Source organism: Miscanthus floridulus, chromosome 2, assembly GCF_019320115.1.
Source record: "Miscanthus floridulus cultivar M001 chromosome 2, ASM1932011v1, whole genome shotgun sequence".
Classification (NCBI taxonomy): Eukaryota; Viridiplantae; Streptophyta; class Magnoliopsida; order Poales; family Poaceae; genus Miscanthus; species Miscanthus floridulus.
This window is the reverse complement of record NC_089581.1, coordinates 136,875,541-136,945,492: the sequence shown is the minus strand read 5'-3', so window position 1 is coordinate 136,945,492 and position 69,952 is coordinate 136,875,541. Positions and strand designations below refer to the sequence as shown.

General features: G+C 44.2%; 5 protein-coding genes, 2 non-coding genes and 1 pseudogene across 11 annotated transcripts; 3 read left to right on the top strand and 5 right to left on the bottom strand.

Moving 5' to 3' along the window:
• Positions 1-1,105: 1,105 nt before the first annotated feature.
• On the bottom strand, positions 1,106-2,027 carry LOC136539803 (uncharacterized; annotated as a pseudogene).
• Positions 2,028-3,259: 1,232 nt separating this feature from the next.
• On the bottom strand, positions 3,260-3,379 carry LOC136541119 (U5 spliceosomal RNA). Its single transcript, XR_010780217.1, has one exon. It is a non-coding gene; the product is annotated as a U5 spliceosomal RNA (small nuclear RNA).
• A 3,222-nt stretch (positions 3,380-6,601) lies between these two features.
• Positions 6,602-7,302, bottom strand: LOC136539802 (heavy metal-associated isoprenylated plant protein 12-like). The gene is made up of 3 exons (XM_066531786.1): positions 7,288-7,302; positions 7,069-7,144; positions 6,602-6,939 (listed from the first exon to the last, which is right to left on the bottom strand). The coding sequence occupies exons 1-3, from the start codon at positions 7,300-7,302 to the stop codon at positions 6,602-6,604; spliced, it is 429 nt and encodes a 142-aa protein (XP_066387883.1).
• Positions 7,303-26,778: 19,476 nt separating this feature from the next.
• Positions 26,779-31,634, top strand: LOC136539801 (uncharacterized). The gene is made up of 5 exons (XM_066531785.1): positions 26,779-27,217; positions 27,308-27,673; positions 28,996-29,598; positions 30,902-31,029; positions 31,336-31,634. Exons 1-5 carry the CDS (start codon positions 26,843-26,845, stop codon positions 31,337-31,339), a joined length of 1,476 nt encoding a protein of 491 aa, XP_066387882.1. The 5' UTR covers positions 26,779-26,842; the 3' UTR covers positions 31,340-31,634.
• Positions 31,635-34,314: 2,680 nt separating this feature from the next.
• On the bottom strand, positions 34,315-41,259 carry LOC136539800 (protein COP1 SUPPRESSOR 2-like). 2 transcript variants are annotated; one of them, XM_066531784.1, is made up of 6 exons: positions 41,019-41,259; positions 40,720-40,932; positions 40,514-40,628; positions 40,349-40,422; positions 37,922-38,079; positions 34,315-35,098 (listed from the first exon to the last, which is right to left on the bottom strand). In XM_066531784.1, exons 2-6 carry the CDS (start codon positions 40,905-40,907, stop codon positions 34,923-34,925), a joined length of 711 nt encoding a protein of 236 aa, XP_066387881.1. In that variant the 5' UTR covers positions 40,908-40,932; positions 41,019-41,259; the 3' UTR covers positions 34,315-34,922. The 2 variants fall into 2 exon arrangements, with proteins under 2 accessions (XP_066387881.1, XP_066387880.1); XM_066531783.1 differs by having other exon boundaries at positions 34,316-35,098; positions 41,015-41,259.
• Positions 41,260-44,884: 3,625 nt separating this feature from the next.
• On the top strand, positions 44,885-49,246 carry LOC136539799 (uncharacterized). Of its 4 annotated transcripts, none has more exons than XM_066531781.1 (5): positions 44,885-45,298; positions 46,767-47,040; positions 47,699-47,935; positions 48,057-48,274; positions 48,682-49,246. In XM_066531781.1, exons 2-5 carry the CDS (start codon positions 46,789-46,791, stop codon positions 48,947-48,949), a joined length of 975 nt encoding a protein of 324 aa, XP_066387878.1. In that variant the 5' UTR covers positions 44,885-45,298; positions 46,767-46,788; the 3' UTR covers positions 48,950-49,246. The 4 variants fall into 4 exon arrangements, with proteins under 4 accessions (XP_066387878.1, XP_066387877.1, XP_066387876.1 ...); XM_066531780.1 differs by lacking the exon at positions 44,885-45,298 and adding an exon at positions 45,316-45,585; XM_066531779.1 differs by lacking the exon at positions 44,885-45,298 and adding an exon at positions 45,316-45,630.
• A 593-nt stretch (positions 49,247-49,839) lies between these two features.
• LOC136541108 (U5 spliceosomal RNA) lies at positions 49,840-49,959 on the top strand. The gene has a single exon (XR_010780206.1). It is a non-coding gene; the product is annotated as a U5 spliceosomal RNA (small nuclear RNA).
• A 1,353-nt stretch (positions 49,960-51,312) lies between these two features.
• Positions 51,313-54,388, bottom strand: LOC136539798 (IQ domain-containing protein IQM2-like). Its single transcript, XM_066531777.1, has 8 exons — positions 54,168-54,388; positions 53,370-53,994; positions 53,158-53,246; positions 52,985-53,075; positions 52,743-52,889; positions 52,551-52,643; positions 52,337-52,438; positions 51,313-52,240 (listed from the first exon to the last, which is right to left on the bottom strand). The coding sequence occupies exons 2-8, from the start codon at positions 53,952-53,954 to the stop codon at positions 51,665-51,667; spliced, it is 1,683 nt and encodes a 560-aa protein (XP_066387874.1). The 5' UTR covers positions 53,955-53,994; positions 54,168-54,388; the 3' UTR covers positions 51,313-51,664.
• Between the last annotated feature and the right edge of the window lie 15,564 nt (positions 54,389-69,952).

The following is a 69,952-nucleotide window of genomic DNA, read 5'->3' as shown; positions in this document are numbered from 1 at the left end:
TCATTGGGCACGGCGGCCTAGCAGTGCCCGTGCCGACATTGGCCCTATAAGTGATCAACACTTCAAATTGATCAGAATTACAAAGTCTGAATGTTCAGAATCACAAACTGATCAGAATCAAAGAGTCACACAAACTGATCAGAATCACAAACTGATCAGAATCAAAGAACTTATCAAAGAGTCTAAGTCACACAAAGTTACATGTCCAGAGAACTTGTCAAAGACTCAAAGTCACATAATCACACAAACACAACACATAACTCAAGCGTCTCGTCGTCGGATCCAGCCATCGCCACTCGTCGGCGCCCCGGTCCCTCAACGGCTTTAGACAAAACAGAGCAAGGGTTAGTACAGATTGAGGGTTAGGGTTAGGGTTAGGGTTATGGACTTACCTTCAAAGCCGGAGCACCAGAGTCGCCAGCGAGGTCGACGAGGCACGGATCCGGCGAGCACAGACGACAAGGGACGGATCCGGCGAGGAAACCGACTGATCCAGAGAAGAAACCGATGGATCCGACGAGGTCGACGACGGATCCGACGAGGACAAAGCAAGATCAAGGGTTAGGGTTAGGGATTGTGCTAGTGCCGGCCAGCGATGGCTCCAGAGGCCACCGGAGAGCGAGAAGAAGAGAGGAAGTCGAAGGCGAGAGACGAGAGCGAGTCGCCGACTCGCCGAGAGAGGAGAGCGAGGCGAGAGAGGAGCGGGCGAGACGACGCTGCGGGGGAGAGCCGAGAGCGAGGCGAGAGAGACAGAGAGTGAGACTGAGAGCAAATGAATTAGGGCAACGGAGACTGAAAGCGAGGCGAGAGCGCTGCGGTTTTATACCCCCGATTCCAACGGTCGGATAGGAACGGCGCCGGGGATCCAACGGCCACCTGCGGCCGAGCCGTGCCGCTGCCGGCCCGGCCCATATAGCGTGCCGTGCCCGGGCCGGCACTACGGGACCAGAATGGCGGCCCAGGCACGACATTAAGGCCGGGCCGTGCCAGGCACAGGCACGAAGGCCGTCGGGCGGGACCGTTCCTAGGCCGTGCTGATTCGTGTCGTGCTTGGGCCGGCCCATAGTGCCCGGGCCAAATGGCCAACTATACGGTCAATAGAACACACCATCATACAACATCTAGTTCTATGGAACGTGCATCGGCACGCTCCTGACGATGGCTCATACGTGCCCCTGAGCCATTTGGGCCATGATCTTCTTCCTTGCTGATACCGTCCGAACTTTGTATGTCATTCAGAGCTCTCTTGGCGTACACCGTGAAGGCGACTGAGGACGATAGCGATGACGAAGGAAATGGCGTTGTATGCTATTTCCACCGGTGTCATTTTATAGTTGCCGTACTTCATGTCAGCCAATGTACGTATTAAACGCCCACTGCACCAAACACATAGCGAAATAAGCAAATCACAAAGTACCTATTAAGATAAAGCATATGAGCGCATTCAGTAACTTAAGAAGTAAGTATGTTGGGTAAGCTGTCGAATTTACCGGCAACCAAAAAAACTACATAAAACTTTTCAAATAAACTAACTTCTACATGGTCAGATTATAGCTTATAAGAAGAGTACAGCAAGATGTCCTTCAACTGGTGAACTCGTATAAGAAAAAAATGATTAACTAGATTCATGGTCAGAAACTCAGCATGCTAGTTTTTGAGTATGTGAATCATGTGCAAAGAATTACAGCACACAAGTAGAGGTTAGAGATTTAGATGGTGGATGAACAAACCATGCTAAGTTGAATGGATCAATAATCTGCAATGTGATAGAGATCATATGTAACCTGTAGATATAGATGAAGGCCTCAGGTACCATTCCAGCAACAGAACCACACAGATAAGGGTTGAACTTAATTTCTGTCACAGTCACGGCATAATTAAAAATTGTATATGGGAATGGCGAGATTCTGAAAAGTGCAACAACCCGAAACTGCTGGAACCAATTCCCTTCACCCGCAAGTTTTATTAATGCTATCTGCTGAGGCCATTTTGTTAACCATACCTGCATTTTTTTTAAAAAAAAAAGGAAGTAGAGAAAAAAAATGAATTAGGGAATAATCCTGTCATAGAAAAGATCTACCTCTTAAATTACAAATCACACATAAGGCTGAGAAATTTTATATGCAGACGTTCACGGAATAATGAGCCAATCCAATACGGTACCACCATGCCAATAGTATACGGACGGATATCACCGATATTACATTTGTTTTCATATTTTTGTTCGGATTAGGATTCGAATACGGATAGTGTCAACTATGTCGGATAGGATACGATTGGATATCGACATCATAAATATGCAATTTGAGTATTCGGATACGGATACGGTATCGGATGTTGGATATCCGGACTCGGATACAGACAGATTTCAACCCCTCTAAACAGATTCGGTTTCGAATACGGTCGGAAAATATCCGTACCGTTTTCATCCCTAGTCCCAACCATTATAATCAAGAAACCCCAACCATATCCAAAGATCATTCCTGCTAACCACATAGAAGGTCCAGAAGGGACTAGAATAACTGGAAAGAGAGCCAAAGATGCAACGAGAACAACAGCTAATACTGGACGCCCAAAAGCACTTGCTTCCCATTGCATCATTGGCAAGAGAACCTACAGCAAATAGACAAAGTACATTCTGTGTCAACATTGGAGAAATGCTGAGAGCAAGCATGGAACAGAAACAAATAGCATGAAGAAGAATGGCACAATTGATACATAGACCAAAAATTACATTTCACTTAAACTACAACATATCAACTGCTTGTTACAAAATGATAAGAGTGTGCTAGGATGTTTGCCAATTAAAAGTACAACATATCCACTGCTTTTTAAGAGAAAAATAACAAGTTCTGTATGATACAATGAGACATGGGCCCTGGTACCATGTGTTTGTTACAGTTTTTATGGTCAATTGTGGTGAATTTATTGGATTATGTATAACTTAGTTTTAAATTTATAAATAATCCAATGAGGTGCAAACAATAATTATCCCACCACACAAAAGCATAGATGCTACAGCAAAAAAATTGTATACCGTATTATATGTTTACCGTATAGATCTACATGAGAGCTCAACAAAATTAAATTTTCTATGATTATTCAATGATTCAGTCAAAATAAATAAAAAGACAAAACCGTCTATAAAAACCGCTTATAACCGGTTTTAGATTTGAACTTCCACAAATGTTTAGATTCGATGGGCTGACTGTATTTGTTTAGATGGGCTGACACATAAATTTATATTGAGTAGTAGGGCTCCTCCTCACAGAGAGGACGAACCCTCCAAAAATAGGCGTATGCTGCTTATTGCAGCGGACACACGGTATTCTTTAGTAAAAGGCGAAAGAATAGTTCGCTCTGTGCCCACTGCGCAGCTGCGTGCTTCTCCTGTGGAGCTCCTGCCCTCTTAAATAGCAGCGCTCCCTGCTGCCACTGGCTTCAGCAAACGGTTTGGGACTAAGGCCGCGTTTAGTTCGGCCACCGAATCGGCGCCGCCGGATTCGGGTTGGCACTGTAGCTACTGTAGCGTTTTGTTTTTATTTGGTAATAATTGTTCGTAAAGTACAACTAAACTGTGCAATTAGTTTTTGATTTCGTCAACATATAGTATTCCATGCATGTACCGCAAGTTTGATGTGACGGGGAATCTTCTTTTTGCATAGTGCCAAATTCTGGAATTTGGGGCAATTAAACATGGCCTAAAGGCGCAAGCGCCGGCCGTGCCTTATTGCAGGCCAGAGTCAGGCGCAGTGATGATGCCCACTGGCCCAGAGGACTGGGTGGCCTAGGAAGCCGCTTGCTGTCGGGCCCAAACAAATGCTGTGAACTGAGGCGCAGGGGCGCCGGCGCTGCCGCCTGCCGGTCTCGCCCGCCTGCCCAATTTCAATGGGAAAAAAAAGTCGACGTTAACTTTTGCAAAAGTCGTCCATAAACCGTAAAACTAGCCAAAATATCTTTCTCAACTTTTAAAATCATTCATCCTACCTCTGTAGCCCTGTTATAAGTGGTTTTGAAGCTGATTTTGTCTTTTTCTTTTTTATTTATTTTGGTTGAATCTTTGAAAAATCATAAAATGAAAAATCTAATTTTGTTGACTCTACATAAGTAGATCTGCACAGTGAATATATAATATGGTATGCTTTAATACAAATTTTTTGCTGTGGCTTTAGATCTATGCAATGTAGACTTTTTCCATTTCAATTCGTGGATCCTTCATTGGATTGGTCCTCGTTTCCACGCTTTCCCTCAACCTCAAGCTCCGCTGATTCAGAACAGGTCAAGGCTTCCATAAACAACCCCTTTTTTATCTCACCATGAACAACTTTTTTCAGACAAGCAGACGCCATGTCCTGTGCAAGGAAACGAAATTTGTTTGCTCAAAAGAGTATATGCTCGTGTCCCGGTTTCTAAAAATGCCTCGTCAACTTTACATATTTGACTAAAGAACGAAGTAGACTCTCTCAATACACAATTTTATTTTACTATTTTATAGGCTATACTCGAATATGATGTTTTGATCAAATGTGATATGTGAACCATACAGCCATTCGAGTGAGGAGAAGAGGACAGGCCTAGTGAATATACGCTCCCTCCGTTCTCTTTTATATGACGCACACATACATCAAGAAATAAATTTTTACTATGAATACACACTCTCTCCGTTCCAAATAAAAAGATCTTTACAGAGGGTTTTTTGAACATTGCTTCTACTATATGTATCTAGTATCTAGATACATAGGAAAAACTATGTATCTAAAAAAATCCTTGCTCGGAGGCCTCGCCCCCCCCCCCCCCCCCCGTCGTAACGCTGCACCGCCATAGCCCTGCACCTCGCCCTTTCCATCCTTAATGAAAAGCCTCTCCATCTAAATCCTCCAGCGCAGCACCATGTCCACATTGCCACTCCTCGGTCCTCCTTGCAGTGGTGGTGAGCTCCTCACGATGACATGACATATATATACCGGTAATTTTGAGAAAGAGGAGTATTGGAGAAGGATGAGAAAACGCTTGGTGACTAAATTTGGACGAGAACGATGGAGGGCAGGAAACGATGGACGAAGCTAGAGGGCATTTTAGGTATAAATAAAGCAGGCCTGTTTGGATAACCCTCTAAACTTTAGACCTCTAAACTTTAAGAGCTAAAGTCTTCAAATAGATGGTTTAAAATTAGCTCTAAACTTTAGCCCGCCTCATATTAGCTCAGAATTGATTATAAAGTGCTCTAAAGTTTTTAGAGCTTTAAAGTTTAGAGAAAGAGTTCGAAACAAGGCCTAATTGCTTGGGTCTTTAATATTAGGTAAAGATAGAGCAGAGATAGATATTAAAACTCGGAGCAACTCCAAAAAAAACTCTTTATATCATTCCTAATTTATAGGAATCGAGATTTTTATGAAAAATATCCTCCTACAACCTCTTTAAATAGATCTCTAAATATAAACATCATCTGTTTTGGATTTCTCACTAGCCAAAGATGAAAAATGAGAATGACTCTTTAGGATGTGCACAAGATATAAAAAAAACTGTTAGAAGTTACAAAGTTATAGAAAATGATTTTTACTTAAATAATTTTTTTTCAAATTGATAATTTAGAGAGTAAATTTTAGAAAAAGACAGTTGGAGATGCTCTCAATGAATCCCGGAAGTAGTGAGCCTGGAGTCGATACACACTTTCAGCTGAGTACGACCGCGATGGATTCTGGGCTGGAGGTTGGTGATACCCTCACATGATCACACACAGAGGAACTAAGCAGCCTCATTGGTTGGTTGGTTCGTATCGTTGCTGGTTCGTGAATAAGTACTACTGGCTGGTTTGTGTGAGAGAGAAAAAATATTCCGGCTAGAAATTTACGATCATTTACGACGAGCCATAGCCAAACGAACAGGCTGAAGGTCGTCGGCCAATAATCATTTCTGCAATTCATGACGTCACCAACTCTTTTTTTTATGTAATCATCAACTCATACTCATCATACGTAGACTGAATGGTTGCTTGTCTTTGTGCTTTGGTAATATCTTCGTTCTCAGATTCGTTTTTGACAAATTAAGCGAACAACTAGCTCTATTCGACTAAAGATATTGCCACGAACGTCGCTATCTAGAGCTGTTCCACAAGGAACTAAACTCGTCGGCCAATTATCACTTAGGTCATTAGGTGTACAGCATGCGTGTCGTTTTCATGTCCCATTGATCGTCAGTTGAATGGATGATGAACTGTGCAAAGGCCAACCTTCTTTGTTTTCATCTCTATACTAGTGTAAAGGGGAACAAAAAGGACAAAAGCTCACCCTTTCAACAAAAGCTTTAAACTAGGTCCGTTCGCTTTGCTGAAAAGTCATGACTAAAAGTCACTAATTTATTATGAGAGAAAAACATTGTTCGTTCATTAAATTAGTATGGCTCATAAGACAAACGAACATGATCAAAATCGAATATATATGCATTGATTCATCATATATTGAATACCATTTGATCTTTGAAGACGCATGTACCAGAACCGACAAAATAATGCACCAGTGCCGCAACATTGCAAGTACTCCTACAGAGCTAGCTGAATGAACCTTTTGATTGATCCTTCAGAGAAGAAGCTAGCTCTGGATCGTCAGAGGATGACGCATCCGTTGCCCGCGGCCTGCTCCTCGTAGCACACCACGGCACCGGGGAAAGGATGCGCGTGCGCCGGGACTAGAACTGGTGGTGGACGGCAGGCGCTGCAGCCGGCGCAGCACGGCGGCGGCGGCGGCTTCTTGGCCTCCTGGTCGGCGGCGGGTTTCTTGGCGGCCTCGTCGGGCTTCTTGTTGTCCGGCTGCTTCTCCGGGCCGACGCTGAGGACGCGCGCCTCGAACCTGGCCTTGCGCAGCGCCTTGGCCACGCGCACCACGTCCACCTCCCCCACCACCGTCAGCGTCCCCTCCCCGTCCACCGCCACCGACTTCACCCCTAAGACACCGCTCACGCACAGCCAACCAGTGCAGCATTGGTTAGGTTACCCCGCCGGCCGCCATTGCAGCTAACAATCACAAGCAATGCAAATTCATGTGCATGTAAAGCATATGTGATGGTTGATACCCTGGAACTTGGCGACGGTGCTCATGGCTTTGGCCTTGCACCCATCGCCGACGACGTCCACCTTCAGCACAATCTTCTGCAATAATCAAAAGACCCAGAAGAAATATTACTGGACAATGCAGAGCTAGCAATGCTTTAGTTACAAGAAGGGCTTTATTTGCGTTGGATTAGATGCAGTGGAAGAGGGCGCCGATCGAGGAGTACTAGCTGATGACAAACCTTGGAGTCCGGCATGGCGACAGAGGAGGAATCGATCCACCGGGTACGCCAACGGAAGAAGAAGAATATGGAGAGCTAGGGAGGCGTGTTGTTCTTGTTCAATTAGTTGGGCTCCCCCATTGGTGGCGAAGACAGCTGGGTTATTATATGACGGTTAGGAGATACTCCGATCCTCTCGTCGTACTCCCTCCGTCCCAAAATATTTATCCGCTTTCGCTTCCCAAGAAATAACTTTGATAAAATATATATTACAAAATATTAATATTTATGGTATATAATTAGTATCATTGGAAAGATCTTTGAATCTAGTTTTTTAATAAATTTATTTGGAGATATAAATGTTGTACGTATTTTCTACAAATCGAGTTAAACTTGTGGCACGGAAATCGAAAACGACAGATAATATGGGAGAGGAAGTATGACATTAGCCGTCATTCATCAGACATGCCGAGAATTGCAAAATGACTTTCCTCCGATACTCTCGTCTGGTTGCACAGCGCGTACAGTCATGATTGCGCAAAGGTCAACGACCAACGCCGCATCAGGAGATGCACTCCGCAACTTGATTAGGTGAGTATGACAAATCAATCAACATCAAGATAGTTGTGCCTCACAAAAACGGCCTCCGCGTCGCCCCTACGCAGGCAACATGGGAGGCGATCAAAACCCTAGCCGCCTCTCTTCCTTCTCTCCCTCTCTCCAGCCGCGCCGTCGTCGGAGCAGGTAAAAGGTCCTAATATGGCTAGAGGAGGTGAATAGCCTATTTAAAATTTATAAATCAACTAGTGCAATTTGATTAGTATAACAAATAGTGAAATGCAAACTTTTTTCAGCTCTACAAGGATTGCAAGTCACCTATCCAATAATTCTAGTTGTTATGATCAGTAGGCCCACAATCCACTAGGTCGCTACTCACTAAGAGCTCTCACAATTTGCTACACTAAAGAGCTCCACTAGATGAACTTAATCCACAAAGCAAGCTCTCAATTCTAACTACACTAAAGAGCTTGTTATAGCTAGTTTGCGGGAATATAAATGAGTAAGTGAGGTGATTATACCGCCGCGTAGAGGAGTGAACCAATCATAAGATGAATACTTTATCAATCACCGGGAGAATACCAAAGGGCAAGAGACAACTAATTTTCTCCTGATGTTCACGTGCTTGCTAACACGCTATGTCCATGTTGTGTCGACGAACACTTGGTGGTTCGGCGGCTAAGAGGTGTTGCACGAACCTCGTACATACAATTGAACACCGCAAGAACCTACCAATAAGTAAGGTAACTCAATGACACGAGCAATCCACTAGAGTTACCTTTTGACGCTCCATCGAAGAAGGTACAAATCCCCTCACAATCACCGAAGATGGCCACGAACAATCACCAACTCGTGCCAATCCTCCTCCGCTGCTCCAAGCCGTCTAGTGGTGGCAACCACCAAGAGCAACAAGCGAATCCTGCAGCAAAAATACGAACACCAAGTGCCTCTAGATACAATCACTCAAGCAATGCACTTAGAATCTCTCACAATCTCATAAAGATGATGAATCAATGATGGAGATGAATGGGAGGGCTTTGACTAAGCTCACAAGGTTGCTATGTCAATTCAAAATAGCCAAGAGAGTGAAATTGAGCCAGCCATGGGGCTTAAATAGAGAACCCCCACGAATAGAGTCGTTGGGCTCCTCACTGCACTAAACACGGGGCGACCGAACGCGTCGGTCAGATCGACCGGACGCTGGACCCCAGCATCCGATCGCGCGATGTGTGCCACGTGTCCCCTGCTTCAAACGCTAATCGCCCAATCTCAATGGTCATTAGTACGTTTAAGTTGTGACCAGACGTGCTGCTTCGAAGTGACTGGACGTAGGACCTCAGCGTTCGGTTGTTTCCAGTAAGCATCTAGAAGCGAAAAATCACGACCGGACTCACCCAGTGTCCGGTCACTCGGCGTCTCCTCTGTGCGCTCCTACGTCAGCAGGACCGGACGCACCCCGTCAGTGTCTAGTCACTAAGTGACCCAGCGTCTGATCGAAGACCGACGTCAATGTCTTCACGCTTCCACTGATCGGATGCGCCGGTCCTACCGTGACCAGCGTCCGGTCACTTATAGTGACCTCCGTCTTTTCTGTATAGAGCGCCGGTGACACCGTCGGACTGTCCGCACTCTACAAGTGTAGGGACGAGATGGCGACTAGAGGGGGTGTAAATAGTTGTTTCTAAAACTTAATCGCGTCAGCTAACCGAAACACGTGCGGAATTAAAATTATCTGTCTAGCCAAAACTACACCCCTCTATCTATGTTTTCTAGCACCTTATAAAGATCCTAATTAAGCAACAAAGGTACCGGACTGACAAGAGCTCATCTAACCAATTCTAGGAGCAAGGTCACACAAACATATGCCACTAGTATTTCAAGCAATGAGGGAGCTCCTACACATGCTAGTAAGCAAAAGCACAAAGCCAACTAAGCTCACTAGCAATGCTCAATAACAAGGCAACCAATGTCAAATTAGAGAGCATAAATACTTAGCTACACAAACTAAGCAAAGTGACTAACAAGGTTACATAAACCAAATTAGCCACACAAGGGAGCTACTTCTATGCTACACAAGCAAGAAGGTAACTAGTAAGCTACACAAGCTAACTAATTATAAGAGCAACTATACAAGCATAATGTATACAAAAGTAATCACAAGCTTATGTAAGGGGATTGCAAACCAACGGGGAGAACAAGGTTGACATGGTGATTTTCTCTCGAGGTTCATGTGCTTGCCAACACGCTACGTCCCCGTTGTGTCGACCGCTCATTTGGTGGTTCGGCGGCTAATTGACATCAACCGCCAAGCCCGCACGTCGGGTACCATAAGAACCTACCCCGAAAGTGAGGGTAGCTCAATAACACGCTCAACTAGAGTTGCTTTTCGTGGCTCCCACGGGACGAGCACAATGCCCCACAAAGCTCTTCTCTGGAGCACCGCACAAGCTTCTTGCGGGCTTTGACAAAGACCACCACCAAGCCATCTAGGAGGTGGCAACCTCCAAGAGTAACAAGCATCACCGGCTTGCAACTCGATCACCTAGTGCCACTCGATGCAATCTCACAATGCAACACACTAGAATCACACTCACTCACAATCGATTCGCACTCTTGTAAGCACAAGTGAGTTAGAGAGCATCCAAGCACTCCTACACAAGCCACATAGGCGTGAGGGTGCTCAGCTGCTAACCCAAGTGAATGCTCTAGTTTAGTTTTGGTGAATTAATAAAACCCTAAGTGCTAACCTAGTTTATCAAGTGATCATGAGATAGGTAGCACATTCCAAGTGATGAAGAAAATGAAGACTATGACATGATGATGGTGATGCCATGGTGATGATCAAGCGCTTGGACTTGAAAAGAAGAAAGAGAAAAATAAAAGGCTTAAGACAAAGGTATAAATGGTAGGAGCTATTTTGTTTTGGTGATCAAGACACTTAGAGAGTATGATCACATTTAGGTTTGATAGCTGTACTATTAAGAGGGGGTGAAACTCATATCTAAATACGGTTATCAAAGTGCCACTAGATGCTCTAACTCGTTGCATATGCATTTAGGATCTAGTGGAGTGCTAACATCCTTGAAAATATTTGTGAAAATATGCTAACACATGTGCACAAGGTGATACACTTGGTGGTTGGCACATTTGAGCAAGGGTGAAGAAGATAGAGGTGAAAAGGAGTTAGTCACTGGTCATGCAGTGACCGGACGCTGGGTCACTGTAACACCCCAGTGTTATGCCTGTATTTAGTCACTGCAAATCATACATATCATGCATCATCAAGCATCCTAATCATACATGCCTAATCATGTAAATAACAATTGAAACACTGCTTCAAAACATTTGAAACATGTTGTGAAACCTGAATGTTGCATACCTTTGTTAGAATTGTTTTGCCCTGATTTTGCTGGCTAGGTTAGTAAAACATGTTTGACTACTATTGTAAATCATCTAGGATTATTTAGTTCAATTTTTGGAGCAAGGTTTGTATTCAAATTAATTCAAAATTTTGCTTCCAAAGTAATTTCCCGAAAATTAGGGTTTTGAGTTAAACATGGACTTTGATTTTTCAATTCAAAATCTAGAAAGAATTTGGCTTTGGTCATAACAGCAAAGTTGTAGAGAATTAAATTCTAATCGACTTTCATTTTTGGTACATTTTCAAAAGATGCCATTTTCTTGCTCAAAATAATGTTTGAAAGTTGGCATTTAAAAATTCCTTGAAAATACAAATGAAAAAGGGCTTTCTCTCCTTCGCGGGCCGCCGCCTCGCTTCTGGCCCACTGCCGAAGCTGGCCTGGCCTACAGCCACGAGTCTCCCATGCCAGTGCCACGCGCATTGCTAGCCCAGCCCAGCCCAACACCGCGCCTGGCCTATCTCTGTGCGCCTGCCCACTGACGCGCCGCGCCGCACCCGATCGCGGCAGAGCTTGCCCGCCGCGTGGTGGCCATGCGCCGTCGACGCCGTCGCGCATCGCAGCCAGCCTGCGCCCATGCCCACGCGCCCGCCTACACCTACTGGAGCCGGTGCGCTCGCTGGCTCACTCTCGCGCTGCCTCTCCTCTCTGCAAGCACCGCGCGCTCCCACTCTGCCCCTCGTCGCGCCATCGTACCCGCCGGCGAAATCCGTCGTGGCTCTTCCACCTTGGCCAACAAGCACATGCCTGTAGCTCCACCTCACTCTCCTTCAAGTCGTGCTCGCATTTGCGCCAACTGTTGAGCTTAGGTAGTGACGTCTCGCACCTCGCCACCGCCGGCCATGGCACCGCCGTGCTCGGCCGCCATGGAAGGCCCCTTCCTCCTCTTCTCCAACCCTGCCTAGCTACCCTACTGCATTCGCTAGCTTCTCACGCATCGCATGCGCCCGCTATCTCGCCCTATCTCGGCCGGAGATGGCCACCGGCCTCATGGCCGAGCCGCACCGCCGCGACGTCGCAGCGGCGGCGTGTCCTCTACCTCAGCCGAGCCAGGCCGAAAGGCCGTGGGCCGATGCCCTGTTGGGCCACCTCCCCTTTCCCCTTCGCTCGGGCTGCGTAGGCCAAATGTGGCCATGGGCCAGCTGATTCCAGCGGGCTGGCCCAGTAGCGATTGAATGATTTGTTTTCCATTTTTCTTTATTATTTGAAAATAGAAATGGTTTGAAAAATGTTTGGATACTCAAAGTTGCTCCAAATCTATTGAAATAAATTTGTCTAGGTTCCTTATCATCAGATCTACTTGGGAAAATTATTGCATGTCATTTTTGAAATACTTTTCTATAGAACTTTATTTAATCATGTATATTGCTGATAACTTGAAAAATATGTAGAAAAATCTATAGGCTTCAGAAAAATATGATTCTAAGTTTGTTAATCTTCCTATGTAATGTACTACCTAGGAAAAATATGTTTCATGCATGTGCTGTGGGAAAATTTTGAGGTGTAGTTCAAGTACCTTTAATGGCTGATTTTGTTATTTTAGCTAGAGGGCAAACTTTGTATAAAACATGCATGTGATAATTTTTGTACAGTCATTGTATGCTATGAAGAACCTAGGAAAAATACTAACTCTATTGTTTGACACTTTTCACAGTTCAAAGTATTTTTATGTTCATAATCCTGCCATAGCTTGTGATTTTTGTGTAGGCTAATCCACTCATTCAAACACTATGAAAATCTGATGGTAGACTACTTAGGGTAGTAATGTGCTATGGTAATTTTCTAAGATTTTTCTAAGCAAGAAAAATAGAGGTTGCTATTCAAACCTATTATTAATTAAGGTTTTAATTAAGTGTTGCTTTTTGTGGGATTTAAGAAATTAGTAAAGATTTGGTGTATCTTTGAAGCATTTAATAAAATGTGTTGAATTAACATATTAGTAGTAGAAGAGAATGCAGTAGGTGGCATGTGCTTGTAGTATATTTTCTTGGATGATGTTGACTACCTTGCATTCAAACATATCCATTGTATTCATCTCATCCGATGCACCGATTGCATAAGCACTTACGCACATTGCATCATACAGGATCACAAACCAAGAACCCAGTTGTCATACCTGAGGAGCAGTTCGAGGTGTAGCCGCAGGAAGTGCCCGAAGCCAATGAGGAGGACGTTGAGGAACTTCCAGAGTGCCCCGATCATCGTCCGAGCTCCTTCGAGAGAGGCAAGCCCCGGAGCATTTTCTCCCGGTTTGCAATTATTTAATTAAATGCTTTACTTTAATTGATGCATTACGTTCAGGAGTTATTTGCAACCATTGCTACATTATACCTTGTCTACCTTTGTTCTACTATATCCTTGTTACCCGGGTATCCGTAGTCGAGTCAATGCTTATCTGGCTTAGATCGGTAGAAGTCGGGTGATTTCCTGTCACCTGCGAGCTATAGGTGGTTACCTGGATCTACTTGGATGACTATGAAGTTATGGTATAACTAAGTGTTAAATGAAGTTGAGACCGAACGGAGATTTACAGAGTTTTGGACTGTAGTGTTTCCGTCTGTGTCGATTAAGGATCGACCGTTGTTGGGCCTCGAGTCATGTTGAACGTATGCCTTACATTTAGCTGGTTGGATAAAGTACCTTCTGACCGTGAAGCTGGGAGATTTTTTAGGCCAAGTAGATTGCTTGTAGTGCACTGTGCCGGAGCAGGTGTGGTAGGACACGGGGGTGAGATGATAAGACCAAAGTGCAGTCGGTCGGCCCCCGGGTACATGTGGTTCCTAGCAAACTCGAGATACCTGGAAAGTTGGCTCGGTGATCAATATCTCACTTTAGCGGGTGAGGGAGGTTTGTGTAAGGAATAAATCACCAGCTGGTTAGGAATCGATTCGAATCGCCATCGCTCCTGGATAGTGAGCACTTGACTTGAGTTACTTCATCGTAGTAAATGTTTATGGAACACTTGGACAGTTATAATGAATATGATAGTATGGAAGTTGGTTAATGATCATTGGTTATCATTATTTGCTTAATCACATGTTTACTCTAGTATAGGTGCAAATCTAGTCGACAGGTTAATAATAATTAACTTGGCAATAATGCTTTTGAAAAGGGTCTTGAAATGCTAAAAATGCTTCTTTTTGTAAATGAGTCAGCTACCCTACTATAAAGCCCTTCATAATCCTTGGTGTCTCTTATTTTCAGTTATGTCGGGTAAGTCTAGCTGAGTACCTTCTCATACTCAGGGTTTTATTCCTACTTGTTGCAGATGGGCAAATATATTACGGCTACTGTATCAACTGCCTGTATCCTGCGATGGGTGATGCTTAGGACCATGGGCATGGTCATTCTTTATGTCTCGTCTGATGCTTTTGTTGGAGATGATCATTCGCTGGCACTATATTTAAACTCCGCGTGAGTGTGTGTGTGGTTTGAACAAATGACTTCCGCTACTTTTATTCGAACTGGTTTTGTAATAACTATGTTGAAACTCTCATGTATCTGAGATTATGAACTTTTATGTAATATGTGATGGTGACCGCTAAACTTATTATGATCTTGGCTGGAATGGAAGTTGGTTTGAAATCCTTCGTGATTTCACGGACTACCGGGTTATACGGGCTTAAGTTTGCTAAATCGTCTACTCTAGCGGATGATTTTCTTACTTAATTTAGTATAATTGGTCGGTTCTATTACAGTCACAAACTGATCGGACGTTGGAAGGCTGTGTCCGGTCCTGCAGACATGGCAACACACAGTGTTGAAGGTGACTGACCGGACGCTGGCTGTGTCTGATCAAGCATGAAAAAGTCATCTCTAGATGCTTACTGGAAACGACCGGACACTGGGGCTCAGTGTTCGGTCACTTTGAGCTGCTGTGTTCGGTCATCACTTTACCGTTGAGATCGAACGATCAACATTTGAAGAGAGGGACACGTGGCACGCATCATGTGATCAGACGCTGAGGTCCTGCGTCCGGTCACCCCGTGTTGTGCCCAGTGAAGGGGTACAACGGCTCTATTTCGTGGGGGCTTTTATTTAAGCCCCATGGCTAGCTCAAGCTCTCTCCCTTGTCCATTTATATTGACATAGCAACCTTGTGAGCTTAGCCAAAGCCCTCCCACTCATCTCCATCATTGACTCATCATCTTTGTGAGATTGGGAGAGAATCCAAGTGCATTGCTTAAGTGTTTGCATCTAGAGGCACTTGGTGTTCGTGTTTTGCTATGGGATTTGCTTGTTACTCTTGGTGGTTGCCGCCACCTAGACAGCTTGGAGCAGTGAGGATTGTCGAGTGGAGGATGGTGGTTGTCTCCGGCTCCGATCGTGGTGTTTGTGAGGGGTTCTTGACCTTTTCCTAGCGGAGAGCCAAAAGGTACTCTAGTGGATTGTTCGTGGCTTGTGTGATCCTTATCTTGTGTTAGTTGTGTGGCACCCTATTGAGGGTTTGGCGTGTGATGCCAATTAGCGCGTGAACCTCTAAGTGAGTGAATCGCCACGACGAGGAGTAGCTTGTCGGTAAGCAAGTGAACCTCGGTAAAAAAATTATTGTGTTCATTATTTGATTCTAAGGTGATTGGTCTTCATTGTTATTCATTCTTGTAATTGATTGGTTCACTCCTCAATATGGCGGTATAACTATCTTGCTCACTCTCTACATTACCGCAAACTAGTTGTCAAGCTCTTTAGTGTAGCTAGTTGTGAGAGCTTGTTAGTTTGATTAGTGTGGCTCTTTAGTTAGTCTTTGAGAGCACACTAACTTAGTGTAGTGCTATAGTCTTTGTGTGGTTAGAATCTATAGAAACTAGAATTATGGTAGGTGGCTTGCATTTTTAGTAGGCTAGCACAACACTTGCTTTGCCTCATAATTGTCTAACTGTTTTCTTAAGTGTTGTTGTAGAAATTTTTAATACGCTATTCACCTCCCCATCTAGCCATTAGGACCTTTCACCAAGGTCAGCCACACACTCCTTTTATAGCCCCAAAGGCTAAAATAGCCGTTACCCCTTCACTGGACAAAGTGCGTACTGACCGGACGCGCAGGTCATAACAACCGGATGTTGGAACCCAGCGTCCGGTCACTTACAGAGAGGTTCCAGCGATGTTTTTCAGCGACCAGACCCGTCCGGTCATCACTGACTGGACTCTCCCAGCGTCCGGTCACTTCTAGACACTAAAAACACTGACCAGACGCTATGATTGGACTCGTAGGTGCTGACCGGACGTATACCCTGAGCGTCCGGTAGTTTTTCGCGCCAGCGTACAGTCACAGACCTTTTAGCGCTAAAACGGTTATAACTCTTAGCTCCGAACTCCGATTTCAATGATCTTGGACATTTTAGAAAGCTTACTCAGAGGGCTACACATCCCACATGCATACTTGATCCAAATCACAATGGATCAAAGCAGTATTCAAATCCAAGGACCATCATATAGTTTGGAGTACACCGAAAAACCTTTTTCTCTTCTCTAAGTTGATTCACAACAACTCTAACTTCTTCTCCTTTGCAAATGTGCCAACACCACCAAGTGTGCACCACCATGTGTATGTGTGTTAGCTTTTCACAAATATTTTCCAAAGGATTAGTCACTCAACTTGACATGCCACTCAATCCTAGCGATGTTGCAAAGTTAGATCACTCGAGTGGCACTAGATGACCGATATACAAACAAGTTTACCCCTCTTGATAGTACGACCATCTATCCTAAACTCGGCCATCAACTTCTCTATACACCTATGACCGGTAAAATAAAATGCCCTAGGCTATACCTTTGCCTTGCGCATTTCATTCAATCTCCTCCAATGTCGATGCAACACATGCACTAACATGATCAACAATGATATGATCCACTTCATATCATCACGTGATCATATTGGTTCATTGATTTTGACTTCACTTGCTTTTTACCGTTGCCTTTGTCCATCGGCATCAAGTCTTGCTCAAGCTTCACTGCCACACGGTCCATCGCTCCAAAGCCTCCGACTTGCCCTTCACGCTTGTAACCGGTCCATCAAGCCAAGTCTTGTCTTGATCTTCTCCACCTTGATCACATGACTCAATGTCATATCTCATGTGCAATAAGCTCCTTCATCATCACACGTGTGAGCTTTGCAATATCTCAAAACTATTTTCACCTTCACGGCATATGTTGCTTACACACATGTACTTGTGGACTAATCACATGTGTATCTCACATAAACACAATTAGTCCACCTAGGGTTGTCACTCAATTACGAAAACCACACAAGAACCTTTCAACGGGTGGACACTCCACCGGTGAAGTTTCTAACCCTTGCTCAAATGTGCCAACCACCAAGTGTATCACTTTGTGCATATGCGTTAGCATATTTTTATAAACATTTTCAAGGGTGTTAGCACTCCACTAGATCCAAAATGCATATACAATGAGTTAGAGCATCTAGTGGCACTTTAATAACCGTATTTCAATATGAGTTTCACCCCTCTTAATAGTACGGCTATCGATCCTAAATGTGATCACACTCACTAAGTATCTCGATCACTAAAACAAAATGGCTCCTACTATTTATACATTTGCCTTGAGCCTTTTGTTTTTCTCTTTCTTCTTTTCCAAGTTCAAGCATTTGATCATCACCATGCCATCACCATCATCATGATCTTCACCATTGCTTCATCACTTGGAGTAATGCTACCTATCTCATAATCACTTTGATAAACTAGGTTAGCACTTAGGGTTTCATCAATTAACCAAAATCAAACTAGAGCTTTCAGCAGGTCACCGGCATGGCTGTGCAGCTTGCTGGGAGGGCATCGGCGAGGCTCTTCTTTGCGGTGGAAGCTACGATAGTCGGGGACGAGCTCGTGTGTGGCGTCCTAGGGCACGGCAAGGTCGCTCAAGCTGGTGGTGATGCCAGCGTCTTCAGCGACGGTCTAGGGCAGTCTCCTCGCTTCGGCATTCGGATCCGGCGATCTAAGGACCGGATTCACGTGGATCCCCAGTGGGCCACGCCTGGGCGGGCGCCGGGCGACGGTGGCGGCGACTCCTATCCAAGACGCTGGGTATTTCGTGGGTACGGCGCATGTGGTGTGAGGTGTTGCGATCAGGGGCGCGTGCGGGGGCAGCTGCGTCAGCCTAGGGCAGGCCTCTTCTTCTTCCTCGCGGTCAGCAGTTGTTGGCGACGTGCACAGTAGCAGGGCGTGCCCTCGTGTGAGCCGCGTGGGGCTCGGTGAGGCCACCTGCTGTGGCTATGGCTGTGCTGGCTAGTGCCCGTGCAGGCGCTGAGCGGTGGCGGGGGCTCCTTCCTCCTCTGCTTCCCCATTTCCTCCTTGACCATGGCGTGGAGGCAGCGGCGCAAGTCGGGGACACTAGGTTTGGCACCTTGACGGCTAGATCCGGTGCCCCTAGGGCAGGGGGCGGCGCCTATGGTGGGGCATGCGCCTGACGGTGGCTAGCGAAGGTCGGAGCGTTGACGCGCGGGTGCTTGAGCTAGCGATGGCTTCGGCGTGAGGCAGGGTGACGCGTGTGGCTGGGTAAGTCCAGCTCTACATGTTGCCGGTAGGAGGGGGTGGCGGTCGACGCAGCTGTGTAGCTGCTGTGAGCAGTCGGCGTGTCGATGCCCCTCTAGAGGGGCTTCTGCGGGATGACAGTGACGACGACTGTGGCGATAGGCTAGGGTCCGGCATCTTGGCTCGACGTATGTGCTAGGGGCACCTTGGGCGAAAGCCTTGGTGATGGTGATGCCTGTGGCACCAATTTCCTTGTTGGGTGCGTCGTGTTCTCGTGCCCCAGCCATGTCTTCCTTGGGTGGAAACCTAGTCCATTCCTGGACAAGCAACGGCGGCGCAATCGGCATCATACCCTTCCTGAAGGCGTCACTGTGGAAATTCGTCTCGGCCGTGATGTCTCCTTCGACGGATGTCCTCGGCGCCCGGTTGACGCGAGACGGTGAGTTCTGCATCGTGAAGTCGGAGCTGCTACATTAGGGGATGTAGCTCAGCAACAATGACGCAGGTCGAACCCTCCTTCTCCGACGGCTGGGTTTCAGCTTTAGAGGCTCAGCAATCGCCGTGGGCGGGGCGTGGGATCAAGGCAGGAAGTCGGAGCTGCTCTTCACGAAGCCGTTGAGCTCGGCAATGATGACCTGTTGTAGCCTCCTACTTCGGGCTTGTTGGTCTGACATCTTAGGATGGGTCGTCGGTGTTCTGCCATGGGAAGTCGGAGCTGCTGGCTGCTTTGCAACCATGCTCGGCAACGATGACTCATGGTAGTGTGTACTCTACCACGTTGAGTGGGTGTGCTAACCTTTCGTGGTGTTTGGCGCCACACCTGGCTACCTTTGCTTGTATATGAACTCATTCGTCTTAATTGAAAGGCAGAGCTCCTGCCATTGTTTTAAAAAAACCTATAACAAATGAAATGGGCTTTCATTATCTATTAATTTCTCATATTTTACATGTGTGAGAAACAACAGATGAGTGGAATTTTAGTAACAATGATATGGTTTAATTTGGACTGGTGATACTTCTTTAGGAAGTCTCACGGTGGCATTTTGATCGTCGTTTTGCAGCTTGTTTGGATGTATGAATGAATTTTGGGGTAAGCAGTTCTGTTGTTACTTTTTAGATGAAGAGGAAGGGCATGTTCTTTTATCTAGTCCTAGTCCTAGAGACCAAGGGGTTATTTGAATGTGGAACTAAAGTTTAAGATGTGTTACATTGGGTGTCATCTGAGATGTCACATCGAGTATTTGGATAGTAATAATAAAATAAATTATAGAAGTCATCAGTAATCCATGAGATAAATTTATTAAGCTTAATTAATTCGTTATTAGCACATGTTTACTGTAGCAACACATTGTCAAATCATAGACTAATTAGGTTTAATAGATTCGTCTAGCAAATTAGTCTCAATCTTTGCATTTAGTTTCGTAATTAGTTTATATTTAATACTCTAAATTAACGTCCAAACATCCAATGTGATATGGACTACAAAGTAGGAGGGGAAACCAAACATCCTCTAAAACAGAAACTAAAACAGGAACTAAGGCGGTGTTTGGTTCCACCTCCTAGACTTTAGTCCCTGTCGTATCGGATGTTTGGACACATGCATAGCATATTAAATATAGACTATTTATGAAACTAAATACACAGATTGAGATTAATTTGCGAGACGAATTTTTTAAGCCTGATTAGTCTATGATTTGACAATGTGATGCTACACTAAACATATGCTAATAACGGATTAATTATGCTTAATAAATTCGTCTCGCGGGTTACAGAGAATTTCTGTAATTTATTTTTTTATTACTATCCGAACACCCCATGCGACACCCAAACATCCCCTAAATGATGTTTGTTTCCAGAGACTAAAGGAGAGGAGAGAGACTGCAAGGGAGGAGAGAGAGGGGGAGGGGTATGGGCTATTTAGTCCTAATTAGCAGGCTCTAAGGGACTACTATATTTTAGTGCCTAGTCCGTGTTTTAGTCCCTGATGTTTGGTTCAAAGGGACTAATTAGGACTAAAATTTAGTCTTTAGTTCCTTCTCCTATGAAAAAGAACACGTCCTAATTATGTTCTCAATTAGGGAAAAAAATAGTAACAAGCGCAAAATGAGCCTTTATGGGTGTTTGGATTGATGAGAATAGGGTCCGTTTGGGTCTCATTCTTATATTGAGATTCTGGATTCCATATAGTAAAATGTAGAAATCTTGATTAGTGAATGTAAAATCTTGATTTTAGGCAAAAAAAAAAGGGAGTTGGATATTGAATCACATTCTCATGAGTGATTATTGGCTTTGAATATAGAAAATCTCCAAATAGTAGGTTTGAGGTAGATAATTGGCTCATTCTAGAATCTAAGTGTTTGGATCTTATTCTCATTTTTGCACTCTATTCTCACCTTTCTTGGCCAAATAGAACCTAAGGCGACTCACCAGCTCTTCACATTTTTTGTTTGGTTATAAAGAATGAAATACATGGACTGGAGCTTCTCATAGGCCAACATAGGCACATGTAGGCCTGTTCGCTCAGCTGCAGCGACGAACTCCGATCCATTATATGCATACTTAAACAACTTAATAACGTTTGACACTAAACATTATCTATTCATCTATGATATATTTGCTCCTACTACATTTTAGGGGTGTTTGATTTTTTAGTCGCTCCTAAAATTCATGTCACATTGAATGTTTAGATACTAATAAAGAGCATTAAATATAGATTAATTACAAAACCAATTACATAGATGGAGGCTAATTTGCGAGACGATTTTTTAAGCCTAATTAATCTGTCATTAGCACATGTACTGTAGCACCATGTTGTCAAATCATGGACTAATTAGGCTTAAAAGATTCGTCTCACAAATTAGTCGTAAGTTGTGTAATTAGTTTCGTAATTAGTCTATATTTAATACTCCATGCATGTGTCTAAACATTCGATGTGACAGGAATTTTAACAGCGCATGTAGAAACCAATCAGGGCCTTAGTTTTAGCCTCCATCACTAACTATCATCACCTTGTCTGTCACAAAAAAAATGATTACCATATATCACACACCTAGATTTTTAGATGTTGGTAGCGAGAGAAAAAATATGTCAGCAATGATGAGCAGTAGCAAGTGTGGTACTCAAAACAAATGAAACAGGCTCCCGCATGCATCACACGCCAGCGTTTGGAACTGCGCCCCTTCGCCCACACGTGAACCATGATTGCGCCCCCGCAGCAGCACCAGGCCTGTTGCGCCCATCCCCCACCTGCACGTGAACCACGGCGGCGCCCCGGCGGTGGCACCAGGCGACTGCTGTAGGCTGCTATCCGCCAGCCACTAGCGCGCATTGCAACATGTGCAACACACGATCTACTTTTAAAACATAAAGATGAAACATTTACAACATACAAACTGAAATAGATGAAACATTTGAAACATGCTCTTGAAAATGCGTGTATAGCTATAACAACATATACAACATCGAGATCCACTTTTGCAACATAAGTCTGAAACATCTGAAACACATGAAAACAAACACTTGAAACATGTGTGTGCAGCCATATGTCGACGAAATATGGTCGGCAGTCCACCGAGGGGGGTGCCCGTGGTGGTAGATTATCGGTAGGATGCGTGTAATCAGGAACCAGATGGTGACACAAGGCGCAGAGACAACGATTTAGACAGGTTCGGGCCGTCTGGTCGACGTAATACCCTACGTCCTGTGTCTTTGGTGTATTGTATTGAGATGTATACTGTATGATCTATCCCTGAGGGGGACCCCTATCTCTCCTTATATACTCTGGAGAAGGAGGGTTACAAGTAAAGTATCCTATTTGGTACTATTACAATATCTAGTACAACTTGTAATCTTGTCATGTACGCCTTGATCTCACGGGCCGGGCCACCTCGGATGTTGCGGCCCATGTACCATCTTGTGGTACCCGGGGGTATATCCCCCACAGCTAGTCCCCGAGCACCATATATTCTGATGCGACACGCCATTTTAACCTTCTCCAAACAGTGAGGCTTGAGTTCTTGACATCTCCGACCACCATTGTCGCCGGAGAAGTAGGTTGTCCGAAGAATGTATGGTGCTCTTAAGAAGAAAGAAAAAGATTTTCGTCCCAGGAAGTGTGCCCACTTGTATTTCTGAAAAGAAATATAAGTGCGTCTTGAAGCGTAGCATCTTTGATCATCAGAGGCGTAGTGGTCGAAAAACAAGCACATTCACCGCAAGGTGAAGTGTGCCCACTTAGTCCCTGAGCCTGGTAGTAGGTGACTTAGGCACGTGGTGCCAGGGTCTAAAAAGAATTCCCAGTTAAATTGAGAACTTAATCGTCGTACAGGCGATACGAGATGCACCGATAGGTGCATCGTACCGATGTAGTCCCCGAGCTTGCTAAAAGGCGAGGTACGAGCCTTGTAGCAAGGTCTAAGTGAGAAAAAATATCCCAACTGTATGCGAGTTGCCAGTCACATGTAGTCGAGACGCAAAGTCCCCGAGCCGTGGTCGGAGAGTGGTCGAGGCAGTCCCCGAGTACAGGTCGAGGAGCAAGCGACGAAGTCCCCGAGCCGTGGTCGGAGAGTGATCGAGGCAGGCAGTCCCCGAGCACAAATCGAGGAGCGAGCGACGAAGTCCCCGAGCCGTGGTCGGAGAGTGGTCGATGCAGTCCCCGAGCACGGGTCGAGGAGCGAGCGACGAAGTCCCCGAGCCGTGGTCGGAGAGTGGTCGAGGCAGTCCCCGAGCACATGTCGAGGAGCGAGCGGCGAAGTCCCCGAGCGTAGCTCGAGATCCCTGCAATATAAATATATAGAACGGTAGTACATGATGTACAAAGTAATAAATTATGGAGAAAATGACGCTCAGCAGTCATTTGTAAATGAGCATGATGTGATAAAGCAGTTGGTGCTTTGTAAACATCAGTATTAATGTGAAGTTTGTGTTTATACTTAATATAAACTGCCTGACCAGTTAGTGTGTAGCTGAGTCTCCAGCCCTAGCTAGCCCGTGAACCATAACGCGGGGCGCGGAGCCCGTGCGCGTGTAGGAAGAACAAAGCGTCGCTAAGGAGCCGCTGCCGACCACCCATAACGCAGAGGGCAGACGCTCGTGCACGTGTAGGGAGGAGCCGGAGACAGGGCCGTCTCTAGAGGCATCGAGCGTCAACATGACTGATCGAGGATTTGCATTAAGTATAGCTGTATGTTATATTTAAAATGGTATACATGGACAAACGTTATTTGAAGAATAATCATGACAATGACGTTGTGGAGAAACGTTGTAACGAAAATTATATTAAATATAAATATTAGAAGTGTACTTATCTTTAGATAGAAATCTGGTCGGTGGCGATGAAGTTGTCCGGTCCTCGTGCTTTTCGGCCTATTGTGACGGTGGTCACGGTTGTCATCGCGCTGTTCTTCATGGCGATCATCATTGCGACGTGGTCTGGTGGTCGGAGCTTGGCAAAGCCGCTCGGGACGTGGTCAACATGGTCTGGTCGACGTGGTCTGAGCTCGGCGGAGCTACTCGGGACGTGGTCGACGTAGTCGCGGTCGACGTGGTCGGAGCTCGGCGGAGCTACTCAGCGGCTTGGTTGATGGCTCGATGTGACTCGCTCAGCGGCTCGTGCGGTTCGCTGGTTGGCTCGGCGTGGCTCGCCTACGGTTTGGCCGGCTCACTTGATGGCTCGACGTGGCTAATTTAAACAGCTCGGACGCTTCTTTTGGTAGCTCGTGCGGCTTAGTTAACAACTTGATTCGGATGGCTCCATGTATTTGGACTTGGACGTATTTCATTGTACGTATTAGTATTGTATGGATGCCGCCGATGGATGCCTTAGCACGACATGCAAGCAAGGGGATCCGCTCCCAACGCATATATGTGCTTGTAGATGCACACATACTCCTCTATTTGCTTGTGCGTAGACCTCCGTGTTGCTATTGGCTTGCATGTCTGGCCCGTGCAGAACTAGGAGTCCATTGCCCGCACGCGTTGAGTTGTCGAGGCCTAAGAACCGGCAGCATATGCCGAATATCGTGAGGCCAAAGTGTGAAGACGGACGGGTACGCTGATGCTGTCCACCGTGAAGTTGCAACGAGATCCGAAGGCACGTTGCTGATTGTCAGGCCAGTAACCACTGGTCCACCATGGATGCATGCGAGTGGTGCCAAGTTTCAACCCCTCGTGTGCCGGCATGTGACAGGAAAAGCGGCTCACCGCCGAACCGGATCACGGAGATATGACGTGCATAAAAATTAATCTGAGTTAGATATGTGGAGAGCAGATTGATCTAATCAAAAGCGTTGCTCAGAACGACTCACCCGATTACTTGGTAGAAATCAATGAAAATTCCCATCTGGCCCGTCGAAAGATCAGCGCACACAATCCCTAAAGGGGACCCCTACCTGGCGCGCCACTGTCGATGAAATATGGTCGGCAGTCTACCTAGGGGTATGCCCAAGGTAGTAGATTATCGGCAGACAATAAAACGATAAAGCTCCTGGAAGATGGCTCAAGAAGTTACCAGCCGTGGTCTGGGGCCTCCGAACTCAGCCCAGTCGTAACACCGGCGTCTCACCATATTTTATGGTTTACGGCGCTGAGGCAGTCCTCCCACCAGATATAGCTTTCAGATCAGCACGGGTAGAGAACTTCGACGAAGGCAAGGTCAATGAAGTACGGGAGCTAGAAGTCAACAGCGCAGAAGAGAAAAGGCTTGACTCTTGCGTACGCACGGCCAAATACCTTGCTGTTTTACGCAGGTACTACAACAAGAACGTTAAAGAGCGTTTCTTCGTGGTCGGGGACTTAGTCCTGAAGTGGAAGACGAACCAGGCTGGTGTCCACAAACTCGCAACCCCATGGGAGGGACCCTTCATGATCAAGGAAGTCACACGTCCAACGTCTTACAGGTTAGCTCATCTGGACGGCACGGACGTACCGAACTCATGGCACATCGACAAGCTTAGACGTTTCTATGCTTAACTACTGAGATATATACTCTACTTGTATTTTTGATTTACTTTACTAAAGCAACTATGATTTCTCCGACCACTCTAATGTGTCACTCCGAATTTTATGGTTATTCTAACTTAAGCCAGTACAAGCCGACCACCTTGCGGCAACATCGAAATGAAAACACTTAAAACATGCGTCTAAAACAACTGAAACACTCTGAACATAGGCTTGAAACATATGCATGTTGTCATTGCAACATATGAAACATCCCGATCTACTTTTGCAACATCGAGACGAAACACTTGAAACATAAGTCCGAAACGTCTGAAATTCTTGAAACATGGCATCGTCGGTGACCATAGCCTACCTGGTGGGGGACTACGGTAGCCAGCAAATTTGGATTTAAGGGGACGTCGAGAGCAACGTGGCGGGGTGGTGGTGGTGCTTTGCACGCCATGGGCACGATGAGCGAGACGGATGGGTCGCGGCGGTGCATGCCTCGCGAGGCGCGAGATTGGGCGGGTGCGGTAAGGAAGAGTAGGCAGGCGGACGGCGCATCATGACTGCTGCGGGGGAATGCGTAGTCGACCTGGCGCTGCGAGTGGACGACGTTAGCGGTCGTGAACGGGGAAAACGCTCGAGAGTGGAACAACGGGGTTTACCTGTTGAGCCCAATCCATGCGAAGGCCTTGTTTAGATCACATCCAAATTCCAAGTTTTTTCACTCTCTCTCCATCACACCAATTTTTAGCCGCTTGCATGGAGCATTAAATGTAGGTAAAAAAATAACTAATTGCACAGTTTAGTTCGAAATCACGAAATGAATCTTTTGAGCTTAGTTGGTCCATGATTGGACAATATTTACCAAATAAGACGAAAGTGCTACTATTCATCGAGTTGATTTTTTTTTCAATCTAAACATGACCGAAATTGCGAAGACCCAGGAACGGGGCGCCCGCACGGCCGCACCACACGCCGGACGTCCTGTCAAAGCATTATCGAAACGCAATTGCTAGCTGGAGATCCTAGCCGTCCGTATCAATCTAGACAGTCCAGGTTCACCAAATTTTAACTCTTTCTATAAACCCACAGCTGTCCGCACCGCTCTCCAAATCCCAAAACCCTAACCCATCCACCTCCTCTGCCGCCGCCATCATCACCGCCGCCAACATGGGAGGAAGAGGAGGCGGCGGCGGCCGCAAGGCCCGCAACTTCGCGACCTTCCGCCTCTTTCCGCGCGCCGGCGCCGCCGACCCCAACGACCGCGTCTTCGTACGCGTCGACAACAACGACTACACCGTCCCCGGGTTCGCCGACGAGGACTCCTTCGACCCATCCCTGTCCGACCCCTCCGCCGGCGATGGAAACTTCCACTCCGCCTCCGGTCCCCTCCCGGAACACGTCCGCCGCGAGATCCTCGAGCTCGGCCTCCCCGACGATGGTTACAACTACCTCTCTCACCTCCGCGAGCTCCGTCCCGCCGCCGCCTCATCCTTCGTCCCCAGCTCCACCGCTCGCCCCGAGCCCCTCCCGCTCGATGTCAAGGTCACTCTTTTTTCGGCCAAAGCACCCGTCCTTTCAGCAACTGGAACCGGAACGCTCAAGTTTTTTTTTCCTTTTCTATTCTATGCGCAGGCTTATGATGCAAGTAGGGTACGTGTTGGTCCCAGCGACGGTGAACTGGACGAGGGGAAGACGATGTGTAAGGTGGCTGCCAAGACTGCACCAGTGAGGCGAATTGAGAAGGCTGTCGACCCAGATGTCGTCAGGTTGCTCGATGAGAGCGATGTGTCTCATGTTGGGTCTGAGGATGAGGGGCTGGAGGAAGATTTTGTCATCATAGCTAACCGGGCTGAGGGGGAGGAGTTGGAGGAAGAAGACATAGAAGAGATGGAAGAGTGGAATGGTGTTTTGAGTGATGTGGAAGAGGAGGAGTTCGATTTTGAGGAGGATGAGCCAAAGCCAAGAGTGAGACGGTTGCTGGATGAACAATTTGATCTGGTGAGCCTACTTAACTTAATTTATCCCTCTGTTTCTTTGTATATATAAGGCAGATTAGGATTTGGGGATGCCTTTAGAAACATACTTTGACCATCAATTACTCTTACAATACTACCTCAATTGCATCAAAATCAGTTTCTATAAAGAGATATGTGGAATCCAAACCTGTTGATATAACTTCAATGTACTAAGTGTGCATACAATTTGAGTAACTATTAATCAAAATCTACTAAGTTTGACATTTGGTCTTTTGTACATTGGGAAAAAATTGGGGAGTTTACATTACATGTTATTATGTTGAACTTTTAACATGTCTGTTATAAATTGGGAAAATTAGTCGGAAGGATGTGAGATTATATGCACATAATACTAAGTAATCCAATTTCTTATGCAAAACAGAAATGAAAGTTCACTTTGATTATATGTAGGCATAAACATATCCAGTGGCGGCGGGTGAACTAAAACGTAGGAGTGGCTAATTTGCTAACCCTTATTAATAGTTACACTTCTGCTACAGTAATGAGTGTTTTTGATTCAAAAATGAGTGGACAGCTTCCCCTCCCCATCCCACTTCGTCTCTGATTCGCATCTGCTGGCTCCTTTATTTGCTTGCTGCTTTGATCTGGCTGAGCACTCATCTGGTGCACTCCAATCGCCTTGATGTTTTGCATGCGCTGGTGCACTGCTGTGCTGTGCTGTCGCACTATGTTTCTATCTGCTAGCCTGCTGTAAGGTTACAGAGTGTGCTGATCCAAGTGAGCAGCCGTTGATTGCGAAACCGTTCTAGCAGTAACATTCAGCCATGGATGCGCCAAGCTTGTGTTCTTTGGATCTGCGGTGTTCTGACAGAGAGGTGAGCGTTCAAGTTTTGCAGCAATCAGGGGGGCGGGGGGGGGGGGGGGGGGGGGGGGGGGGGGCAGTATCGCCTCCACTGAGCTCTGCCCCTGAACCTATCTGTCGTGTCAACTGTACCTCTGCTTTTGTAGCTTTGTGGGGGAATATTAAGGCAAATGGTTAATTATGGATATAACTAAAACTATTTCCCCCTGTACTATGTTGGAAGGTACTCCGTATTACTTGATCTTTGTTTATTATATATAAGTATAGAACTAACTGTGAGCATCTTGGGAGAAGATTTTTCAGGGTTGAGTTAGGCACCTATCAGTTGTAGTATAGAACCTCTGGACAGGAAAGACAAATAACTCGTAGTTAACATACATGATGCCTCATCAGCCATTAGTGTTTATGGCATTTCTAATATAGTCCATTTAGATGCTGCAGATGCTGTGCTAAAAATATACTTCTTGTGAATAAATTTTCAGCTTGCTTTGGAAGAATATGGAGACAGTGATGATGATGACAGGGTCGTTAAAGATGGGGAATATGAACTGCCAAGTGAGGCTATAGATGAACTGAAATTGTTCCAAAGTCAGAATGTATGTGTTGATGAAGAATATAGAACACCAGCAGATTTTGTTCATCAAAAAGTGGACTCAAGCACGACAGATGAGGTGGATGAATCTGCTCGTGTGATAAAAAAATGTGCTGAATATGCTGAAAGGTTTTTAAATGAAACTGCAGAAGAAGAGGTGGTTGTACTTGTTTCGGAAAGCAGTGACGAATCTGAAGTTTGGGACTGTGAGACCATTGTTTCCACATTCTCTAACCTTGATAACCATCCTGGGAAAATTGAAACTCCAGGAATCCCCAGAAAGCGGCTCCCTAGAGTTTTCCCTGGAGAAACAACTACGACAAATGACATCATCAAGCTTCATGGGAAAGAGAAACTGCCAGTAGAATACCTGCCACAGAGGAGAAGAAATGGTGAAAAGGAGAAGAAAGTAAAGCCTGTAGAAGCTTCTGTCACTGATAAATTTAAAAAAGGAGCTGAAAAGGAAACAAAAGAGGAGAAGAAGGCAAGAAAGGTAAAAATGTTTCTAGATGGACCTTATGACTATATATTATGTTTGATTGACTAACGTAGAAGTGGAAAAAAAAAAGAAACATGTTTAGATTGTTTAATCAATTGGTTCTTCATTGGACCAGTGGGCCTACCTTTCCAAGTTGTGCCTGTGACCTAATTTTATTTTGTAAATGCTTCTAGAGAATAGAGATAAGCAACACGAAGTATTTAGTTCATGATGAACAATATGCATTAACTTGTGATAAATAGTGTCACCCTTTGGTCACAAGAAATTGTCTCTTGGAGATTGACATAGTATTTAACACAGAATTTTGACTAAGTTCCTCTATTGCATATTTTAGATCATGTTTTTTTTTAATGTTATGGTATATTTTGTTTTGTTAAGACAATACTCTATTAGTATATTAGTTTGTGATACAAAGTTGATGTCATTCGATTTGTATTCAAAAAGTACTTATTTATGGTTAAAAGTTTGTATCACAAAAATGATAGTAATTACTCCCTCCGTCTCAGGATAGAAGGCGCAACTCCCTTTGGCACCAAGACCAATAAGTAAATTAACTCCTACACATTAAAGGCGTTTTGGTTCTCCATCCAATTTACTGTGATGCCACATGCGTGCATGCAGAAACGGTCTAGCCAATTAGCTTCCAGCATTCATGCATGCAAGCTGCACAAATGCATTCCCGAGGGAGCCCAGGAGTCAGATTTGGTCCTGCATTAGTTGTTGCATGCGGGAGCTAAAGTGCAGGCACCTTGTATCATGGGACTAAGAAAAAAACAGTTACACCTTATATCCTGGGACGGAGGGAGTATTGGTCAAAGGCTTGTCCTAACAAAACAAAATACGCCTTAGATTCACAGATAGCGGGAGTAGTTACTTCCTGTGCCAATCCTACTCTGCACAACTGTTCTAATATCAATAATTCAATATAGTAAAAAAATATCGCTAGCTGATGATTTCAAAGGTTTAAATTCACTCATACCAGAATGACAATTTGGTTATTTGTATTGCATTTTGATCTTCCAAATGGCTGTAGTTACTAAATTTATCATGCAATGATGCAATGCCTCTCTTTGTCAAGTGATTCGCAAAACTTTCTTAAGAAAAGGTGATTCGCAAAACCTTCTTAAAAAAAGGTGCTTCGCAAAACTTTCTTAAAAAAGCGTTATTCGCAAAACCTTCTTAACAAAGGTGATTCACAAAACCTTCACGGCAGTAGATATCATTTATCTCTATGGAACTGATGAAAATTATTTTAACCAGTCTACATTTTTGGCCCCTGGCCCTTTGCTACCTCTAGGCAGCAGTGAAAGAAGAAAAGAAAGAAGCCCGGAAAGCAAAGAAAGAGCTCAAAGGCCTGTATAAATCAGAAACACAGAAGGCTCAGAAAGTTGCTGCTGTTACTGGACCATCTTCCATACGATTAATGTAAGTCATCATTTTGATGTAAATTTCATCCTGTCAGCTAAGTTAGACTTATAGGCATTGAGTCGTTGCCCTAGAATCAACCAAAACTTGCTTTGATCCTGATGGCCATGTTATCTCTTTATAATGAATTCAACCGTCATCTTATGCCCTGTTTGATGTGGACTTATTTTGGGTCATACATAAACAATTGGCTTGAAGATACTGTGGAAAACACTTTGGTCTGTTTGAGATCATGTCGTGAAATTAAGTTGTTATACTTATACCTCTTTACGGATTCTTAAATGAAATGAGTAATGACTATAACAGGTGATGATCTTTGGCACGTTTACTGATGGAAGTCTTGAAATCCGAAAGACCGGCTGGACAAATGCATCAAAGCTACGAAGGATTCATGATACCAGGTCATCTTTGTGCCATGCCCGTGGATTTTGTCGACAAGATACCCAATGCATAGTTCTTACCTTTTGAGTTATATAATCCTGATGCATCCTAGAGCTTTTGCGTCTTCGAAATAGACTCTTGCTATGCTATCCAAAACAGAGGCATTGTAGCACTACTATATACAGTATTAATTCAGTTAATTGAAGGAGAAGAAATGAAATTTACGCCTTGTTTAGTTGGACCCCAAAGTTCAAAAAGTTGCTACAGTACCTGTCACATCGAATGTTTGCGGCCCATGCGTGGAGCATTAAATGTAGACGAAAAGAAAAACTAATTGCACAGTTTGGTGGAAAATTGCGAGACGAACGTTTTAAGCCTAATTAGTCAATGTTTGGACACTATTTGTCAAATAAAAACGAAGGTGCTACAATAACCCTAAATTCCAAATTTTGTGAACTAAACAAGGGCTTATACGACTCTTGCTATGCTATCCAAAACAGAGGCATTGTAGCACTACTATATACAGTATTAATTCAGTTAATTGAAGGAGAAGAAATGAAATTTATACGCAATTATTGAAAGCGTGTCAGATCCTTCAAAGAACCTTTACTTCGGAGACAGGTGATTTTGTATGTCCTGCATGTGGGGTTGTATTACTTGTGCCTGGTATGCGTCTGAATGATGAGATATCGATCAGGGAGCTCTAGCTCGCCTTATATAGCCAGAGGGAAGGGTTACAACAACATGTGCCTCCTCCTATCTGGTTTAAGATATATACTTTCCTAATTATCGGCGTGTTCGGCTTGGCTCAATTTTATTTTAGCTTATTCTCTCTCACATAACACTGTTGAATCAACAAAACCAGCAGAAACATTCTAGTATACAGTAAATTTCTGTACCAGCCGATCGTGCCCTCTAGCTACAACACAACCCTGAGACATACGGGATGATGTTTATCTATGTCTTTATGTCAAATCAATGAAGATACTGTTGGTGGGTCCCAACCCACCCATGTGCAAAAAAGCTCTAGCTTGACAAACTACTCGAGCCCAACTCACAAAAATCTCGATTTGAGCTGTGCCCGAGCTCTTTTCATTTCGATTCGAGACGAGCTCGAGCCCGGCTCGCGCGAGCCCTACAGTAAGCTCAAATAGCTCATTAAGGCTCGTCAGCCATCTCTTATCCCATGCATCTCTCTAGTTTTTAATTTTTCATTATCAACACTTTTCTATTATGGTAATATTTGACTAATACAATTGATACAATGTGAAAGATACTATTTACTCCTTCCGTCCCAAAATATATGATGTTTTTTATTTTTACACATCTTGTTTGACTGTTTATCTTATTCAAAAAATTTATATAAATATTATTTATTTTTTATGACTTTTTTTATCATTAGAGATGCTTTAATACTGACTTATTTATTTTGTCATTTGCACAAACTGAATAAGATAGATGGTCAAACATGATATCTAAAAGTTAAAAACGTCGTCTATTTTGGGATGGATGGAGTATATTGCTTTATTTCAATAAATTTGTAAAATTTCTCCATTATTTTATTGTTCATTACCTTGTAAAATCAGGGGTGAAGCTATATGTGAATTAGAGGGGGGGGGGGGGGGGGGGGGGGGGGGGGGGGGGGGGGTTTGCAAATGCGACTAAAATTTCACCATATACGCAGCTCTAAAGCACAAATCTATGCACTCAAAAGGCAAACACACCTCCTCCTTTAAATTATTTTATCTTCGCCGTTGTAAAATAATTATGGTTACTTGCAAACGAGACTCACGGAGCCTACTCAAGCCGAGCTCGAGCCCTACTACAAGCTCGGCCAGATCTCAGGCTTGGCTGGAGCTTTTGTCAAGCTCGAGTTTGAGGTGTTAGGCTCATTCAAGCTTGGCTCTTTTACAGTCCTAACAACAGATCATCGCGTGCAGTCCAAAGACTTGCATTTAAACTTGATCAACTCTTTCACAGTGTCACCAAACGATACGCTAAAACAACCAAGTTCTCATGGATCGATAATCCTGTGATATCTATAGGTGTGCACATCTTCGTCTTCATCCTCACACAATGCCATAGGATAATCCACCAGATAATGCGATGATTATCATTTAAAGACGGAGAGAGTATCACTAGATCATCCTATGATCAATAGAAGCCAACTCCGATGGTGTCACTGGATGGTCTTGATCAAGCACTTCGCTGCACTCTGAACTTCAAATTTTGAATCCGTTTCAATTTAGAACTCCACCAATTCTACTTCTTTGACTCCCTAATTTCTCATCTTCTCGAGCTATATAGTCCAAGCTTTCACTAGTGTGCATCACTCCCAATACTTTTGGTTAAACCCTAGATCAAGCTACTCATCTTACCCCCCTCTGTTGGAAGTACATACAAAGGAAAACAAAGGCCTATTCTACTTTTAATTGCATTGCAACACCAAGTGGCACTTGGAGTAATATAATTGTTAGCCTTTGTGAATATGCTATGCATCCGATATATTTAGAAAGTTAGAATCCGACAACAGGGGGCAAAAGAACCATTGTGACTAATCAAAACAATACCCCAACAAACACATGTTAATGACAAGAATAATCATCAAAACCAAATTAGGAGCCTAACTGCCCTTTCATTTAGTTTTATTTTTGAGTATCTGTTTTTAAATATATATGGCACATAAGACAGGTCATTTGGATCAAAATAAACTAATTAGCTTGTCCTAACTATCCAAAGGTAGTATGCTTAGCTTGAGTCTTGAGAACCATGTCTCCATCTGTAGTTACAATGCTACTGGTACTAGGCAGCGGTAAAACCGATTGTCAGAGCATATTAGGACAACTTAACAAAAAAAAAAGGTGCAAAAACTCAAAATTGATATGAAAATCCTCCATTTAAAGGCCGAGGATTTGATCCTTGAACTAGAAAAGGCAAAGCAAGCAGCAATAAGGCAACAAAATCTAACTCACAAATTACTCGTCCCTAGAAATCAAGGATCCTTATAGATAGCTGATGCTACTGCAGCAGACTGAACAATTCAGAGAAACAATATATTCCAGGCTAGAAAGATGAATTTGAAGGCTTTGCCACTCCAAAGAAAATGAGATCGCGCTACCCTTTGACGTTTGCTCAAGATGTTCATTTATATTGGTCATGGAGAGCACACCTTTCTTTCTTCCAGTGCAGATTACATGGGGCTTGGCAGAGTCTGGCAAGTTATGAGCCTATATCCTGAACCACTAAGACCCCTCTGACATCTGAGCCTCCAAGCCGACACAAATTTCAAATATCCCTCAGCTCAAATATTTTGCCCCAAATCGCCTCTGTAATAAGGATTTAATCTGCTCCTTGCGCTTAGCAGCTGCAGAAGCAGATTCAACAACCAAAGATGCATTTTACAGTAAATTTCTCACTAAAAAGGACATGATATTTTGGGCCTTTATGTGATCACAATGACATTTTTTAGCTTCAAAGGCAACCGGCACAATCTAGCAACCTGTCAGCTCTGGCTATCTTCGAAGTGCACGGAATTTTTCTCGTTTGCGGAAACGCTGAAGCATGAACTCATCACTCGCAGCTTCTCTCCGTCCTGCACCAACACCATCTGGTTTTTTAGTATCTGTTGCTTTGCCTCCTGAGCTTCCACTAGGCCGAGAATCGTTATCTTTGTACAACCCAGGATTCTCTGCATTATAAGGAAATAAATTTAGCACACTTAAATGAGAACAGAAAGGATCCAGATGATATGACATGCTTAGACACCCTTGAATGATAGAGCTCAGAAATAATATCACTATCACTGTGTATTGCAGTAATCTGCTGCAGCAGAACGGTGCACAGAACATAATCTATTTTTTATATTCTATTAACACTCACCATCCATATCCCTAACATTATGTCAATACTCCTGCTACTGGTCCATTGAGTATCTACTTTCATTATAGGGTACGGAAATTTTCATTTTATTGTCTAGTTCTTCCATCTAGTGGGTTCCAACTATAACAGCCAGATTAAATCTTTTTGTAAATAACCACAAGTACTACTCCCTCCGGTCAAAAGTATATGATGTTTTTTTTTTACTTTTTTCATTCTTCATTCAAGGTGCGACTTTGACTATAACTTTGTATTAAGAAATAGTTATAATGCCTAATAAATATATGCGATTATGTCATTATGGAAGTGTTATTCAAAACAAATCTATCCATACCATAATTATATCTTTAAACTAAATACTTTGAGAGCTATTAGTTGTCAAAGTTTCAGAAGTTTGACCGAATTTTAGTCAAAGCTAGCAATAGGGCACAATAAGTCGCTCTATAATTTGCCACTAGCAACATAAATACAGGACACTTTCCAGCGCAGTCAGAGCAGAGGACAGCAAGAGAAACCAACAATGTTCAAATTCTCCAGGAAGAATTATATCCATACTTTAGTGTACTGAGTATGTTTAACTGGATTGCAAAGCTGACATTTTTGTCATGGTCAGCCAGAGCAGAGGCAACACAGGACCACTCTGGGGCTAACAGATCAGACATGAGGGCTTAGGCAGCCTGGGCGTTACTGTACTTTCTTTAATCACATATCTTATTCGAATTGAACTAGTTTAGTTTCGTTGGTTCTATATAGCTTAGCATCTGTCATCATTAGAATTCAAACATCAACAAGAAATCTGTTGCCCCAACTCCATTTTCTCCAGACGCCCACTGTCCACAGGTTGCCATCACGGCACCTGGATGCCGGGATAATGAATCAAAACAGGGCACAACATTTGTTGCGTATATCAATCTATGCTGGATAAGTTTGGCACTATTTTCTCCTCCATTCTCCACAGACGCCCACTGACCATGTTGCTACCATGGCACCTTGATGCCAGGGACATGAACTTCAATCACAGAACAAAGCACAGTAGTCATGTATGACGAGAAAATCTAAAACTAATCTTCATGTTTTACTCAAAAGGTCCATTTTTTGTTTCCGGATAATCCCCTCAAGCATATAATGATATAAATCTCACTTTACCCCCTAATGACATTTGCCCCCTTTTTTTTCCTCTTTGTACACTCTTGTGCATCAAGTTGTAATTTGTTGTGAAATATCCACACTATTTCTCATGAATATTTACAAACATTTAATATCTTAGGTATGCCCAACTTTTACAATAGGTATAATAATTTCAAAAATATTATGATATTTACTGTACAATGGCATCTATCATCCCACAAAATTTCAATTTACAGCTTGTATACAAACAACTCATAAAAACAAAATGTCAATACGGAGTGACGTGAAGTGGTTTTTGTAGTTTGGCGCCCAAGACTAAAACAGAAGTTATCTGGAATGCAGAAAAAACTTCAGGAAAGTAAAATGAAGTTTTTACTTAAAAGAAAGAAAACAATCTTGAATGAGAATACTAGTCTAAAATAATTTGTGGTCAAATAAATCTCAAAAGGGACTATCAACAAAAATGTTTGTGCCACAAGCAGGGATGTTGGAGGGTGGTGTAGGTCATAGTCATGGGAAACTGGGAAATACTAGAACGTGGTTGCAAAGTTCTAGGGTCTAGATGACAAAAAACTTTCCTTGTATTAGAGAGAGCTCCCTGACAATTTTCCAAAAACTGCTGAGAAGGATACTTGGTCTTTTATTCAGGGTTCTGGAGAATCTGTTACTAAAAGGCCTATCCATCTTTAGCAGGAATCCTGATTCCAGATGGGAGTATTCTTTCATATTTTTCTACAACGAAAAAATCCGAACTAGCAGCAAGCTAGATAAATAGTAAATAAAAGCTGGAGTTATCAAATACTTGTCCTGCTAACACACTGGATTTAGTTCAGCGAATGTTGGAGTATGATAGATGTAATATGTCTCTTCAAAATTTTATCTGGATGCAAAATCTTAAGCTGGCTCAGAAACAGTCAGCACGCTCGTTGTGCTCCCTTGATGCCTTCAAACGAGCAAGTGAATTTCAAAATGATTCCTCCAAGAAACAGAGATAGAAAAATCTTTTATTTGTCAATATAGGGGCAGTTTGTGTTTGCTTTATTGTCATGTGCAGTCTTAAGCAGTTGTAGCTTGTAGGAAAGCAGTCGTGAAAATTTTACTTGGTAAATCAAGTTTGGTTTACATAAACTATGACACTATGTTATGCAAGTACTATACAAATACGATATTGCTTCCCACACATTTGTTGTGTAATTGAAAATGCATTAGTGTTTCTATTTGCAACCTAGATTGAAAGAAAAGCAGCTAGCCAACTGTCAAGCCCTGAAAATTCTAAAGGCAGTTCTACCTAACAAGATTATCCTAATACATATCAATATCAGAAGAAACTGTAGAGTACCTATGTCAATTGCTATATCTGGTCCAGTTGTATACGTCTTGTCTCCTTTTCTTTATTTCTGGCCTTACATTTTTATTTTTTATTTCCCACATTAAATCATATGATTTATCAGTAGGGTTCCCTCCAGTTTCTCATCAAAATAATCTTGAAAAGGGGCATGTAACAAACCTCTTCGCAGTTTCTCATCATATTCTTTACCACGGTGGAAATAATCAGCACTGTAACTTGATGGAATGTTTGCATCTGATTTTGGTTTACTCGCAAGCCTTTTCTCTTGCAGCACCTTTTTAGCTGCCTCAGTTTCTTCGATATTTCTTAATTTGTACCTGTGGAAATAAAAAAAATGATAACATGGAATTGCATGTAATTGTGCATCTACCTTTGAAAAGAAAGTCTAGTACTAGAATAAAATTTAAACTACAACACAGATAAAAATATTAGAAAAACAGGGAAGCTCTGCCTAGGTTACATTGTTGGGTCCATGATGCTCATAGAACTGTGTGATGCATGACATATCTTTGTAATGGAGTCCTAATTTGAACATATCATTGTTGTATAGTTTAGTCACAATAAATTAATGGTGAGTGAATACATACTGAGATCAAGTTCTGTGTCTACCAATCAATGTATGTCCACTTAATCATAAACTAGACCATTAGCTAGTTTCCTTCTTCACACAATACACAACAACAACAACAACAACAAAGCCTTTAAGTCCCAAACAAGTTGGAGTAGGCTAGAGTTGAAACCCAACAGAAGCAATCAAGGTTCAGGCACGTGAATAGCTGTCTTCCAAGCACTCCTATCTAAGGCTAAGTCTTTGGGTATATTCCATCCTTTCAAGTCTCCTTTTATTGCCTCTACCCAAGTCAACTTCGGTCTTCCTCTGCCTCTCTTCACGTTACTATCCTGACTTAGGATTCCACTACGCACCGGTGCATCTGGAGGTCTCCGTTGCACATGTCCAAACCATCTCAACCGGTGTTGGACAAGCTTTTCTTAAATTGGCGCTACCCCTAATCTCTCACGTATATCATCGTTCCGAACTCGATCCCTTCTTGTATGACCGCAAATCCAACGCAACATACGCATTTCCGCGACACTTAGCTGTTGAATATGTCGTCTTTTCGTAGGCCAACATTCTGCACCATACAACATAGCAGGTCTAATCGCCGTCCTATAAAACTTGCCTTTTAGCTTCTGTGGTACCCTTTTATCACATAGGACACCAGACGCTTGCCGCCACTTCATCCACCCTGCTTTGATTCTATGGCTAACATCTTCATCAATATCCCCGTCCCTCTGTAGCATTGATCCTAAATATCGAAAGGTATCCTTCCTAGGCACTACTTGACCTTCCAAACTAACATCTTCCTCCTCCCGAGTAGTAGTGCCGAAGTCACATCTCATATACTCAGTTTTAGTTCTACTAAGTCTAAAACCTTTGGACTCCAAAGTCTCCCGCCATAACTCCAGTTTCTGATTCACTCCTGTCCGGCTTTCATCAACTAGCACTACATCGTCCGCGAAAAGCATACACCAAGGGATGTCCCTTTGTATGTCCCTTGTGACCTCATCCATCACTAAAGCAAACAAATAAGGGCTCAAAGCTGACCCTTGATGTAGTCCTATCCTAATCGGGAAGTCATCCGTGTCTCCATCACTTGTTCGAACTCTAGTCACAACATTGCTGTACATGTCCTTAATGAGCCCAACGTACTTCGTTGGGACTTTATGTTTGTCCAACGCCCACCACATAACATTCCTTGGTATTTTATCATAAGCCTTCTCCAAGTCAATAAAAACCATGTGTAGGTCCTTCTTCTTCTCCCTATACCGCTCCATAACTTGTCTTATTAAGAAAATGGCTTCCATGGTTGACCTTCCGGGCATGAAACCAAATTGGTTCATAGAGACCCGCGTTATTGCTCTCAAGCGATGCTCGATAACTCTCTCCCATAGCTTCATAGTATGGCTCATCAACTTAATTCCTCGGTAATTTGTACAACTTTGAATATCCCCTTTATTCTTGTAGATCGGTACCAATATACTTCTCCTCCACTCATCAGGCATCTTGTTCGATCGAAAAATATGGTTGAACAGCTTGGTTAACCATACTACAGCTATGTCCCTGAGGCATCTCCACACCTCGATTGGGATACCATCCGGTCCCATCGCCTTACCTCCTTTCATCCTTTTCAACGCCTCTCTGACATCAGATTCTTGGATTCTCCGCACAAAGCGCCTATTGGTGTCATCAAAAGAGTCGTCCAACTGAAAGGTTGTGTCCATATTCTCACCATTGAACAATTTGTCAAAATACTCTTGCCATCGATGTCGGATCTCATCCTCCTTTACCAAGAGATGCTCCCTTTCATCCTTAATGCACTTAACTTGGTTGAAGTCCCGTGTCTTTCTCTCACGAACCCTAGCCATCCTATAAATGTCCTTCACACAATATTCTCAAGAAATTGTTAGCTGCAATATGAAAGGATTTCCAGCCAAATTATCAAAGACAATGTTAAGTGTGGACCAGACTTTTGTCAAACAAAAACAAATAGTGCAATAGAGAAAAAAAAATGTTGGGTCACGCACTCAATGGGCAGCTGAACTTCAGCAATGCCAGTGGTCCATTGTGTCGAGCTCTCCTCTGAGTTCTTCTTCTTCACCTGCAAGGAACAATACAACGTACCATCATCGAAGTCCACAGAACAATGTGCAATTCTCAGGTTGAGGAACTCGGTTGAGCCACAAGCAAACCTTGAGGTGGTCTGGCACAGTGTAGAGCTCGTCCACATGGTCCATCTCTTCCTTGTGTCCCACATCAACTATCTTACCCCTCTTCTTCGCCAGCTCCGTCTCCACATACCTCAACCTTCAGGTTAAGCCAACACGTACTCGTGTCAACTGTCAATTCCTCAATCTATTAGATGAAACAACATGCGTATACAAGTGCAGCACAATACATGTTGGGGTCCTCGATGGTGACGGCGGTCTCCTGAGCGAAGGTGTCCTGGAGGACGAGGTCCTCCTTCTCAGCCTCACCGGCGGCCGCTGCCCCGCTGCCCACTCGACCACGGGCGGAGGACCCGTTAGTGGATGCGGCGGCGGGGCCGGAGGGGATACCCAGCTTCCTCTCCCGGAGCTTCTGCATGTACTTGATCTCCTCGAGGGCGACGCTGCGGTGGGAGGAAGGGAGGCAGGCATCAGCGAGAAGGCCTAACAAAGCAAGAGAGAGGAGTGGATTGGAAGGAGGGGTACCGGCGAGTGTCCTCGTCGTCGGAGCGGTCGTCAGTGTCCGGCTCGATGCCCCGCTTGCGGAAGTTTCTCGGCATAGTGGGGAGGTGTTGCCGTGTTGGGCTCGGGCGGGATTTGAGGTAGGGAGAAGGGTCGACCGGGTAGGGCGACAATCGCCGAGGGTGTGGCCGGCGGCGAGGTGTGCCGATGAGGAGAGCAGATTTGGGATTGGAGGGTTTGAATCCCAAACGAGTTTTTCAGGTCCAGGGCTCCGGGCCTCCGGTGGCCAGGCCCAGGTGAGCCCAGCTCGGTTGCACAAACCACAAAGCATGAACCGGATTGAGTTACAGTAACTGCCATGTGGGCCCGTCCGTCCTTTGCCCGTTTTAAGCTTGAGTTTCAAGCGCAGTTCATTTCGGTTTACCAAATCCCCAAATCCAATAGATAATCTCAAGTTTTAATAAAATCTACCTGCATTGAATCTATAATCAAGTGTTACTCCCTCCGTTCATTTATCTCTTTCATCTAAGCAAAAAAATTTTCTTCCAAAAGTCTCATTTGTATTAGTCTGGGACAACAGGTTTGGCTTCTCATATGTGCTGCACATTTGGTGCTCATTGGCTGCTCCTTGTCTGCATTTATTGATCCTTGGTTGCTCATTGGTTGCGACTCCTTGGCTGCTCCTTGCCTTAAATGCAAATCGGCGTTGTTTGCTGCTCCTTGGTCATTGCGCCGGAGACTAATACGATGGAGACTTATGGACGGAGGGAGTACCATTTAGGGTTTAGTCGAAGAGCCAGGCAGAGGTGACTGTTAGACAGCTTTTCGAGGTGAGTGACTGCTAGGTACCAAATGAAACACACCCTTATGATATATATAATTAACATTCTACATAATCTTTTATGAGAATTGGTCTAAAAATATCGTATTTAAGTAATTGACACCTTAATTAATGAACATAGAAACCATCTAGGTTCATGTTTAGGAGTGCCTAACACAACTAACATCTAAGGTGGAACTAAACTTCTCATAATCTAACATTAATATACACATGTATCGCCACGGGGCCAAATAACTGAGCCGATGTTATAAAAGTTTTTTTTATCTTAAGTGGAATTATCTTGAGCTTACAATATTTTCACGAGAATCACGTAGGTTAATTGAGCCGATGTTGTAAAAGTTTTTTTTATCTTAAGTGGAATTATCTTGAGCTTACGATATTTTCACGAGAATCACGTAGGTTAAGAACATGAAGGAAAAATAAGTTTAAACTAATATTATGAATCTAAACAGGTTTGTTCATGATCCCGCAAGCAGGACACTTTTAAGTGAACTTTTATTTAAGAAACTATTGTGTATCTGTGGATAAGCCCACTTGCATCTCTACTAAGTACGTGAAGAGGAGAAACGGTGGACTGAGTTTAAGTTCATTTTCTTATGCTGCCAGACAAACCTCACTTACGAAATTTGGCAAAAAAAAAAATTCTAGGTACAAGTAATAGGGGCTTTTCTAATATTATCTCAATATATCAACGGGAACTTTTGTGTGCTTTCATATCCCGACCAAAATTGGATATGTTCGAAAGTGGTTATTGTAGCAACACTGTAGAAAACAAACAACAACAATCGCAACCAGAGCATAGCCAAGCATGCCCATTGTTTGTCTAACATGGCTCTCATCTACATTGTATCGACTTGCTTGGCTTACCTCCAACTCCAATAATTTTTAGAGCTAGATATGCCTAGCATCGTAAATCTATGGAGAAGAGTAGTGTTGTAGACAATTGAAGCCCTATCTTACCACATGTTGTAAAAAGTCCCAATCCCAAGTAAGTTCCAATGATCTTGATGTAATTTGTAAGCACACTGATGACTGTCCAAAAATAATTACATCCCCCTCGACCACATAAAGAAGAAAATTCCTATGCTACTGAAAAAATTAAATCCCTTTATGACATGTGCTAGTACTACAAGTCCAATGTACCTTGTGTGGGTTATCTTGGGCTGCCTCTTGGACTCTTGGTTAATCTCTGTGCCTTGAGGCATCGAAACCCAATTAGGCTTTTTCCCTGTGCCTGGTACAAGAACCACTAATGTTGTCCTAGATTTAATCCCGCTGGTCAAATCTGTCAGGTGTGAAAAGTGACTCGACTAGTTCTCGACTCTAGGATGATTGTGAGGAGTCACTCCCCATTGCATAGTTATCCAACCAAGTTGTCTACTGCAAAACAACCAATCACTACTAGGAATTAATTCTACTCGTGTAGCTCGGGGTGTGTGTGTGGGGGGGGGGGGGGAGGTTGTTGGTGGTGTCACTATTGGTGATATTTTACTGTGATACTTTTATACCAATTTAGTTGATTATTTCGTCATTTTGTGGAAATATTTATACCACTTGGCACTGACGCTAACCCCATAATTGAACATCTTGTGTTTTTCTAACCCATGTTGCTAAATAGTAGAGAAGTAGACTTGGGTATGATTGAGGCTCGAGTTACTCCATATGTACCGACGACTGTGATCGTTGTCATTGGTAGGGAAAATTTGTACCCCTTTGTAGAGCTTTGAATTTGTTTATGTTCATAATTTGTTACAGAATCAAACTAGTGTCTTTGGTGGGGGGTTGTACCTACATTCACTCCCATGCAAAGAATCTTATAGACATACTTGCACTCACGGGCGGAGCTTGGCTAAGGCCAAAGTGGGCAATGGGCACCTCTGCCAGTGCAATTTGTTCACTAGCTAAACAGTAAAACTAGTACTGTTCATTGTTGTTTGACTCACAATTCACACCTGTGGGTACAATTAGGGGCGAAGCTAGCACAAAAACTGACCCTGGTGCACACTTATCGAATATAAAGAAGTGTATACAAATATAAAGGAGATACTCAAATACATGGAAAATTAGAGGCAGGTATTAGCAAACTTTTGTGTTTACCATGGTGCACATGCACCGGGGGAAAGCCGGAAAGGGAATGCCAACGTGGCTTCGCCCCCGGTGGATGCAAATCAATTGAGTGAGTAACTTTATTTGGCGTAACAATTTCTATTGCACTTGTATGCTCGAATCATATCCACTGAAGATGAATTATAGTCATATACTTAGGCAACAACGAGAGCGTGCTTCGACCATTATCTTGTATCGATTACACTTATTTTGTGGGCCACACATGCAATTTGTTTCAGCGCAACAGGAAGATTGCCAAATGAACTGCTCCCTCGGTCCATAAATAACTGTCGCCGTTGGGGTGCGTGCCATAAATTTAACCCGATTTGTAGAAAATACGTGCAACATTTGTATCTTTGAATAAATTTATTAAAGAGCAACCTAGATTCAAAGATCTTTCCAATAATACTAATTATGTACTATAAATATTAATATTTTTAATATATATTTAATTAAAATTGTTTATCAGGAAGCGAAAACGATATATATATATATATATATATATATATATATATATATATATATATAGGAACAGAGCGAGCAGCGTGTTCGTTCCCAAAGTCAAAACACGGCCATGGTCAATTCTCAAGCCGTATGGCTGCTCGCCATAGTAGTCAGGCATGACGACGCTGTGCAAAGAATACTAACCAAGAGTGACGTGATGGAGATGGAGTCAAATGCAGTAACCTGTCTAGAAGAATGGCGGCTGGACTTTCTAATCTTCTAGCTGAACTGACTCACTGTTTCAACCTTTCAAACAAAAACAGAACTCACAAGGGTTCGAGTTTGACCGACCACACGACACGTCTGCAGGTTAGTTGCTTACCTTTGAAGCAAGCAAAGCAGATCATAGCAAGTAGTAGTAGTACCGCTACCGCTACCGCTACCGCTACCGCTACCGCTACCACCCACCAAAGCAGGAGTGCCTGCTGTTGTCTCCTCCTGGCCGGGCTCTGGCGGCTGCGGTGGGCCGGTGGCGCTCGCTGCATCTAACCGGGCCGGCGGGCCCACATGGCAGCGTCAGGCGGGTAGACGAGCTTTGGAATCCACGCGTCTCCTCCCCTTTGCCTCGCAAAGTCGCAACTCGCAAGCCTCTCGCGACATTCGACGGATTCGAATCCCACTACCCCCGTCCCGTCCGCCGCTGCCGCTGCTGCCACCAGCCACCAGCACCCGGCAGAGCAAAGCAACAGCGCCACCGAGAGACCTCCGACCCGCGCCCCGCGCCCCCCGCCCCCCGCGCGTCATTGACTCCCGCGCGCCGGCGAATATTCTCATCCGCTGCGGACGCGGGCAGGGGCAGTTCCGTCCGACGAGTCGCAGGAAGCCCCCGGGGTACAATTAACGCGGGGGCTGGTTCGGTCAGTCCTCCCCCTCCCTCCCCTCCCCACTACGCGCAGGCGCAGCAGCAGCTGCAGGCCAGCAGCGTACGACCTTTTTCTGGTTCCGTGTGCGCCTGTGCGCTCGCGCTTTTCTTCTCCGTCTCCTCCCACCGCGGCAAGCTTCCAGAAACAAGGGAACCGGAGACCAAGGAGCCGAGTCGCTCCAAATGCTTTGATCTCCGGCCGTGGGCTCTCCTCCCGGCCGATCCCTCCTCCTCCATGGCGCGCGTCCTCCCGCTCAGCATCGAGGCGGGGGAGATGGCCAGGTACACGCGCAGCGGGGCTGCTGCCGTTTCTTCATCAACTTCAGAGTTCAGATTACCTCTTCTCTTCCTTTTCTCTCCCCCCCCTGGAGATTTTGCTTCAGCGGTAGCCGGTAGGCTTGAGAGAATCTGGTCGGTATTTCTGTTGATTTTGAGTGTTGTTTATGACGCGTAGTGTAGCCGCCGCCCGCAGGCACAGGTGGATTTCGCTTGTTTAGGAGGTTTCATTCATCCGTCCCAAAGCCCGGTGTAGTTAGTATCGCCAGCTGCAGATTGCGTTCAGGGAGGAAGATGCTCTTCTTGCTCCCTTCCGCTTGGTCGGGAATGTGCCGTGGCCCCCACTTTTGGCTTGTTCGGTGCGTTTAAGTTTCCAAGAATGGCGGTAGGTGCTGCCTTCGGAGCAACGGCGGCCGCCGCCGAACAGCCACCGTAGCTGCCGAACGCCACGCGTCGCCGTGTGGTCACCACGGGTGCACGCCACGCGTGGATCTTATCCTATTTAAAACGTACTGTCCGGTCTTAAGCTTGGTCGAATTGGGGAACATAATTATTACACTAGTTAACGATGTTCCAACTTCTAAGTTACTACAATCATATCCAATTTCTTAGTCTCTTTCCTAATTATCTCGATTGAACCACTGGCCGTTGCACTGCACCATCCGGTGGGTGGTTTCAGAGACTAGTGTGGTGGATGTGGATGAACATGAACCGATGGACAAGTGCAAGTGGATGCCTTTGACAATCTTGCTAGACGTAATGTTTGCACTGATATAGTTGGAATATTACGTCAAATAAAGAAGACAAAATGGAAACTTTTGTGCGGGTAATTCGACTTTGTTTCACTAGGGTCGTCAAATATGACTTTGAAATAAAGAGGACAGGAAATGCAGGTCTTGTTGTGCTACTAATTTTAGCCAGAGAGTACCAGCACTTCAACTTCCATAGAGACTGCAATCTAGAACCTATGTTCCCCTCATTCCGGGGCCAGGGATTCTATTGTGCATGCGTAATACCCTGGTATTGTATATATTGCAAAATGAGATCTCATTAGTCATTACAGTAACACATGAGCCATATGAGGTTCCTTAGTTTCCCTTCTTGGATACATGCTACAAGTATGCCACAGCCTTACATTGACATGTTAATAATTAATTTTCATAATGTTGCCTTTCGTTGATAAATAGAGGCGAAGAGGCAGTGGCAGACATGCCAAGGTCTTCAGCTGGGGCGTCATGCACAACAGTTGACCATTCTGAGCAGAGCACAAAGGATGACGAATATGCGAGGCTGGTTACACGGGCTCAACATGCAACATCTGATGTTGGCACGGCAATTTTATCTGAGCAACCAAAGTCAAGATCTTACATTTGGTGGATGAAAGTTCTGCTTGGCTGCTTCCTTCTTATATTAGTGGGTTATGTCTTCGTGAAATGGGGAGTCCCCTTTGCCTTCGAGAAGGTAAACACTGGTACTCTTTCTCACCACTTTTGCAGGCATTCTTTTCTGTAACCTGAAAGGTCTTGTCATCTGCGTAGATGAATCAGATTCTTTGGGTAATGCTAGGACAACAACAATTAGGTTTTAAACTGAAATATGCTACTTGGAAAGCTCTTAAAGGATAGTTACAACTTTTTTGTCTGATGGCTTATTTGATTGATCTGGTCCCTGGGGATCAAATCTACAAGAATATATGTTTCTTATGCTTGCTAGTTACTTCAAACTATCATGATAAACAATATGCAAGATGTCTTTACTATTTTGAATTAAAAACAATTAGATTTTAGATGTATATATATGCCCTAAAGCTTGTAGTTCAGAAATTGTCACTCAGTAACAAACACATGGTACCAAGGTCCATGTCTCATTGTATCATACAGAACTTGTTATTTTTCTCTTAAAAAGCAGTGGATATGTTGTACTTTTAATTGGCAAACATCCTAGCACACTCTTATCATTTTGTAACAAGCAGTTGATATGTTGTAGTTTAAGTGAAATGTAATTTTTGGTCTATGTATCAATTGTGCCATTCTTCTTCATGCTATTTGTGTCTGTTCCATGCTTGCTCTCAGCATTTCTCCAATGTTGACACATAATGTACTTTGTCTATTTGCTGTAGGTTCTCTTGCCAATCATGCAATGGGAAGCAAGTGCTTTTGGGCGTCCAGTATTAGCTGTTGTTCTCGTTGCATCTTTGGCTCTCTTTCCAGTTATTCTAGTCCCTTCTGGACCTTCTATGTGGTTAGCAGGAATGATCTTTGGATATGGTTGGGGTTTCTTGATTATAATGGTCGGGACTACTATTGGCATGGTGGTACCGTATTGGATTGGCTCATTATTCCGTGAACGTCTGCATGTAAAATTTCTCAGCCTTATGTGTGATTTGTAATTTAAGAGGTAGATCTTTTCTATGACAGGATTATTCCCTAATTCGTTTTTTTTTCTCTACTTCCTTTTTTTTTATTTAAAAAATGCAGGTATGGTTAACAAAATGGCCTCAGCAGATAGCATTAATAAAACTTGCGGGTGAAGGGAATTGGTTCCAGCAGTTTCGGGTTGTTGCACTTTTCAGAATCTCGCCATTCCCATATACAATTTTTAATTATGCCGTGACTGTGACAGAAATTAAGTTCAACCCTTATCTGTGTGGTTCTGTTGCTGGAATGGTACCTGAGGCCTTCATCTATATCTACAGGTTAGATATGATCTCTATCACATTGCAGATTATTGATCCATTCAACTTAGCATGGTTTGTTCATCCACCATCTAAATCTCTAACCTCTACTTGTGTGCTGTAATTCTTTGCACATGATTCACATACTCAAAAACTAGCATGCTGAGTTTCTGACCATGAATCTAGTTAATCATTTTTTCTTATACGAGTTCACCAGTTGAAGGACATCTTGCTGTACTCTTCTTATAAGCTATAATCTGACCATGTAGAAGTTAGTTTATTTGAAAAGTTTTATGTAGTTTTTTTGGTTGCTAGTAAATTCGACAGCTTACCCAACATACTTACTTCTTAAGTTACTGAATGCGCTCATATGCTTTATCTTAATAGGTACTTTGTGATTTGCTTATTTCGCTATGTGTTTGGTGCAGTGGGCGTTTAATACGTACATTGGCTGACATGAAGTACGGCAACTATAAAATGACACCGGTGGAAATAGCATACAACGCCATTTCCTTCGTCATCGCTATCGTCCTCACAGTCGCCTTCACGGTGTACGCCAAGAGAGCTCTGAATGACATACAAAGTTCGGACGGTATCAGCAAGGAAGAAGATCATGGCCCAAATGGCTCAGGGGCACGTATGAGTCATCGTCAGGAGCGTGCCCATGCTCGTTCCATAGAACTAGATGTTGTATGATGGTGCGTTCTGTTGACCGGGAGGTTGCTTGGAAGGAGGCAGGCAGGTCAGTAGGTGCATGGCGGGCAGGTCAGTAGGTGCAGGGTTACGCCAGGTAGGTAGCTATAGGTTAGAAGAGGAGGTTAAATAATACACACCCAGCTGACGTGGTTTTCTTGATTCAATTCGTGTGCTTTGCCTGCACACGGCCATATTGAATCTGAAGGTGCATGAATACTGAGTTACTGACCGAGCGTTGCTGCCCTCAGCGATGTTTCTGTGACCATTATGTTGTTAGTGATTGAGACATTGAGATTCTGTAGAGTGAGAAGCACCGCCTTGCAACGAGCTACCACAGCGGGCGGACATTCCAAGCATATTGATCGACCTTGCCCTTGGTCTCAAGCTTACACTGGAGCTTCATGTTTGTTGAAGCATACATTGGAATAATACATTTGTATATATAATAATAACGTAACTGCTGATATAGTTAGCATATGATCTAATTTTGAACAGGAATCTCATGAGGCCCGTTCAGCGATGTTTGGTATTTCATATTTGGGATCTTGAATCGGTGCGTCTACGCAGAATACAACTTTCCCCAATTCGTTGAACCGTTTTGTTTTGCATGAAAAAATGCAGGCGAGCGAGATGGGGAGCACACGGCCGTGGAGCTTTACAGCATTTGGGCTGGACAGTAAGCGGCTGCCTAGGCCGCGCAGTCCTCTGGGCCAGTGTCCATCATCAGTGCGTCTGGCTCTGGCCTGCAGGAAATGGAAATCACGGCGTAGGTGGCGGACTGGCGGCACGGCCGGCGCTTGCGCCTTTAGTCCCAAACCGCTTGCTGAAGCCAGTGGCAGCAGGGAGCGCTGCTGTTTAAGAGGGCCAGGAGCTGCACGGGAGAAGCAGGCAGCTGCGCAGTGGGCACAGAGCGAACTATTCTTTCGCCTTTTACTAAAGAATACCGTGTGTCCGCTGAAATAAGCAGCATACGCCTATTTTTGGAGGATTCTTTCTCTTTGTGAGGAGGAGCCCAACAATTCAATATAAATTTATGTGTCAGCCCATTTAGACAAATAAAGTCAGCCCATCAAATCTGAACTTTTGTGAAAGTTAAATCTAAAACCGGCTAAACCACTTTTCTCGTTTTATCTCTACCTCTCTGACCGCCGGTATTAAGCGGTTTTTATAGACTTTTGTTTTTTTAATATTTATTTGTAGGAAAATTATAAAATAGAAAATTTAATTTTGTGGAGCTCTTCGTGAGTAGATTTATATAGTAAATATATAATACGATATACTTTAATAGATCTATGCTTTTGTGTGGTGGGATAATTATTGTTTGTTTGAACTATAGTAAAAGATTTATACTCATTGAATCATGTATAACTTAGTTTTAAATTTATAAATACTTTTAATAAGCATACATCTAAATAAATCTATAACTAAGTTATACATGATCCAATAAGTTTACCACAATTGGACTATAAAAACTGCAGTTATGAATTAATTATAGAAAATCATAGATCTAAATCTACAACAAATATTTGTACTAAAGCATATCACATTATATGTTCACTGTGTAGATCTACTCACGTGGAGTCCAATAAAATTAGATTTTTTATTTTATAATTTTTCTGTGATTTACTATGATTTTTCAAAGATTCATCCGAAATAAATAAAAAGAAAAAGACAAAACTGTCTTTGAAAACCGAGGTAAAATTAGTTTTAAAAGTTCAGGGACGTGGTTTATCCGGTTTTAGAGTTCAGGAAGAAAAATGAGACTTTCGCAAAAGTTTATGGAGGTAATATGAACTTTATTTTTTGAGGATTCTTTCTCCCTTGCCCAACAATTCAATGTAAGTTTTGTGTCGGCCCATCTAAAGAATACCGTTGCCCCTGCTGCATCAAGCAGCATACGCTTATTTTTGTTGGGATCTTTCTCCATTTTGAGGAGCCCAACAATCCAATAGAAGTTTTGTTGTTTTTCAGTTCAGCAACTAATGAACTGCACTTTCCCTCGGGGGGAAAAAAACTAATGAACTGCACTACAGTAATCTTCCCTTTGATCACTGCTTGCAGCTGGAACAAAACAACAAAAGCAAGTGCTTCGTCGGGCGAAACAAGTAATTCACAACCGTCTGATGAGACTGTCTGCATTTGTTAGTCCGTCTGATGAGATTGTCCTTATAAAACTCTTTCGGGTACTTTATACTTCAACTGTCAATGAAACACAAGCGAAACCATGCTTGAGTAAAAGTTTAAACAATTCAGCCGCAACTGTATGGTTCAGTAGTTTGAGAGGTCCGTTTGACACGAGCTGCGTAGAGACATTTCTTTCCAGGTCAGAGTTTTCTGATATGATAGATACAATTCCACGCAATACATGTCAAACCATGCTTGCTTCAGTACAGTTTTTTTTTAATACATGTAAGGAATGAAAGAATTTGTATAAAACCTTGTGGTTAACTACCTGTATCACATCCTTCAGTAAACAATGTGTATTAGTATATGTATACTGTATAGTGTACACTACTACCTGCCCTATGACATCTACTACTCAAGCAGTATGTTCCATTATTTTCCCTGGCCCCTGCCTACCTATTATACACACCTTCATCGTCCATTGAATTGTCTAAGGATTCTTCAAAACTTTTCACATCTTCATTCATCGAATTGTCCGAGGATTCTTCAAGAAAATTTTCAGCTGCGACTGCAAGCCTGCAACTGCGCTCGTCAGTCAGCTGCGCCTGGCACTGCAACTGCAAGTGCACCGTGCTGCAGAGGCGACCGGAACGCCTCCCTCGGCGTGGACGCCTCGCACCCCCTCGCTGACGCTGGCTGGTTGAAGCTTCGCCTAAGCGGCGAGGCGAACCGGGAGGCGGCGGCGGCGGCGGCGGCATGGCACCTCGGCGAGAGGTTCACCTGCTCCAGCGCCTGCAGCTGGAGCTCCGACGGGTAGTCGCGGACGCACCCGATCCGGGGCCCCGCCCCCGTGGTCCACTTGAACGACAGCTGCTTGCCCAGCTGGTACGACTTCATCTCCTTCTTGGAGTTGATCCGCTGCAGGATCTTCTCCCGCGGCACTGGCGCCTGCTGCTCTTCGGCCGCCTCCTGATCGACGTCTTCTGATGGTTCTGGCCGTGCCGTTGCAGTTTCTTCTTCGCGTCTCCGGGTATCTGTACTGCCACTGCCAGCAGCTTCAGGACCGGTTTCTTCAGGCGCAGCCGTTGTTTGGTCTTGCGTTTTCTCGCTCTCTGAAGTGATTCTCCTGAGACTGCCCCAGAACTCATCCTCCTCATCTGGGCTCATCTGCAGCAAGCGAGTTCACAGAAAAGAATTAACCTCACGTCAACTATAGAGATGTTCAGTTAGCTTTCTGAATGATCAGGGTTGCCATGCGCCAACCTTAACATCGGTTAGATCAACCAAGTTGTCCTTGAGGAAGCTCTTAAACTCTTGGAAGTTCTCCTCTGTCGGCCGGTAGTGTCCGCTGTGAGGCCAAATAGCCTGTCACACAAACATAGCAGATTTGCCTCAGCATGATATCTAACAAAGTGGTAACTGAAAAAGTGCAACTGAAAATCTGCTCATGGTAGAATGATAGTAGATTGATAGGTACCTTCAAAGTTCCGTCCTCAACAACCAATCGCCCAGCAGCAGAAGTGGCCCCTCCAGCAAGGAAGCTAGAGTGTTGAAATGTTCCCTTTTTCTTCTGCATTTGGTTTGAAGTTACAGGACAATGTTACACGATGAACAGATAATTCTAGGCTTGAGTGAAACTTTTCCAATGCGACGGCATCAAAATATTTACCTGGCCAACGTACAAGTTCTTAGACGTGCTAAGAACAAAGATCCACTTTGCGTCTCGCGGTCCGCAAGAAGTGTCAAGGATTTGCCCACTTTTCTTGTACAAGAACTTGCCGTCCTCGATTACGACTTCATAGTCCTCTCTTTCTTTCTGCGCAAATATAAGCATGGTACATTAGCCATCGTAGTTTTTTTTCTTCACTTTCCTCAGTCAATCTCTCTGTTCTGTGAATACTGAATACTTACTGGTCCAAGGTACTTGATGCACTGGCTCAGAAGCTTTGATCTTGAGCACTTGCCTTCAAGATTGATCTCCCTGCCTTCTCCGACATCAAGCCTGCATCGCCAAATCAAGATCATCAGCTTAAGTTGTCATTGCAGCCAGCGGCTGAAACTGTGAAATCAGAGTTAGTACTTACCAGTAGAAGAAAGGTTGCTTGCTTTCGGAGTGGAGCCAGCAATCATAGTAGTAGTGAAGATTATGGCCGTACCGGTGCCGAGGGTCAATCTGTTCATCATAAAACAATTTTCAGTTTGATGAAAAGTTAGTACTGCATATATATTATTGGCTGCAAAAATATGAGTAGAAACTAGTACAAGACTGTTTAGATTCGCAGACTGAGATGCTCACCGCTTCGAGCCAGTGCTGCAACGCAAGCTTCTGAGCGTTCTCGTCCTTGAGCAACCCCTTCCCGACCTTGGCGACCCGCGTCCTCGCCCTTGACCACTTGGACATGGCGGTCTCCTGCTTCTCGATGTCGAAGAAGGAGACGGAGCTGCGCTTGAGCAGCGCGAAGTCCAGCAGCTTCCACCAGCTCTGCTCCACGAGCACGGCGCAGTCGGCGAGCTGGCGGCGCGTGCGGAAGCTCTTGTACACCTTCTGCAGCCTCAGCGCCGCCGCCTCGTGCTTGGGGCTGTCCGCGGCCGCCGGCTCGGCGAACCTCGCCCTGGGCAGCAGGGGCCCCGGCGCGAGCATGGCGGCGGCGTCGGCGGTCCGGATGGAGATCTCGGTTTCCACCTGCAGCAGCGCGGCCTGCGCGCGCTTGAAGCTCAGCGACCCCTCGATGCGCAGCTTGCCGGAGCCCAGCGACGCCCTGAGGATGGCCGGCGCTGGCTCCCCTGCGCCCGCGGTGGAGGACGTCGCCGGCGCCGGCGCTTCCTCCTGCAGGTCCAGCGGGTCGTAGTCGTCGGCGGGGCACGAGAAGAGGACTCCCATGGCGACGCGGCGGCCTTGTTTCCCTTCCTTGTTGTAGCGACTGCAAGAGACCGCGTGCAGCAACCGATTGAAATGCCAGGAAATGTCGCGAGGCAGAGAAGACAGCAACAGCTAGTACTCGTACTAGTAAACCGCAAGAAGATTGGAGCGCGAGCGAGAGAAGAAAATGCAAGAGGCAAGAAAGGAGCAGAGCAGCCTCCCAAGCTCTCTCACCTGTCACAATGTACGTACGGGGTGGTTGTTGGCTGGAGCTGGGTTCGTCTTCCCCTCCGGCCTTGTTGGTTCCTTCTTCCTTCTCCTTCTTGTCAAACAGAACAGAGGGCTGGCTGCTGAGCACTGGTGGTGGTGGCTGAGGATTAGTGTGAGACAAGGCCAATATATAGACAGAGGGGGAGCAGCTGAGCAGCTGATGAGCTGGGGCCTGGGGGAGGGTCGCTGGCGGTGTGGACTTTTTCTGGCCGGGCGAGAAGAAGAAGATGAACCCAAACCCAACAGGGGCCGGGCCACAGGTGATTAGTCTTGTTGTGCCCTAATAAACAAAACAAAAAAGGCGATTAGTTTTGTGGCGGTTCCACGTGTTGCCGGGGATGGGATGTCAGATTGGTGTCACTCGGAAATCGGGATCGCGGTGTCGCTAGGCTGCCCGGCCGCCGCGGTCAGTGGCTTTGGCTGGCAACCGTGTCCGTCAGGCGTCAGTCCGTGTATCCACACCAGCGACGCTGCCTGCTGTAAGAAACAGCAGCAGTACTGCAGCAGGTGGTGCCGGTGCCGCTGCCTGTCTCCGGCTCTCCGCCTCCGCCGTGTTCTCCTCGTCCTCGGGACGCGCCGGAGCCGGCGATTCACACGTACAGCGACCCTAGCCCCAGTTACTACTGTATTCGCGTCTCAAGACAGACGTCAAGTCTCGAGTGAAACGAGAAGGCTTGGAGCCCTGATTTCTCCCCCCCAATTTACCAGAGCTGTCGCAACGGTTTACCTCAGGACTATACGAGCTTTGCAGTTTCCATGAACTAACCTTGTTGGCTCTGCTATAGCATAGAGTAATCCCCTATTCCCCCCTTAGCAACTTAAAAGTAAAATGCCCTGGCCATCCGTCGGGAGGTTACGGAAAGTCAGATCATGAGAAGCGTGCAGATTACAGAGAGGAGTGACTGCTACTCTCCCTCCGTCCGCGTCCGCAAAAGAATGTAATTCTATAACAGTATAGTATTTTAGTTTGTCAAGTTTAATCAATTATATATATAAAAAATATAAATAGTTATGACATAAAATTAGAATTATTAGATTTGTCATGAGATATATTTTCATAATATATTTATTTAGTGTCACAAATATTAATATTTTTACCTATATATTCGATCAAACTTTGGACACGAAAACCAAAAAAGACCTAGAATTGCATTCTTAACCAGACAAGGGTAGTAGGTTTTTTTTATCTGGTTGATCCGACGGTGCAATCCTTTGTGTCCACTTTGTTTGTAGTTTGTGCATTGTCCAGGATGACCTGTTTACTTGGAACGCGGTGAAATCCGCCGTATCGCGCCAACCATCATTTTTTTTAGAGAAAAGAAATAAAGAGCATATGTGTGTCAACCTGTTGACGAGTAAATACTTTAAAAAAAAAAAACAAATCCTTTGCTCAATACATATGATTGGATTATGTAAAAATCGAGACAATATTCCACCAGCTGATCTGTGCATAGAAATCTAACTTACCGAGGAATTTCTAACAAGAGAATGATGAAATTATGGAAAACAAGACTCTCATGAAGGTGAGAGTCTTCATGTGGTTCGCTGGCAATTTAAGATAGATTATAAACCGGTGTGAATTTAAAGAAAAGACACTGGAAGGGGGGCAAAAAAATTGTGTTTGTGTGGGGTGAAGGAAACAACAGTAATATTCTTTTCAGTTGCCTAATAGCTAAGACAATTCTTTTTCATGCTTTAAGGAGGCCTTGGGATGGGATAAGTGCCCTGGTAGTTTGCAGGAGGTGTTTGAGCAGGGAATACCTCAACAGAGCAGAGACTATCATATAAAATCCTTTGTTGTCAATTATCTTGTGAAGTTTGTGGAATGTTCGGGACAAAATACGGACAGACAAGAAGTTTCAAGGTCATCTATTGAAGTTTTCTATAATTGTTTTTCTTTCATTCAGAAATGGTGGATTCTGTTGAAGTGGGGCGATGTTAGATACTTGGATCACAAGATTAAGTCGATGAAAATTTAGCTGGAAACCATCTGGATGCAAACTGAAGAGATGGAAGTGGAAGGGCCGATGTCAATGTTAGAATAATAGACAATTTCCATGTCATTTTAATTCCATAATTTAACAGCATGATGATGACATATAAAGAAATATTAATCATTGAAATCATGATATCGATTATCTCCATGGTGAAAATACATGCTAGATCATGTATCATGTGAAACATATAAAAACAGAAACATGTGAACTTGATTCATAAATCATAACAGAGAGAAACTGGCATAATATACATCTCAGATTTGCAACAAGCATAATGCTACATATGAAGCAACATGACTGTAACGATAAAGCACATACATGGAGCATATATTTGACAGAAACAGACTGGTAATACTGGACATAGGGAACAAACTGAGATAGGATGAAACGATCATACCCTCCCGTCCGTGATTCCGAAGTCGACATGCTGTAGGAGAAGAATCCTCGACGAAGAAGACGCCGGTGATCGGGAAGAAGACGAAGACTCTTGGGCAGTCGCGTAGACGCTCCCCAAAAACCTAATTGCCGATCCCCCGTGCAAGGTCCCGAACGATAAGGGCTTCGGAGGCACCTGCCCTCTCGCTCCTCCGTGCGCGCAGAATTACGAGATGAGGAAAGCTATCGAACAACTGAACCGTGTTTCAACCACGCCCGCCCGCCTGCCTCGCCTCGCCTCGCCACGCCCGAGCCCAGCCCGGCCGGCGGCGGCAGCGGCGCGCGCGCGCGTGTGGCACGCCCTTGTCCATTTCTCAACTTCTCAAATTAGACGGATCTCTTCCAATCATTTAAGTTGAGTCAACGTCATTTTAACTTCCAATCCGGTACAAATAATAATACCCACAATTACAAGCCATAGAGTTATTGATTTATTAGATATATAAATGGGCCTAGCCCATAATAAATCCAACAATCCCCACCAAACTCTAGGATTTGTAACTGTATAGTTCCAGAATCACAATTCTTTGATATACCAGTGTTTCAATGGAGACTGTTAAGTTGAACATCTACCTAGAACAAGAGTTTCACTCAGTCACAACTGAACAATGGACTATGCCTTGAATTAACATTTTTGTGTGAGGTGAGATTCACTCAAGTCCTTTGCTGGTACTAGGTTGCAACAAGCATCCCCGCTGTTTGAAGCATATAAGTCACACTTCTATGCCTTTCATGAGTGTTTAGGGATAACCCAGGTCCCATAGACTGTGACCAGTAGTCTAACTCATATAGGTGTACTTCTCAAAAGATATTCTGTAGGACAATATCTCATCTTTATTAGACTTTCGAAATACATTAAGGTAAACACCATCCTGCCTTACAGAAAGAAATATATGCATCAGAGATGGGTTCATAGGGAACTTTTCTCTCAATCTACTTATAGCTTGTTTCACCACTCTACTTCATGGGATCTCCGATCACATAGAGCAGGTTACCACTACAGTAGACTTTCACGTGGGTCTCATACCCATCTCTCTCGATGCACTTTCTATCACATTTCGTGACAGTCCCTTAGTGAATTGATCTGCCAGATTATTCGACGTGTGGACATAGTCCAACGTTATAACTCCAGAGGTTTTCAACTTTCTGACAGTCTTTAATCTTCTTTTAATATGCCTTGTGGACTTCATGTTATTCCTGGAACTGTTGACCTTTGTAATCACAGTCTGGTTGTCACAATTCATTGAAATAGCTGGTATCGGTTTTTCAACTACCGGTAAATCCAACAGGAAATCACGAAGCCACTCGGCCTCAGCTCTAGCAGTGTCCAATGCAGCGAGTTCTGCTTCCATTGTAGACTTCGTTAAGATAGTCTGCTTGCAAGACATTCAGGAAATAGCGCCACCTGCAAGCAGAAACACATATCCGCTCGTGGCATATAGCTCATCAGCATCAGGAAATCCAGTTGACATCACAATAGCCTTCCAGCACTTTTGGATGTCCAATATAATGAATACCATAAGTTATAGTACCTTTCAGATAACGCAACACTCTCTCAAGAGCACGCCAATGATTATCTCCTGGGTTTGACACAAACCGGCTCAGCTTGCTCACAGCATATGAGATATCAGGTCTTGTCGCACTCGCAAGGTACATGAGTGAGCCAATGATCTGGGAGTATGTCAGTTGATCCCTCGCTATTCTTCGATTTTTCCTCAAAGCATGCTAGGATCATAAGGCATGGGAGCAGGATCACAGTCACTAAAACCAAAGCGACTTAATACCTTTTCCACATAGTGGGACTGTAACAGAGTTACCCCACCATCACCTTCTCTAATAAGCTTGATGTTTAAAATAACATTAGCTTCTCCCAAATCTTTCATTTCAAAATTGCTCGACAAAAGTTTCTTTACTTCCATAATCACATTGAGATTTGATTCAAAGATCAGGATGTCATCAACATATAGGCACAGCATAACAGCTTCGCCCCCACCATATCGATAATACACACACACACACACACGTGTCAGCTTCATTCACAGAGAAACCGTTAGATGTTAAAGTATTATCAAACCTTTCATGCCATTGCTTTGGTGCTTGTTTTAGGCCATATAATGATTTTAACAACCTGCACACCTTGTTCTCTTGACCATCCGTAATGAACCCTTCTGGCTGATTCATATAGATCTCCTCTTCTAACTCTCCATTCAGAAAAGCTGTCTTAACATCCATCTGATGAATGATAAGACCATAAGAGGCAGCCACGGCAATTAAGGTGCGAATTGTAGTCAATCGAGCAACATGTGAATAGGTGTCAAAGAAATCTTCACCCTCTTTTTGGGTGTATCCTTTGGCCACAAGCCTTGCCTTGTACCTCTCAATTGTACCATCAGGCCTAAGCTTTTTCTTTAAAATCCATTTGCAACCTATAGGTTGACAACCATAAGGACGGTCAACGACCTCCCAAGTTCCATTAGACATAATAGAATCCATCTCACTCCTTACTGCTTCCTTCCACAAGTCAGCATCAGGAGAAGAATATGCCTCTCTAATGGTGGTTGGTATGTCTTCCACAAGGTACACTAAATAGTCATCACCAAAGGATTTTGCAACCCTCTGTCTCTTGCTCTTTCGAGTGACTATAGTGTCATTCTCCTCAGGGATGTGCACATGAGAATCTTCAGCATGATCTGTTGGAATAGACAGTTCGTGTTCATGGGGAATTATAGTCTCATGACTTGTTTCACTAGGTGTATTCTTCATTGGAAATTTATTCTCAAAGAATATAGCGTCTCTAGATTCCATGATTGTATCAACATACATATCAGGAACTTTAGATTTTATAATTAAGAACCTATAACCAACACTGTGAAATGCATAACCAAGGAAAATACAATCAATAGTTTTAGGCCCAAGTTTACGCTTTTTGTTGATTGACACGTTTACTTTAGCCAGGCAACCCCAAGTGCGCAAATATGAGAGATTTAATCTTCTCTTTTCCCATTCCTTAAATGGTGTGATCTCTTTGTTCTTTGTTGGAACTCTGTTCAGGACATGACATGCTGTCAAAATCGCCTCACCCCACCATTCCTTAGATAATCCCGCTGTACTCAACATGGCATTCACTAGGGATGAAAACGGTACGGATATTTTTCGACCGTATTCGAAACCGAATTCGTTTAGAGGGGTTGAGATCTATCCGTATCCAAGTTCGGATATCCAACATCCGATACCGTATCCGTATCCGAATACTCAAATCGCATATTTATGATGTCGATATCCAATCATATCCTATCCGACATAGTTGACATTATCCGTATTCGAATCCGAATCCGGACAGAAATATGAAAACAAATGTAATATCGGTGATATCCGTCCGTATCCGATCCGTTTTCATCCCTAGCATTCACTAACTATGTTAGAGTGCGGTTTTTCCTTTCAGCAATCCCATTGGATTGTGGTGAGAATGGCGGTGTCCTCTCATGAACAATACCATGTTCCACACAAAACTCATCGAAAACATTAGAGAAATATTCTCCACCTCGATCGGACCTTAACCGCTTTATTTTTCTCTCAAGTTGGTTCTCAACTTCAGCTTTATAGGTCTTAAAATAATTAAACGCTTCATCTTTTGTTTTTAAGAGATACACATAGCAAAACCTGGTGGAGTCATCTATAAACGTGAGGAAGTATCTTTTACTGCCTTTAGTCAAAATTCCATTCATTTCGCATAAATCAGAATGGACAAGTTCTAGAGGTGCTAAATTCCTCGCCTCAGCAGCCTTGTGAGGCTTGCGGGGTTGTTTTGATTCAACACATACATGGCACTTATACTTTTTGATCAAATTGAATTTAGGAATTAAATTTAGATTTGCTAACCACATAAGACAGCCAAAACTTGCATGACAGAAACGTGAATGCCATAAATCCGACTCATCAGAAATATTAACATAATTCACCATTTTATTACACACATCATGCAATGATAAGCGGAACAAGTCTCCGCAATCATATCCTTTACCAACAAAGGAACCATGTTTCGACACAACACATTTATTCGACTCTAGAACAATTTTGTAGCCATCTCGACATAGCATAGACACACTAACAAGATTCTTCTTGATGGAGGGCACATGCTGCACGCTCTTCAATGGCACCGTCTTTCCCGAAGTAAACTTCAGAATGACCGTACCAACACCAAGAATATGAGCACGCGACCCATTTCCCATCAACAAGGCGCTAGACCTCTTGACCTGGTAGGAAGAAAACAGAGAAACATCAGCACACACATGAATATTTGCACCACTATCCATCCATCACTCAGGTGAATTACATACTGAAAGAATAAATGGTAAAGAATTACCATACCCAGTTGCTTCTTCTCCAGTATCAGTAGTGACAACATTTGCTAATTTCTTTTCCTGCTTGAACTTGCGCTCAGGACACTCACTTGCCCAGCGCTGTTCACTGCCACAAACAAAGTAGCCTCCATCTCTCTTGTTCTTCTTCTTCTTTTTAAACTGTGCTGTTTGAACAGGCTTAGTTGTGTTCTCTTGCTTGTTCTGGTTTTTCTTCTTTTTATACTTGCGGAATCCAGAGTTTCTCTTCTGTACCACATTAGCAGTAGAGGTCTCAACACTTTTTTCATTGTCTTTTGCTCTTGCTCTCTCCTCAACATCAAGAGTACCAATGAGCTCTTCAACATTGAACTCCTGTCTCTTATGTTTGAGTGAGGTAGCAAAGTCCTTCCAAGAAGGTGGTAACTTGATGATTATACCGCCAGCCACAAACTTGTCAGGTAAGACACATGGAAAGAGCTCAAGTTCCTTAGCTAGTGCCCGAATATCATGAGCCTGTTCCACTACAGATCGGTTCTCGACCATTTTGTAGTCATACAGCTGCTCCATGAGATACAGCTCGCTACCAGCATCGGTAACTCCAAACTTTCCCACAAGTGCATCCCACAGCTCTTTCCCTGTAGGAAGGATGATATAGCTTTTCTGGAATTTTGGATCAAGTGAGCTAATCACTGCACCTCGGAAAAGGTTGTCATCAGCCTTAAACTTAGCCTCATCCTTAGGAGGCAAGTTAGCAGGTTTGCCATCAGAGATGTGATAACATGACATTGCAGTGAGCCACAATTCTATCTTAGCTTTCCAAACCAAGAAGTTTTTACCATCAAAAGGATCAGACTTTAACACAGCAGCAAAGCCTCTGATAGAAAAATGCCTATAATTAGATTTTTGGATTGTTAGAATAATAGGTAATTTCCATGTCATTTTAATTTCATAATTTAACAGCATGATGATGACATATAAAGAAATATTAATCATTGAAATCATGATATCGATTATCTCCATGGTGAAAATACATGCTAGATCATGTATCATGTGAAACATATAAAAAACAGAAACATGTGAACTTGATTCATAAATCATAACAGAGAGAAACTGGAATGATATACATCTCAGATTTGCAACAAGCATAAGGCTACATATGAAACAACATGACTGTAACGATAAAGCACATACATGGAGCATATATTTGACAGAAACAGACTGGTAATACTGGACATAGGGAACAAACTGAGATAGTATGAAACGATCATACCCTCCCATCCGTGATTCCGAAGTCGACATGCTGTAGGAGAAGAATCCTCGACGAAGAAGACGCCGGTGATCGGGAAGAAGACGAAGACTCTTGGGCAGTTGCGTAGACGCTCCCTAAAAACCTAATTGCCGATCCCCCGTGCAAGGTCCCGAACGACAAGGGCTTCGGAGGCACCTGCCCTCTCGCTCCTCCGTGCACGCAGAATTACGAGATGAGGAAAGCTATCGAACAACTGAACCGTGTTTCTGGAATGAGTCTCTTTTTTATCTAGAGATGGAAGAATCACAAGGGAAACCGAGAAGCCTCGGAGGCATGCGCCGGGAAGATCGAGAGTCTCAGGGAGATCAAGCGTCAAGACGAGTTAGTGGGTGCTAAAAAAATAACACACCACACCCGCCCGCCACGCCCCGAGCCCGGCCGGCGGCGGCGGCGCGCGCACGCGCGTGTGGCACGCCCTTGTCCGTTTCTCAACTTCTCAAATTAGACGGATCTCTTCCAATCATTTAAGTTGAGTCAACGTTCTTTTAACTTTCAATCCGGTACAAATAATAATACCCACAATTACAAGCCATAGAGTTATTGATTTATTAGATATATAAATGGGCTTAGCCCATAATAAATCCAACATGCCTGTTGTATCTTTTGCACTACAATTAGGTGTAGTTGGTTTCTACTTCGCTCTATCTTGGAGCCTTCTTGAACTTGCGCATTGTTTGTAAGCTGGTATCCCCAGCAGTGGAGTTTGTGTGTTTTTAATACTTTGTAAACTTCATTTTGCTTTCTATAAAAGCAGGATAATTCCTTCCTAAAAAAAGAGGACGCTAACAATTAGTTCATTATATTATGTAACAGTTACAGGAATACTGATTCAATAAGAACATGTATGTATATCCATCGGCTCCATGAGGGATGTCACAACCAATGGTCATTCCAATTTAAACTTTTCAACAACACCCCTTGAAGCCTGAAGCTCTCACCAGTTCCTCCCTAGACTGTGACCGGCATCTTTGATACATATCACAATATGTTTAGATCACGAGCTTCACCAACCATGGCACAAAACCCCGAACCTTTCTTAGGTCTTCACTAGCAATGGACGACCTTATTGATTCAATGGAAACCTTTGAATCTTGTTCTTAAAGGACAGGGACTCCAAATTCAACTCTCAGTTCTCATGGTCTCCCTCTATTGAACCAAGTCAAACAGGGTCAATCTTGGTCAAGTCGATAGTTGACTTAATAAAATCCTCAAGGTCATCGCCGGAGAAATGATATCTGGACCTAGAATGGTTTCTACGAACTCTCTACGGTGTATTAAGGCCCCAATACCAATCTCTTATCTCCAAACCCAAAATCCCAAATCTTATGGTGTATCGGACTATCCGGTGATCTGACGGACCGTCCGCCAAATTATTTACTCAGCAGAATCAATTTAGATAAGTTGTTCCCCTCTCATTTCTCTTCCCACCTATCAGCTCGAAATGAGATCTTCCAGGTACACGTAAGTTACTTCCAGTATATGTTAGTGCAAACCGCTGGATATACGAGATCTTTGCATGCTCGTCGTACCACGTCACCGTTTAGTTTATTCCGCTTTAGACACGTCACCGTAATTTCCTAATCCTAAGAAAATAGGGTAAGAACACGTCAGCGGATTCGTATGTCAACGATATTCTAGTTCGTGCGTCATTTGACATGGACACTGACAGTTACAGTTGCTCTTGTTTTAGCTGAATTTTGACTTGGAACAAAACTGGTCGGTCGGTTCTGTCATGTTTGTCGTGTCAAAATGGGATTGGAGCCTCGAATCTCCCGACAAATTTGGAGGGTGAGCTTTCTTGGGACAGTATAATTCATCAGCTAAGACTGTTTTTTTTGTCATGTTTTGAAAGACGGTTAACCAAACTTTTGCCGCGCGGCATCAGCTAAGACTTCATTGTTTGTGAAAAGAAGAAAATGATAACCGACTCGTGTCCTTCGAACGTTTTTTCTCTCCTGTGAGTCGACGATCGATTTTCAATCCCAAACATGAAACCAAACAAGCACATTCAAGGGCTTTCGCTACATTTTAATTCACCCAGTTCACTTAAATTAGGAGAGATTAAGGGCTTGTTTTTATGCCCATGTATTTACCTCGATCCACGTGTGTTGGGTGGATTGAGGTAAAAACTAAACTAATTATGCACTCTGATCCACCTCAATACATATGGATTATTAATGTGAATATATGAACATCCAAACAAGACCTAAAGCAGAAAATTAAAACTTCACGCATAGCTACACTCTGTGTCGGTGCGAAATTTGACCAACAAATAAATATTTATAGATTTGCCGTGCGTTGAGATCGGATGTGGCCTAGCACTCAATAACGCATGATTTATACTGGTTCAGGCAACAGGCCCTACGTCCAGTTGAGGTCGGTCGGTGACTTTATTCCTGAGCCCAGGTGCTCGAAGTTTGTTGTGGGGTTACAAACGAGTAAGGAATGAGAAGGGGATGTTAGAGGCCCGGTCGGACTCTGAACCGAATGGAAGAGTGACGGGTGCTCTAACGTGCGCTAAGTATTAGAGCGTATGCTCTGTGTAGCTGTTGAGTTCTAGAGCTGTTGAGCTGTTCGAGTCCTTAGGTCCTCGAGTCCTCGAGTCGTCTAGCGTCCCCCTGTTGGGACAGAGCGCATCCTCTTTTATAGGTGAAGGGGTGGCCTTACAAGTCAGAGAGAAAGAGAGAGAGAGTGCGTACGTGTGCTACCTAGTCTTGTTGCCCACGCTGTCGGGTACGAGATGACTGCCATCGCCCACAATACTATTTATGCCCAGACACGTCTGGCAAGCTCTACCGTGTTCGCCAAGTACGACAAACTACGACGTCACAACACTGTTTATACTCTGACACGTCTGGAAGGTTGTAGAGTGTCCGTCTGTCATAGCCTGGTGGCACCGTTCTGCAGGTGCGTAGGGTATGACATGGTACGGTCCTCGGTATTATGGTTGACTTAAACGCCTTATCTTATCTGCTCCATCCCTGCCCTAGGCCCACACCGAGCGGGCGTCCCTGGTCAGTTGCTCCTAGTTGGCCCCGATCATGTCAGTCGAGAAAGAGCAGCGAGTAGAGGTTCGACGTATCCTTGGTCGGAGAAAGGGGGTCAGATGAGGCGGAGCTCGCGACCCAGAGGTCGGGCGAGGTGGAGCCCCCGACCAAGAGGTCGGCCCTTTCTACCCCTCACTCTAGAGGTGCCCGAAGCGGTTGTCGAACCCATCGGTGAGCCAACCTTCGAACTCCTGGGCCTAGAGAGGCTGTAGGATCGTTTTTAGCTCTATATCCCTCTTTTTTGTGATGGGTCGTGGCCCATTCGGGGAGGCCCTGGTCGGAGGTGCTGGTCAGGGACTAGATTATGGTCTTGGCCTATTATTGTGTATCTGGGTCGGCCTAGGCGTGTGCTGTCGTTGCGCCTCCTGCTGGGCCGAGTTTTGTAGGGAAGCGGGTCTATTGGGGACCCAAGGTTTGTGAACCGAACAGGAGCCCCCGAGCCCCTTTGGGACTTCTGTAAAGTCATGAAGGGGCTGTTATTGGAACTTCGGTGTTTTCCCCCTTGTTGTACCATGTAGGGTAACCAAATAGGATTTAGGCACCCAGCCTCCACGTGGAGGACTGGCAAAGGCCGTGGAGGCGCGCCATGCAGACATAGGCGCCTAGCCCCTGAGGAGGAGACTCACTGGTAATCCATTTCGAAGCCTACGGCCAACTGGGAAGTCGGTCGAAGGCTGAGTACCTTGGTACTCTTTTTTGGGGCTGCGGACTCTTGTGTCTCTTTTGGTCAGGGTGTTCGCCCGTGTTTGTTTCAACCACAACCTATGCGGTCGGCTAGACTCCTGAGTCGGGGTTGGGTGGCCCAAGCCCTCGAGCCCCATTGGGCTCGATAGGGGTCAGTCAAGTTTTGTGCGTCACCCCATCCACGGTTTCCACAACCTGAGGGGTTGTGCTAACGTTGCTTGCCTCGATGGCTCAAGTGACGCACTCGGTGAGCTCACTAACGGGCATGTCCGAGTGGAATCCGGGTTTGTCATTCATAATGGGGTCAGCATAGTCCTCATCTAGCATTCCACTGCTCCTTAACCCGCCTTTTGGCAGATGCCTGAGCCGTTCCAGAGACCAACTCAGGTGGCCCACTGGCCTCCCCTTGATGGAGATTCTATGGGCATGGCTCGAGGTCAGGATCAAAGGAGAAGGTCGAGATGACCCTGTCCACTTTTGAGCAGATCGAGCGAAGGCTGCTAGGGCTCATCTGCGTTTTCTCCCTGGCTCTATTTGACGCGAGGTGGCCTCGAGCCCTTTGCGGGCCAGCCTTCGAACCCTGATCGATCGTCGCTCACATCGAATGAGATGACTACCGCTTCGTGACGTGACACGAAGGGTTATGATGCAACAATTGCATATGCAATGCTTGGATGTATGGGATGAATGTATGGATGAATGCATGCATAAGAATAGATGAATGAATGTTCATGCACTGGGAAAGTAGAATAGGGGTTGGTAAAGTTACCTTGATGGCTCGAGTGATGGGTCCGGGGAGCTTCTATCGGATATGTCCGAGTAGGATCCATGTCCATCATTTATGATGGGGTCAGCATAACCCACATGGGGCATCCCACTGCTCCTTACCTATCTCTCGGCAGCCGCCTAAGCCATCCGATCGACTCGGATGACCTGTTGGCCTCTCCTCGATGGAGAATCCTTCGGTGGGCCCCTCTAAACCCTGCCTGGGAAGACGAAGGGTCGTTTGCATGTGGTTGCACCTTGTTTCCCATGCCCAGGTTGCGGTAGTGGTGGGGCCCCACCCAGGCCACATCCTGTTAGCCAGGTGATGTTTCGTTGGGCTGGTCACGTCCCATCATCCAGGGCCACATCCCGCCGCACGCCTTTCCACATTAAATAGGGGGAAGGGAGATGGTTTTCCTCCTGTTCTTTTGCCTTTCTTCAACCACTACCATTTCTCCTTCCTTCTTTTCACCAAGCCTATTCATGTGCCGTGGTGGTTTCTAGGAGAGAGGAGAGCAGAGCGAGGGAGAGAAAAAACTCACAAATTCGTTCATAAATCCGAGGTGCGATGTCGAACTAGAGGCCTTCCAACATGGATGAGGAGGTGCTAGCCAGCTTCACCGAGAAGGGGCTACTCCCATCGAAGGAGGTGGTGCATTAGAGGGCTCTTGCACCGGGGGAGGTTGTTCCGCAACCCCGGGCCGACGAGATTGTTGTGGCAGAACCGCCTAATCTAATGCCTCTCAGGAGTACTTATCTTCCATTAGACACTAAGTACTCAAGGGAGGACACTAAATTACGCAGTTCTGTTGAGCACACCCCATGGGAGAACCTGAAGATCCACATTTTTCCATTAGGATCACAAATGAGAGAATAAAGCTTACAACATTCTTAAGCCATTTCTTACATCACTTTAAATACAACATCAGAGTTATGAACAATTTGATTTAACAGTAGAATATAAATATGTGATCAAAGTTTTAGCGGAAATAAATATCTATTCATGACATGGTGAAGCATTGATATATAAGCTATGACAATAGATTATAAAACTTCTATTTATAAAAATATTTGGTGAGAGTTATAAATAAAAACTATGATCGCAGCATAAAGGGAATCCTCTCTAAGTCCACCAGGAGGGATCCACACACAAGAGTTAGCTCTAGCATCCGCCTGTCACCTGCAACAAGGGGAGATAAAACCCTGAGTACTCAATTATTCTCAGCATTAGTTCATTAACTAACCATTCTAAACATGCGTCCTTATATTCAATTTTATTAGCAGTCAGCATTAGTTCATTAACTAACCATTCTATGTAAGCACCTATGCTACTTTCAAGCAGGTAGTAAGCAATCAGAATCATTTTACCATATTTTATCTTCTAGTCTTACTACGGTGCTAGATTGTAGACAAGTCATGCTAGATCGCCGGTGATTCACGAATCAATGTGCCCAGCTGGGTATCCTAAAACACATGCCCCATTTGTACCCCAGGCACAAACAAGGCCAACCCACTACCCTCCTGTCATAGGGTCTAGGTCCCCATCCAAACTTGGACTCCAAGCCCCCGCTCCTAAGTCCCAGACTCAGTGCGGTGCTTAGACCTCCACCATCCCCACCTCCAATCAATCGGTCCAAAAAGAACCAGAACCCATAACAAAAGAGCAATGAGTCTTCCCGCGCCCATACACAAGTATGTGTTTAGGATAATAAGTCTGTGAATTGCCTAGAATCCAATACAACGGCCGGTCCTTAACCGACACTGGTGGAACAAATGCAATCCGAGCCTCGCTCGAATGCCAAACCAAGTCCAGATCCAAAGTACCATTCCGCCCGGTCTCCAATTACCATTCATATATATATATATATTGTAGGTGATAATAATATATTAACAACAATAATATATTTCCTATCTCTCGCCAGTGACAGGCAATCACTCGACTTCTACCAGAGTCCTGTAGCATAGCAATCTACACGATCCTATCATACTAGTAAGACTCATAGGATATATATATATATATGCAAGTGGGTTTCAATTAACTCCTTAAAACTTAATGCACAAACATAATGTAAAGTGTAGAAAACTAGGGGTTATGCATCGGGGCTTGCCTTAGTAAGATTTAATCAGAAGTTAGCTTTTCATCATGGCAACATGATCATCAAAAGTACCATTTCTTCAGCAACTCCCGATGACTCCGCGATCCATCGACGTCCCTATTATGGTATGCAATGTGATGCAGAGATGATGCAATAGTTAATTAACAAGGCAACAACAACTCTTAAAACAGAGCACATACTACGAACTAACAAGCTAGCTCTAATGACTAACGTACTAATCTACATATCAACATCATCGAGAAAGATGTCATTTCCCAACAGGTGTTTTAGTTATACAATTCCAAGGTGTTTCCTTATTTTATTTATTTGATTTACTATATATTCAACTAGGGTTCATTAACTACTCTAGTAAACTAATTATTATTGGGCTACAAAAATTACAAAGAACACCTGATAACACTTCTAACCTACTGTAAAATTTTTAGAGCTAACACTATCACCGATTTATCACAGAAATTCCTACAAGTTTATGTCTTAACAATATTAAGCATGTTAAAATAATTAGAGCAACCCTAAAAACATATAAAACCTATGCGAATGAAATACCCTATCAGATATATCATGATTTTAGAAACTTAACAAAATTGGGTTGGCATTTTTGTGATTTTTCTACACTTTTTGACGGATTTATGAAGTCTCCACAAATAAGAAAAAGGAAAATGAAATTTACTCTAGGCACTAGGCTACATGGCCAGCCCGCAGCCACGGTGGCCCACGTGGATGCATGGCCCAGGCGCATAGCGCGCGCACGTGGCCCAGGCATGGGCGGCACATGGCCAGCCCAAGCGAGGCATGAGCGGCCCAGGCGCGTAGGCAGCGGCCTAGCAATCCAGCCCACGCGGGGCACAGGCAAGACGGCAGGCCGGCCAACGCAGCCTGCCCAAACCGACCTGGTGGTTATGAAAAAAGGACCCTGCATTTACCTTAAACTAACTCGAGGTAAACAACACTATGTGCTAGTATTCATATGAGTCGTAGTTTTCACACCTAGCCCCCCTAGAAAATCTTTTATTTACACTTCTATGTCCTCCCCTCCTCTAGAATAGAGCACGCAG

What these genes read in the sequence shown, in the direction of transcription:
- LOC136539798 (XM_066531777.1), bottom strand. Translation starts at nt 53,954, where the DNA reads ATGGGAGTCCTCTTCTCGTGCCCCGCCGACGACTACGACCCGCTGGAC. An exon ending in TGCAGCACTGGCTCGAAGCG is followed by an intron (nt 53,247 to 53,369) that starts GTGAGCATCTCA and finishes TATGATGAACAG; the next exon opens with ATTGACCCTCGGCACCGGTA. An exon ending in TTGATCTAACCGATGTTAAG is followed by an intron (nt 52,241 to 52,336) that starts GTTGGCGCATGG and finishes CGCTTGCTGCAG; the next exon opens with ATGAGCCCAGATGAGGAGGA.
- LOC136539799 (XM_066531779.1), top strand. Translation starts at nt 45,539, where the DNA reads ATGGCGCGCGTCCTCCCGCTCAGCATCGAGGCGGGGGAGATGGCCAGG. An exon ending in GTTTCTTCATCAACTTCAGA is followed by an intron (nt 45,631 to 46,766) that starts GTTCAGATTACC and finishes GTTGATAAATAG; the next exon opens with AGGCGAAGAGGCAGTGGCAG. An exon ending in TATTCCGTGAACGTCTGCAT is followed by an intron (nt 47,936 to 48,056) that starts GTAAAATTTCTC and finishes TAAAAAATGCAG; the next exon opens with GTATGGTTAACAAAATGGCC.
- LOC136539800 (XM_066531783.1), bottom strand. Translation starts at nt 41,088, where the DNA reads ATGCCGAGAAACTTCCGCAAGCGGGGCATCGAGCCGGACACTGACGAC. An exon ending in CTGTGCCAGACCACCTCAAG is followed by an intron (nt 40,423 to 40,513) that starts GTTTGCTTGTGG and finishes TGTTCCTTGCAG; the next exon opens with GTGAAGAAGAAGAACTCAGA. An exon ending in GAAGTTCAGCTGCCCATTGA is followed by an intron (nt 38,080 to 40,348) that starts GTGCGTGACCCA and finishes TTATTTCCACAG; the next exon opens with GTACAAATTAAGAAATATCG.
- LOC136539802 (XM_066531786.1), bottom strand. An exon ending in CACCGTCGCCAAGTTCCAGG is followed by an intron (nt 6,940 to 7,068) that starts GTATCAACCATC and finishes GCGGTGTCTTAG; the next exon opens with GGGTGAAGTCGGTGGCGGTG.
- LOC136539801 (XM_066531785.1), top strand. Translation starts at nt 26,843, where the DNA reads ATGGGAGGAAGAGGAGGCGGCGGCGGCCGCAAGGCCCGCAACTTCGCG. An exon ending in CCCTCCCGCTCGATGTCAAG is followed by an intron (nt 27,218 to 27,307) that starts GTCACTCTTTTT and finishes TTCTATGCGCAG; the next exon opens with GCTTATGATGCAAGTAGGGT. An exon ending in AGGAGAAGAAGGCAAGAAAG is followed by an intron (nt 29,599 to 30,901) that starts GTAAAAATGTTT and finishes TGCTACCTCTAG; the next exon opens with GCAGCAGTGAAAGAAGAAAA.